The following is a 63,418-nucleotide window of genomic DNA, read 5'->3' as shown; positions in this document are numbered from 1 at the left end:
GACTCATCACTCTCCTATTCTCAGATGATGAAACTGAGATTCAGAGGGGTGCAGGGCTGTAGCCAGGTCCCACAGCAAGCGAGGGTTGGGCTGGGCTTAGCCGGCACCAATGCGCGTGCTGCAAACAGGACAGGGCGGTGCTAACTGGGATTGCATGTGGGTGGTGTCTCCGCAAAAGGAAGATGTTGTCTGCACAGGGCTGACCACGCGTGTCCCCACCAGGCCCAGGACCACCCCCTACTGGGACCTCCTCCAAGGGCAAGACACTCCTCGGAGAAAGAGCTTACAGACAGTTGGTGCTGGGGCTACAGTGCTTCTGCTGCAGATGTCCCACATCCGAAGGCTGAAGCCCAGGAGGCGAGGTAGACGGCCTTACTCTGCGTCTCTGGGCAGGGATAACTCGGCGCTTCCAGCCGAGGATGGCGGGTGATCTGCATGACGGGGGATGAGGTATAGAGCAGGGAACTGTGAGGCTGGCTGCGGCCGTGGCTCTGCCATTCCTTTCTGTCCTGCTGCTCTGTCCTGGCCGCTCTCGTCTGAAGGGTCAGTCGTGGATGGTCATGGCTCAGGAAGGCCCCAGCCGGCTGCAAAGAGCTCGTGTCCCACAATGGATCTGTGCCTCAAATCCGCTAACTGTGACGCCATTGTTCCTCCCTTGACATGCATGGGGGCTGCTGGAGGGAGCAGGGCCGGGGTCAGGCTGCCCTTCGCCAGTCCTCAGGGGCCCCCTCATCCTTGGGGTGTCACCTGCACATCTAGGGTGTCGATGGGGTGTGAGGCTGACCTGCCCTTCTCTCCTATCTGAGGGGCGGGGTTACACCCTCCCTCTGCTTTCTATGAATGGGCAGACTGTCTTCTCTCCCAGGAGTTCTCCTTGGCCCCCAGAGCTGGGAGCTTGATGGGGGTCCAGACTGCTCCAGAGGAAATATACCATCAGTTGGCCACACCCCAGAGGGCACAGCGTTCATTGTAAAGAAAGGAAGAGGGGTGGGGGACTTCCCTCTGCCTTCTCCTCGCCCCCTCCTTCCTTTCCACGATGCACCTCCCTCCCTCCCAGGACTTGGGGCCTTCGTCTGCCCTCCCCACCCCTGCAGGCTGCCCTCTGTGCTCTCCCTCCCAGAACTCTGCCCAGGGTGTGGATCTGACTCTTTCCTGTCCCTCTTCATCTCTTGAAACCAAAATAAACTGATATTAAGAGGCAGCCAGGGCTGGGGGCCAGGACGCCAAGGCTGCAGGGGTGCTTATTTTAGCAGGTGATATTCCATCACTGGGTCAGAACTGTCCCAGGACTCGGCACTGAACCACATCCCAGCTCCCGCCCCCTTTTTCTCCTTCTCTGACTCTTCCTCTCCCCTCTCTCTCTTTCTCTCCTTCCTGAAAGAGGTATCGCTGTCATATGGAAAACATGCTGGGCTTGGCTCCCTCTCTGGGGCCTACTAGGTTTGGGGCTCTATGAACTGCCTCCCTCCCCAAAACTTTACTCATTGAATTCAGATTAAAATAAACATGGAGGGAAGCCTGAAAGGGAGAGGTCTGGTGTGTGTGTGTGTGTGTGTGTCTGTGTCTGTGTGTGTGTGTGTCTGTGTGTCTGTGTGTCTGTGTGTGTGTGTGTGCATCTATGTGTGAGAGAGAATATGTGCCGCCAAGAACCAGGATGAGTCTGGCGGACGTGCCACAGCCCTTCCCAGTTTAGATCCAGGAGCTGTGTGGCTTGCGTGTCAGCACATATAGCAACAGCCATTTAATGAGCACCTACTATGTGCCAGGAACGGTTGTAGGTACTGATACTCAGCAGTGAACAGAAAGACTATTCCAGATGGCACAGACAGGCAATAAACAAGTGACAAATAAATATATAATAGTTAAGGGAGGGGGTGATAAGTGCTATGGAGAAAAATGAAGCAGGGTAAGGAGATAGAGAGGGAGGGAGGGGAGGCTCTGTGTAGGATCGGGAGAGTAGAACCCTCCTGGTGTCGTGCGTGAGCCCTGGGGGCTTTCTCTTGGCAGCCCAGCCTTCTTTCTGCTGCCCTGCAGGTTGACCAGTTGTTTCGTTTCTGCCTCTGCATCTCTGCCCCATTTAGCCCTTTCTGTCCCCATAAAAACCTTCCCTGGAGGACTGTTCCAGAGGACCACCTCTGGGGCCTTGCACAAAGGCTCCAAAGATCACTGGGGCCAGGACTTCTCAGACGCTGTGTAATTTGTTATCAGGGACACATAAATTAAAACTGCAGTGAGCTACCACTATCGCCCATCAGAATGGATAATGAGAGAAAAGGTGGAGATTGCCCAGTGTTGGGGAGGCTGTGGAGGAACTGGAACTCTCGCACACGGCAGATGGGACGGTAAGTTGGTACAACGACTTTGGAAAACTGGTAGTGTTCCTGAAACTGAGCCTATGCTGATTTTCTGATCCAGCGATTCCTGTTTTAGGTGTTGACCCGACGGAAAAGGGTATGGGTATTCACCAAAAGATAGTCTAGAAAGTTCACAGCTATGCCGCTCATGAGAGCCGAAAACTAGGTACCACCCAAAGGTCCATCAGCAGTAGAGTGAATTAACTGTGATATATTCATAGCATGGCAAGCTCCCCAGCAACAGGGAGGAACAGTCCATAACTACATGAAACAATATAGATGGACTTCACACTACACAGTTCAGTGGAGGAAGACACAGGCATGACTCCATTCACATGAAGTTCAAACAACTTGAACCACTAGCTGTTAGGAGAGTGGTCACCCTTGGCAGGAGGTGGTGGGTGGTGGTACTGAGATGGGTGCAGGGAGCAAAAGGGGTCTTCTGGGGTGCTGGTAATATTCTCTCTTTGACATAGATGCTGGGGTGTCTGGGAGTCGATTGACCTGTTTGCTTATGATAGGTGTGCTTTTCTGTGGGTATATTATTATTTAATGAAAAGTTTTTAAAGATTGGTGCTGTTCAGGCCTTGCCTCGGATGAATGAAATCAGAATCTCTGGGGTAGAGGCAGGCGTGGCTAGGTTTAATAGGATTCTAACATACAGCTAAGGTGGGGAATCACCAGGTTAGCCCAACCTGTTCATTTTGGAGTTGAGTGACCTGTGATGTCAACAGACAGGCCAACCGGTGTTTATCTCAGGGTCTGTGGACCTGTATCTGCAGCATCAAGCCTCCCAAGCGGGATGAGTGAAGGACCAGGGGAACAGCAAGTATTCACCAATTTAGAGTCGTAGCCTTGCAGGGCTCCTTGTTCTGCCCCAACATTTGGATTCCCATTACCTGGGGGATAGACCTGCATTGACGAAAAGCACTGGCTTTTGCATCAGGCAGATGTGGTTCAAACTGCTAAACCATCACTTATAGATTCTGGGATTATGGACAAACTCCCCAGCCTCTCTGAGCCTCAGTTTTCTCATCAGTGAAATGGGGTGACAGGAGCACTTGCTGGAAAGGTTGTGTGAGTACAGCCAGAAGATGTTATCATATACAAGTCAAAGTGCATCTGGCCAGTCCCCTCCCCCTGCTGTCCACCCCCAATGCACTTTCTGTTCCCCGTGATCCTTCACCTACCGTTTGGGCTCTGAATTTTCAAAAGATGACTGCAGGCCCAGGCGACAGGATTTGGAGACTGAGTTTCCCCAGGTTTCTTGACTATAAGTGGTTGGTCTGGACTGGCAGGGAGAGGCAAGGCAGAGGGTCACCTGAGAAGGGGCTCTGTGTCTGCCCATGGCCCAGCCCTCCCAGGCCAAATCTGAGGTCTGTGACACATCGACAGGAGAGGAATCTCTGCCCCATGTCTGGCAGGGATGCCAAGGAAGGAGCAGAACCCCAGGGATGCATTCCATGGAGTCCACTAGAACCCCTTCCTACTGAGAAAAATTCCCAGACGTTAAAGAGCTCTAGACAGCCGCCACCTTCTCTGGCACCCTGCCACCATGGCACACAGTCTGGGAGGGGCTGAGTGTGAGCTGTCCTTGAAGGGTCGCCAGCCACAGTGGCCTGGGGGGACTGTCCCAGCGGGAGTGATGTAAGTGGCTGGGAGACAGCCTGAGACTAATCATGTCCCCCCGTCCTCAGCCCCGGGTGAGCCCTCAGAACACTGAGCCGACTACCGGGCACCCTGAACTCACTGAGATTTATTTCCAGATGAACTACGCAAAGTGAGCCACGCCAGGGGGTCATAAATCCACTCTCTGGAAAGGGGGAAGGGGTCTTTGAAATTGAAATTATTTTCCACTTAGAGGAATAGACCTAGTGACACTTCCAGCCCCCTGACTCTGACACCTGAGAGCTGAAGACAGATGCAGGCATATGGGGGCCTGGCACCCCGTGTGCCCAGTGCGTGTGCCTCTATGTGTGTTGTTTTTTACCACCCGAGGCTGACATTTTGTGGCACTCCATCGATTCCAGAAATGGGGTATTCTTCCCTGGCCCTGGAGGAAGGACTCCCTTCTGCTGTGTGCCTCTGCCCAAGGCTTGCTCACATGCTTATTTGCCCTTTGTAGCTCCAGCCCCACCCCATGGCCTCCAGCAGCTGGATCCTGGTACCTCCAAATATCAGGCTGGGCCACCTGCTGCGCGCGCAGTGATTTCTGCAAAGGCCCTGACACTGAACGCTCTCACCTTCCCTTCCCTCTCATTCAGCCCATCCTCCTCCCTGCCTTCCTGCCTGCTCTCCATCTCCCTCCTTCCTCTCCTCTTTCCCAGCCTCCCTGTCTCCTCTCCTTCCTTTTACTTCTCTTCTCTCCATCCTCTCTTCCCACTTTTCTTCTTTTCTCCCCATTCTCTTCCTTCTCATCGCTCCTACACTTCCTTCCTTGCTCTTGTGTCTTTATCTCCCAGCTCCGTGTCTCTTACCCTCTGCATCTCTCTCCTCTCTCGCTCCCTCCTGGGGAGTTCCAGAAACATATCCATATATGGCCTCCATGTCAGGGATCACAAGTGATGACATCACGTGAGGGCCAAAGCTCCGAGATGCTCTCCGAAGTGAAGTCCGTAATTGACGCGCCCTGGAGGAACCAGGATCGCGGCTTCCCCAGTGCAATCTTTAAACAGGAAATCTGAGATTCATAACATCTTATAGCTTGGCTCGCCATCATTGGTCATGCGGTGGGCCCAAAATAAACTCCCTGGTTCAAAGGAGAGCGTTTCAGAACTGCCTGGCACAGCAGCCAGGAGCCCAGGGCCAGGGCAGAAGGCAAACTCAGGGAGCATGTTCTGAATTAAGACACTCTCAAGAAAATCTTTTTTATTACCCCTGAATTGTACCCTTGTTTCAGAGCCTAACAGGTAATGCATGCTTTCAACTTTCTTATACAGCAAGATTGCTTGTCGGGCTGGGGCTTACCGCTGCGGTGCCTATCTGTAACCTCTTAAAGTCAAAGTATGTTCTTGCGTCTCCCTCTTTCTCTTATTCTCTCGAGTTACAAAGCAAGCTGGTGATTTTCATTTTGGATTTGGGGGACAAGAATCGGCTGTTTGCACGTACTTGTCGGATCTTCTGGAGGTTTCTGGCTCAGAATATCACTCTGCTGTGCACTTCTAAAAATGGAAATGCAAAAGGAGTTATCAATGATGCTATTGTTGGTTCCATAAGCCTTGGTCAATGTCTATGTCGGACAAATGAATTTCAGAAATGCTTTTAGGTTGAATGAAAGATATTTTCATGCATGGGGGCGTCAATTTCATGTGCCATTTAGGGAGCATGTATGTGTGTGCAGTATTGTCGGGGGGGGCAGGTGATAGCAGCATTGGGTGCCAAGGGCTGTACCTGCAATGATGTGGGGTTTAGGAGAGAGAGTAGGATCTGCAAACAAAAACTATGACACAACGTAAAGAATGAGAAGCGTTGTGTGTGTGTAAATATAAGGACTTATTCAAGGAGGTGATGGCCTTTGAAAGGATGGGTGGATGTCTTCAGGCGGGTGGAGGGTGGGTGGGAGAGGGACCTCCAGGTGGAGGGGCGGCTCGCGCAAAGGCAGACAAGCCGGGGTGGGTCTGGGCTGATGGTGGGAAGTGCAGTGTGGCTATAGCAAAGGGTCAGGAGGTGAGAAGCGGGGGTGATGCTGGGAGGGGAAGCGGGGGGTGGGGATGGGGGATGCGGGTCCCACCAGGTGAGGCAGGAAGATGGAACATTTTCTGATCATTTCTGAGCAGAGGAGGTGTGGGTGGAATGTGACTTCAGGCAGCTCCCCAGGAAGCCAGGGGGATGGCCCGGAATGAAGAGGCAGGGAGGCAGTGACCCTTAGGTAAGTGATGAAGACCTGAGTCGGGGCAGAGACCAAGCCCCCTGCCCAGGATGGAAGAGCTTATGTGTGAGATAGAGACTGAGGGAGTTCACAGGGGCCCAGACAGATCCTGAGGGGCCAGCCCACCAGCCATAGGCCCTGATCTGTGCTGTCGGAGCCTGGGGCAGAGCGCAGTGAGGCAGCCAGGGGCAGATGCTCCAGTCACTTCTGGAACAGTTGGACGGGTCCCGACAGCTGGTGGCAGGTCTGTTTACAACACAACCTCCTCCAGGGGATTGCAGCCGCCTCCACTGGCACCCTTCTAGTTTGCATCATCCACTCTTGCACAAACAGGCCAGCTCATGATGCCCTCTTCCTCCTCCTTGGGGTGGGGACCCAGTATGACCCACCCCTGGTGACCTTACAATTAATACGAGTAATCAGTATCTGTGAGTGTTCACTGAGCATTTACTGTGAGCCAGGCACTGAGTCCAGGGCTTGCGGTGGTTGTTCCCAATGACTCTTCTCATGGGCATAAGTTAAAGGTGATGGTTACTCCCATTTCCCGGATGTGGAAACTGAAGTCCCGAGAGGTTAAGGGTCTCGCCTAAAGCCAGACAGCTAGGAGGAGTTGGAGCTGGAACTCAAATCCTGGCCTCTTGGCCTCTTGGCCTCTAAGCCGTGGTCTCTGCAGCCTCCCAGGGGAGTGGCACTGAGGTAAACAGACACGTCCTGGCACCTTCGAAGCATCATAAGGTGCTGTATATTGTGGACAGGCTGGATCCAAGAGAGTCTTCCCAAAGGAGGCACAAAAATATCTCTGGACCCACCCACTGTCCTTCCATTGCTGAGCTGTAGAGGGTCAGGCGGCCCGGAGTGGGCGGCTGTCACAGGACTTGTTTATATCTTTACTTCCCATCCTCAGCACTTTCTTCTGGACTCATTAATGCCTGGGGGTATCAATGAAGTCATTAAGAGCTTTGCGGTTGAGGGAAACGTTTTGGGGAGATGGTGGTAAGGTAAAAGTCAGGTGATTCCTAACCTGCCTGAAGTTTTTAAAGAAAAGCGCACAGAAGAGAGGGGTGGAAAAAGAGAGGAGAAGTAGAGAGAGAGAAGAAAAATATTTAAATAAGGCAGGAGAGCAAAAAGCAAACAAAAAAAACAGAAAGGAGAACAACCCTAGCTGATTTTGGTGTGATCTGGAAGAAAACAATTTCCAGTCAGTCCTGCGTGTGGTTAGGCTGGGTGAGGAGGGGGCTCTGGGAGGACACCCCTGCCCCGCCTGAGACTTCCCCCTCTGAAGCCTGGAGTTAGAGCTTCCAGAACCTTCTGCCACCCAGGGGCCAAGATGAGGGAGAGTCCCTGTGCTCCAGGTACCCAGGATAGGGCTAGGCAAGGCCATACTTGGGCTGCAGAGGGGCGGAGCAGCGGCTGTCAGAGGCTCAGCCCCACACCGTGTGGGGTGCTGGCACAGATGGCAAAGCAAGGCATTCGCTGAGCCCTGGACAGAGGCTGGGGCAGGGGCCTGGAGTCCTGCGTCCAGACTGTATGTGCCAAGCGAGCCAGGCTGACTGCAACGGGAAAAGACAGGGAGATGGACAAGGGGGACCTTGGGAAGGCGCCTAGCTGTGCCAGGGTCAGCATAGCTAGGGCTCACCTCCAGCCACTGCAGGGCCAGCGGGTGAGAGACGTGTCCTCCACTTGGGAGGCTGAGCTGAAGGTAATCCACGAGCCCGGGGACTCAACAGCATGGGGCCCAAAGAGATAAAACTTGGCATTCACGGGCTTCCCTGGTGGCGCAGTGGTTGAGAGTCTGCCTGCCAATGCAGGGGACACGGGTTCATGCCCCGGTCCGGGAAGATCCCACATGCCGCGGAGCGGCTGTGCCTGTGAGCCATGGCCGCTGAGCCTGCGCGTCCGGAGCCTGCGCGTCCAGAGCCTGTGCTCCACGACGGGAGAGGCCACGGCGGTGAGAGGCCCGCGAACCCCAAAAAACAACAACAACAAAACCCACTTGGCGTTCACGATGCTTTTCTTAGCTGGTGCTCACGGTGCCACCTCAGATTGTGGGCCTTTGGGCCTGTGTGGAATTCATGCTTCTCCTCGGAAAATGGAATATTTTCCACCAAAAACAGGAAAAGGGTTTTTTCCTCTTGTTCTTTCTTTTTCCCTCTCTCCCTCTCACCCTCTGTTTTGGGGTAGCTTCCTCAATGTACAACAATAAGTAAATAATCTTCTAAAACTTGTCATCAGGGTCCTAGACCACTTGTGAGTGATTCGCCCTGATTCAGGTTAGCAAGGGGCGCTCAGCCCATTTCAGATGGAGTTTTGGTCTCCCAAACATACAGTGGGCACAGAGGGTCTGGCGGTGTGGTGGCGTGGGAGCGGAAGCAGCTTTGGACAGGTTCAAACCCCTGGCCGTCACCTCCTACCTGGGTCATTTGGGCCTGTCATGCCCCATCCCTGGGGCTCAGCTTTCCCTCCTGGGCTATGGGGTCAGCTGTGATAAGATCCCCTCGGTAACCTCCAGCAACCCTGGCCCAGCTTCAGAAACCTAAAGTCCTAACTCCCGAGAGAAGCCAGGAGTGTGTAACCAGCATCAAAGTTTCTGGGATTAGCAGAGCTGGGAGGGGCTTTTGAGCTTTAGAGTCTGGACAAAAGGCTCCAATCCCATTAGCTGCACTGCCTGTTACAAAGGCCCACCCTGGGGCTTTGACCTGGGCCCCTCTGGGGGCCAATGAAGGTGGCCTGGATTCCACTCTCCCTCCCCCACAAGGCCGGTTCGCCCCTTAGCCAGAGCAGAGACTTCCAGAGTAACTGAAACCCCTGGCCCCTGCCCTAAATATTCGGTGTCAGAAGGTCTGATGAAAAGAGGGGCAGGCAGGCTCTCTGCCACTTACAATCTGGGCCTCAGTCTCCTCATCTGGGCAATGGGAAGAATCCTCCCCTGACTCTGGAGGTTTTGAGAAGTCAAATGGTGTAATACATGAAATTGGCCAGGAAACATTGCAGGGATCCACAGCATCAGCCTTTTTATTTTTATTTTCAAAATTTTATTGAAGTATAGTTGATATACCGGAGCCAGTGTTTGGGGCCCCGCAAAGGAGGCAAAAGAGGAACTCCTGGAAGCCTCAGGGGTGGCGCCGGTCTCCCCTGTTCCAAGCGGGCCTTGGATCTCGACCACCGCTCCCTCCACAGGCCCCTGGCTTGACTGGTAGGGCACACTACACTCTCGCTTTCCCCGGGAAAGGGCTATTTTTTTCAGGTGTACAGCAAAGTGATTCAGTCATATATATTCTTTTTCAGATTCTTTTCCATTATAGGTTATTACAAGATACTGAATATGGTTCCCTGTGCTATACAGAAGATCCTTGTTGTTTATCTATTTTATATATAGTAGTGTGAGCACCAGCGTTTTTTACGGTTTAGGTTTTAAAGCCATAGGACCCAGGAGGGGGAGAGAATGCTTTAATGTTTTACACTCACGAGCTCTCCAGCTGGAAGTGTTTCCTCAGATTTCCTAGGACCCTTCTGGATCCTGGGGGAACAGCAGATCAGAAAGATAAGCTTTGATGTAAACATACTGGGCATTGCAAGGAGAGGGGGTTGAGGACCCTAGGGGCCAAGGAACAGCCCAGGTCAATTCCTCACTTCCTCATACTGGCCCCAGGCTCGCCAAGAGGCAGGTAATTAGGACTGCCTTGGGCTAAGGTCATGTGATGTGAGGCCCTGGAATGGATAGATAGATAGGTAGATAGATAGATAATTAATTTAGTTTAACCCAGGCCTTTACTCAAAACTTAAAAAAGAACTGGAGGCTGTGGGTTACATAGGATGAGGGCTAGGTGTGAAGTCAGAAGATGTAGCCTCTGGTCTCTTCCTCATCAGTTTCTTCCTGCTGAGCCTCGGTTTCCTCATCTGCAGAATGGGAACCATACCCTCATCACAAATCTATGGGATCCGTACCCTCATCACAAATCTATCACACAGCTCAAGCTAACAACATACGTAAGAGTGTAAATTAACTGCAAAGGGAGGCGTTAAGGCTGTGGTTCTCCCAGTGCTTGTTGCAGTGTCTGAACCATAGTGCTTTGCATAAGAGCTGAATTGCACAGTCCACACTCACACCTAAAACACCCAGGTGGACCCTGCCTGATGTACTCATCCCGCCCTTACTACGTGCTGCCCTGATCCAAGAACTAAGTGCTCACCAGAAACCCACTATTGTCATTTGTAGGTGGTCACCTCATACATGACTTCAAACCCAGGATGAAGAGGAGTGGGTTGGGCTGTGGGTCCTTCTGAAGTTCCTAGGACAGCGGGTCGTGCCAGCAGGAAGGGAGGCGGCAGAGGGAGGGGCCCTGGGGAGCAGTGGATTTGGAAGTGGTGGGGAGAAGCCATCCTGCACCCAGGCTGGGTTTAGGGAAAGCGTGGAGCTCTCCCTCCTTCCCAAGCTCTGACCCCGTTACTGACCCCTGGACCCACCCAGCGGGTCTCTGCAGCATCCCTCGGGGCTACCCGGGACAGCCCGGGGGCCGACAGCCACAGCCGACCCTCCTGACCACCGCTGTCAGGAGAAAACAGTTTGCATGGAAACTGCCAACTGGGAACGAGTTCCAGGTGACAGCATCTCAGCAGGAATGGGTCAGAGCAGAGAACCGCAGCATCCTGGGAGCCACGGACTAATGTTAGCGGATTTTCCTGGGCCACTGGCCCCATGCCGAGCGCCCTGTCCCACATTTCTATATGTTACCTCGCTTTGTCTGACAGCACCTCTGTAGGCCGGATGCTATCATTATCTCCATTTTACAGAGGGGCCAAAAGAGGCAGAGGGAGTGGAGTAAGCTGCTCCCCATCACACGGCCAGCTGGTGGCAGAGCGGGCTTTGAACTCAGGTGGTCAGACACCTGTGGTCACGCCCTCTACCACGCACAGTGTCTTCTCATAATAGCTGTGCTTCCAAGGTTTGACCTAATCATTCATTCGCCTGCCCATCCAACATTTATTAAGTACCTACTGTGTACCTGGCCTTGGGTATGTCCTGGGATTATGGCACAAATGTGATACAGGCTTGCTCTGTGGAAGTTTCCAGGCTCTCTAGGGAGCCAGGCGCACAGGGGGCAGTCAGAGCACTAGAACGTCAGGGGTGCCCTTGGAGGCAGCCCTGGACGCCTCAGCTGTCAGATCAGGGAGGCTTCCTGGTGGAGGAGCTGCGTGAACTGCGTCTGGAAGGGTGATTAGCCAGGGGATGAGGCCAGGAGGGGAGGGAAGGGAAGGCAGATGAGCAGAGGACAGGAAGCCTCTTGTCTGGGCTCTCACTCCTGACTCAAGTCCCCGGCTGAGGGGGAACTTGATGCCCTGGAGGATGACTGCCAGTCCCTTTTCTGCCCCCAACCCTTCCAGCCACACCTCCCACCCCCAGTTTCTGATAAAACATCCAGGAAGCCACTCTTCCCGCCGCAGGCCCCAAAACGGCTACAGAGACCCCACCGCAGCTCCCAGAGAGACCCTGGCTGTCAGAGAGCCTGGACTTGCGGAGAGGGGAAGGAACTGGGGGGAAGAAGGACCACTTTTCAAATGCTATTATTTAGTCCTCACTCCAGTCCTGCAAGCATCCGTGTTTCTATGCCCATTTCACAGATGTAAAAACTGAGGCCCAACTTAGAAGAGCACTGGCTGTGGATGGACCAGGCACTGTTCTGAGTGCTTTACTGTGTTAACTCAAGGAGCCCCGTCACAGCCACTGTTATCCCCATTTTATAGCTGCCCTGGGAGAGGTGGGGTCTCCCCTGGAGCCAGAATTTGGGGCCCCACAAAGGAGGCAAAAGAGGAGCCCCTGGAAGCTTCAGGAGTGGCTCCAGTCTCTCCTGTTCCAAGCGGGCCTTGGGTCAGCTACTCTCGACCACCGCTCCCTCTGCAGGCCCCTGGCTCGACTGGCAGGGCCCACTACACTCTCGCTTTCACTGGGAAAGGGCTATTTTTTAACCCCAATCAGCCTCCCAGAGGGTCCCTTGAGACCCCTGGCCTCTCTCCAGGACTCAGGCCCAGAAGGTAGCCTAGCCCCCAGGCTGAGGCCTCAGAAATCAAGCTGGACAGAACGAAGATGATGAGAAACTGAGGGCAAGAGAGGGGCGGGGCATCACCCAGGATCTCACCTCCTCACCCCTGCCCTCACTCTGCCATGACATAGGTACTCTTTTAGGTACATTTTACAGGTGGAGAAATTGAGCTTCTAAGAGGTCACAGAGCTAACAACCAGCAAAGCTGTGATTTGAACCCGGCCAAGCTGACCCCATCTGCTGCTTCTTTTCTTTTTTGTTTTTTTCATTTTTTGGCCATGCAGCGTGGCCCGCGGGAACTTAGTTCCCCGACCAGGGGTCAAACCTGTGCCCCCTGCAGTAGACACGTGGAGTCTCAGCCACTGGACCACCAGAGAAGTCCCCCACAGGCTGCTTCCTAATTGCCCCCTCACGCTAAGGCTGAGCAGTTCCACCTGCCAGTGTCCCTGGCAGCAGCCCTAGCCTGTAACTGCACAGGCCCGATGATGGGGAAGTAGCCTGGTATCACACACTTCCTTACCAACGGCCAGGCCCAGCGCTAGGCCTGTCCGTGCTTGAACCTCCTAATTCTACCACCACCTCCTTAACCACAGTACCTACCAGGGTCTCCGTTTTGAACAGGAGGATTCTAAAGATGGGGACTCACTCAAAGCCCCTCAAAGGCTAAGGATCTCAGTGGGAAAATCAAGAGATGTCCGACCCCACAGTGAGGGTAGGGAAGTTCTTCTCCCTCAAGGTCCCTTCAAGGTCAACCCCCATCTGTGGGAACCCACCGTGGTCCCCACCGCGCAGGTGCCGGGTTGGGTGAGGATGGCTATATTACCCCTGCCTGCTCAGAACCCTTGTGAGTGCCACTTACTTGGATTGGTGTCCCTGGAATTCCCAGAAGGAGCATTGGATTTGAGGTAGGAAGCTTGGGCTCCAAATCCTACTTTCCAGCTGGCTGTCCTCATGCAAACCCTTCCCTTCCCCTTTCGGAACCTTAATTGCCTCGTCTATCAAATGGGAGAGAGGATGCATAAGAATGAATAAGTTAATTCAACAAAAAACGTTCTTACTTTCTAGGGCAGTTGTTGGGGCAATGCCATGGAATAAGTGACAAAAGAGAAAGTCTCTGGACGCTGTGTGATCCACGGGGGAGGGCCTGGGAGTCTGGAATTAGCTGCGGGACATGGCAGTTCCAGGTAACCATCACCTGGTTGTCCTCACCTCCCTAGGAATCTGGTCAAGGAAGGGGTGCTCGCTGGAGCCGGGTGCTGTCCGGGTACCTCTGAGCTACCCATACCAGGCTGCAGGGCCAATGCTGCCTTAGGGTGAGGGGCTGGAGGGGCCCCCTCCCAGCTGCCTGCACTCGACCAGCACATGTATATGGCCCCTTCAACATGGTGAAGTGGGTTGTCTCATTCCCATTTTTACTGATAAAGGAACGGAGACCCAGAAGGGGAAGTGACTTGACCAAGGTCACATAGCTAGTAAGTTGCAGAACTGAAACTAGACCTAGGGTTCCTGACACTCAGATCTGAGATCCTTCCATTCCTGCTTGGTTCGCTATTCCCCCATGACCGATGCTAAGCTCTATACATACGGTGGACCTGTTGAAGTGACCATAAGGAACTCCCAGGGACAGAGAGTTTGGTGTTCACTAGCACGGAGCTAACCAAGCATCTCAACGAGTTGTAGAAGCTTTAGAACTGGAAGAACCCTTGGAAACCTTCTAGCCAAAATCCTCTTTTTGCAAAGAGAAAACTGAGGCCCAGAGAGGGACAGGGATGTGGCTGAGGTCACACAGCACTTTAGCATCAACTTGGAGACTATAACCCAGGTCCCTGACTCTTAGTCCCGTGCTCTTCCCCCTCGCCCCTGGTCTGGAGCAGATGCCCTCAGGCCAGGGCACCATGACGCTGGGCAGGCACTGGGCATTGGCACTTCCGGTCAGGGTAGCACCACATGAACTGAGCCTCTGCCTTGTGCCAGGTGGGGGTAGAGCCAAACTCCAGCTCTGGAAAAGCCAAGGCAGGGACCTCAGGCACAGGAAAGCAAAGAAGGGGTGGGAAGCACGGCCTGGGTCAGCTGGGGGTGGGGACCACCTGGCTGCACAGTGCCCCCTTCCAGGATGGAAGGGATGGAGGGCAGGTTCTAGTCCATCCCGCCATTTAACAATGGAAAAACTGAGAGCCTGAGACAGAAAGAGATGCTCTTGGCTGAGCTGGGACGTAAACCCCCAAGTCTCTTGATTGCCAGTCTCTTTACACAATAAACAAAACTGAGGTTGTCGGTGCTGCAAAATAATAATGATGGTAATAATAATAATAATAGTACCCCAAACATTAGGCACAAAGTGATTTTGAGGTCAGAATGTCCCTTTTCCCTCCCTTAGGGTGGAGCACAGAGCAGCTACCTGACACTTGATGTGGAGCTGTGGTTCTCAGCATTGGCTACCTACTAAAATTGTCAAGGAAGCCTTGAACATTGCAATGCTTGGCCGCCAGCCCTGGAGGCTTTGAGCTCATGGTCTTGGGTGGGACTAGAGCCTTGGCGTGTTTTCAAAACTCTCGGTCAGGCCTAAGAACCATGTTTTAAGATGATTTTTGACTGCATATAACAAAAAATCCACCTAACATTGGCTTAAACCATAAGGATCTTCAGTCTTTACCTAATAAGCAGGCCAGGATGGGCAGACCCAGCACTGGTTCAGCGGCTCAACAATATAATGAAGGACTCAGAAGACCTGTCATTCACTCCGTCAAACTCACTGTTGCGACACTGTCCCTCTCATGGTTACAAGATAGCTGCCACCACTCCAAGCAGCAAGTCCTCCAACACAAAGCAGGGGTGTGGGCGAGGAGCCATCTTCTTCACTGCTTTCTCTTTTATTAGGAAAAGGAAAGTCCTTCCTGGGAGACCCCGGCAGAATTTCCTTTATGTCTCTTTGGACAAAACCAGGCTACATGCCTACCCCTAAATTAGTCACTGGCCAAGGGGGTGAGATTGTCCCAATTGTCTTGGAACAGTCATGCTTCATCCATGGAAGAGGGCACACTGCTGCCTGAACAAAGCCAGGTTCTGCTATCAGAGAAATTGGGGGAAATGGCTGTTGGGTGGGCAATCAAGAGGGTCTGCTGTACCCTACGATAGTGGAGACACACAGCCACCCGCACAGTAAACTTGAACCAGGCATTCTCCCCTCGTAAGGCATTGGTCTTGGGAAGACCACCCAGGGTCAAGTCCACACATGAAGTACTGACCACAGCCCGGAGGGAGAAGTTCTAGCAGCAGAATGCTCCTTGGAAGAAACTGGGTAGGCTTCCTGGAAGAGGAGGCACTTGCTCTGGACGTTGAGGAATGAGAAGGAGTTCTTAAAATGCAGGAAGGAGGGAGATGTGTCCAGCACAGCTCAAGCAAGGGCACTGGGGTAGGAACCACGGCTGGGTTGGGGGAGAGGTGTGCCCTCGCCTTACTTGGAAAGTCAGGGATGCAGAGGAAGAGGGTGAAGGGAGAATGGGAACTGGATTTTGAAGAGGTGAAAGGCCAAGGCCAGGCGTGCAGGCTTTATTCTGTTAGGCAGAGGAAGGACTTGGTGAGGTCTGGGGTGTGAGGCTGGGAGACCACCATGAAGGCCACTGCTGAGGCCAAGCAGGAGGAAATCAAGGACTGAACCAGGCAGGATTGGTGGGGAGAAGCGGGTGGAGGGGAATGACCCCAGGAAGGCTGAGGCAGGGCACAGGACCACCGTCCCCAGGTGCCCTTGTGTGCTGCCTTCGGAGCTGCAGCCTCGTCTAGCTGTGTTTGGAAAACCCACATTTGTGTGGTAATAACAACTTTCATTTGCTAGTGCCTTACAGAGCAGGAGGTGTTACTCTTAGGGCTGTGACAGGAAGTAGATGGAAGAATATCTACCAAGGGTTCAGCCCATGTCAGATCCCACCCCTCGCCCCGCTCCCACCCCAGATGGGTGACCCCCCCCCCCCGCTTGTGCTTTATGGCTGGTCCTCCTGCCAAGTGGTGGTTCAGTCACCCGTGGAGCCCTTCGAAGAAGTGGGATGCTCAGGCCACACTCCCAGAGATTCTGACTTAATGGGTCTGAGACGGGGCCCAAACACCAATCCTTTCTAGAACCAGTTTTATATCCTTTTAAGTAGATGTGTTACTGTGGTATCATGTACAGAAATGTACAGATCATACCTGAACGGCTGCAGGGATTCTTACAAAGGGAACCAACCAACCATGTAACCACTTAGATCAAGAAATACGGCGTGACTGGCCCCCCTCATGTTCCCTCCCACTTAGTAACCCCCAAAGGTAACCACTCTCCCGACTTCTGTCACCATAAGTTAGTTTTGCCTGTTCTTGAACTTTCTACAGATCGAATCGTGTGTGTATGTTCTTTGTTATCTGACTTCTTTTGCTCACTCGGGTTTGTGAGATGCATCCTGTTACTGTGTGTAGCGGCAGTTTGACTATTTCAATGGTGCATACGCTATCCATCACCTGAATACACCACAGTGCGGTAATCCATTCAAACGCTGATAGACATTTGGGGCGTTTCCATTGAGGTTTACTTTTTTTGGGGGGGGTTTACTTTTATTATTATTACTTTTTTTTGCGGTACGCGGGCCTCTCACTGTTGTGGCCTCTCCCGTTGCGGAGCACAGGCTCCGGACGCGCAGGCTCAGCGGCCATGGCTCACGGGCCCAGCCGCTCCACGGCATGTGGGATCTTCCCGGACCGGGGCACGAACCCGCGTTCCCTGCATCGGCAGGCAGACTCTCAACCACTGCGCCACCAGGGAAGCCCCATTGGGGTTTATTTTGAATAACGCTGCTATGAATTATTCTCAAAGTTGTCTTCTGGTGAACATATGTGCACCTATCTTGGACATAGAGACTGGAGTGGGATTTGGGGGTCACATGACATGTATATGCCCAGCATTAGCAAATGCCATCCCATTTTGACACTTCTGCCACGAGTGGGGAGCATTCCGGTTGCTCCACTTCCTCTCCAACGCTTGCCATTTCCCATCGTTTTCACTTGAGCCATTCTGGTGGGTGTACAGTGGTATTGCATTGGGGTCTTAATCTGAGGTCTTCCCAAACACTTAGGAAGTTAAGCACCCTTGCGTTTGGTGGTTGGCCCTTTAGATGTCCTCTCTGTGAAGTGCCCGGCCTAGTCTTTTGGGTGTTGGTTAACTAGAGCCACAAGAATTCTACATGACAAAGCACCCGCCACAAGCATTTAGTCTCGCGCTCTGGCGCTGCGGGTCGATAGGCCGATCTAGGCCAGGCCAGGCTGGGTCACTCAGCTTGGGCTCCTCAGCTTCAGGCTGCAGGCCCACTAGACAGAGCTCCTCTGTGCAGGTTGGGCTGTGGCAGCCCCAGGTGGGTTCACTCTGGGGCCCAGCTAAAGGGCAATGGCTCCAAGGGGGAGTCCTGGCGATGGCAGAAGAGCGAGTGCCACTGCACACGCGCACGTCAAGTGGCTGCTTTATCATGTCCACCAGCATTCATTGGCCAGAGCAAGTTACACGGCCAAGCCCAAGCTCAGTGGGGAAGGAAGGGGCAACATTCTGCCTCCAGGGGAAAGGGGAGGGTGAATATTCGCCGAGCAAACAAATATTTGCCGAATTACAGCACTGGTGTTTTCTGAAAAGATCTCATGTGACTCTAATCTTCAGTCAGGGCTCGGAATCACTGACCTACAGCCACACTGCATGTGAGCCGGTCAAAATGAAAATCAGGCTAAGCTGATTTGACTTCATTTCCTAAGAGCAGTTGACTCAACCAAAGTCCATTTCTCCTTAAGGCAATTTTTTTTAAAAAGACAGTCCCTGGAATTACACGGCAAATGATTTTAACCATCGGTTTTAACTAGATCATGTGATTCATCTCTAATAATCTCACCTCTAGCACAAGGCAGAGAAACGCGTGGATAGGGTGTTGTTGGCTGATTGGAAGGAAGGAATGTGGGCACGGTTGTGTAATCTCCTTGAGGGCAGGGATTCTGTCTCTTGGGATCGTGTTGCTGTATCACCAGTGCTTAGAAGAGTGTCAGACATAGAAGAGGTGCTCAGTAAATAATCCCTCAGTTAACGATGCATGCACACGTGTATAGATAGGCTGTCTGGAATGGAAAAATGAATGGTGGATGAGTGGATGGTTGGTTGAATATATAGATGTATAGATGGATGGATGGATAAATGGATGGGTGGTGGATAGACAGATACATCTGAGGGTTATAATGGAAAGATAGGTGGATTGTTGGATGATTGGCTAGACAGATGAGTGGGTGGATAGGAGCACGGATGTTGGATGGATGATTAAATGGTTGGACAGACGGATGGCTAAGTGAACAGATGGGAGGGTGAGTGGATAAATGAGTGGGTGGGTGGACGGCTGGATGTGTGGGACGATGAATAATTGGATAGATGGGTGGCTGGTTGGACAGATGGTTAGATAGGCTGGTGGAGTGATGAATAGATGAGTGGGTGGATGGATGTGTAGATGAATGGGTGGTTGGGTGGATCATAGGACAAAATGAATGGATGAAAAATGATTGTGTGATTGCCACAAGAAAGCACAGCCTTCCCTGTGTGTAAACACAGCTACCTTGCATAACTCTTAGTGACCAGGGTGGCTTTGATCTCCTCACAGACTTTCCTGATCTGATGCTTGCTCCTCCCCACTGAGTGTCTTCTGGAGGCCAAGGTGAGAGGTGGAAGAGGATGGCCACGGAGATCAGTGCTCAGGGCAGACAGCGTGCCATTGGGCAAGAGGAGTACAACCTGTATAGAAGCCTGAGCGAGGATGAGCTGGTCCAGATGGCCATTGAGCAGAGCCTGGCTGACAAGACTCGGGGCCCAGCCACCACGGAGGCCGCCGTGTCCACACGCGTCAACCGCGAGCCTGCGTATTTCTACCCGTGGACCAGGTGAGCGAGGGGAGGCCAGGCGGGGCGTCCATCAGGCACAGATCCCAAACACTGTTAATCCGAGACCAAGTTATCCTGGTCTCTAAGATGCGTTCTCACACTGTAATGACTTCCATTTGTTACCTAAACTCACTGAGCTCTGAAGGCGCCAAGTGCCACCTTGAGTGCTGTACACACTTCGCCTCATTTTATCCTCTTAAGGACCCTCTAGGAGGCTCTGTGCTATATTCCCATTTTACAGATGAGGAAACTGAAGCTCAGGGCTGAGTAACTAGCCCAAGGTCACACAGCTAGCAGACAGTGGTGCAGAGACTGGAGCTATCTGGTTCCAGAGCCCATGGCTCGACCTTGTACCGCTGGCTTTATGTCTGGATGCAAAGGAACTGATGTTCTGAATCTGGCCAGGGCTTCCAACCCTTTCTATGCCATCTCCCTGGAAAAACATGTCTGAGAAGCAATGACATCTGCCCAGCAAAACCATCCTGCCTCCTGTTCCGGCTCCACATCTCAGCACGACCTCATCCTCCCATTAGCAGGACCATCTACAGCAGTTCCATGTCACAGCAGTAGAAATACGACACGGGCCACAACTGCAGTTCCACAGATGCAATTTTGAATTGTGTGACCTTGGGCAAGTCATTTAACCTCTCTGAACCTCAAACAACAACGGTAATAACAGCAGCAACAATAAACAGACTTTTTCCGATGTCCAGAGCCAGTCGACACGGATGAAGGTGGGTGACGGTACATCTTGGCCCTGTGCCCTGATGAAACCTACCAGGGTGTTCCCCAAGTGACTCTGGCCCTTCCAAGGCTGGACCACTTCTGCCAGGAAGGCTGGGCAAAGGCCTGGGATGCCCATCACTCAGGAGCCCCCTCCCTAAAGGGGAAGGCAGGCAACCTCCTTGGGCAGCTGGAAGGAATATGAAGGCTCCAGGTTACTGAGCTGACCACAAGGACATCCCATCCTGAGACCCAATCTGAAAAACAGAAGCCCAGGGCCAAGGACTCGTGGTGGCTGATGCTCTAGAGACCCTGGTTCCTGTTTTGGCCAGTTCAGCCTAAGTCAGACCACAGGTTCCTCTTTCTCAGAGGGATCAGAGAGAGAGAAGAGCAAGTTCCCTCCAACGCGGCCTGCAGCACAAGCCATATGTCCTGGGGCCTCTGCAGCCTTCTCCCCAGCGTGGGAACCCCCTCCAGGAGTGCTGTAGACACTTGAAAACATTAGAACTGGGCCCTGACCTCCTCCTTCCTCTAGTGGTAAGGAAGTGGCGGCCCCACGTGGGGTGTAAACATCTATCCTGAGAAAGAAAGCTCTCACGCAGCAGGGAAAGGACTTATCCAAGGCCATGCGGCCCTCACCCAAGATCCAGGCACAGTCAGGCAGGGCAGGGTTCAGCCTGCATCTCCTCACTCTTGATGTGGCCTGAAGCCTCCTAGGCTCTGTTCTGCCCTTTCATCTCCGAAAGGAGGCTGGGTTGGGCCCTGCTAGGGAAGCAAATCCCTTTCACGGGATCGTTAATCACATTCTCTTCCTCCACATGCCCAGCCCACAGGCGTTCACTTGATCCCGACAAAAGCCACGCAAGGTGGACGTTTCTGTGCCCATTTTACGTATGACAAAACACGTGCCCGGCAGGGCCAGGAACTGAACCAAGGTCTGTCCCACCCTGAAGTTCAGACACTTGCCCAGCTCCGTTGGTTCTGCAAAAGCCTCTCTCTATTTCCTGTCCCTCCTCCACCTTGAAGAGACGTCTCCCCACAGAGATTCAGGGTCCCCCAAACAAGAGACACACGGGTTTGTGCTCGCACTCAGACACGGTGTCACAGTAAGTATGGGGCCCAATAGGGTCCTTGTCCACTTTTTCCCCCAAATATCATAGTGTTCATCTAAGTAGACCCCCGGCAGGCTTAGAAAGCGGACATCACATATGTCCCCAGAGGCTCCACTTGGCCAGCTCCGCCTCATTTTGACCAGCCTCCCAGGTCAGGCAAGTTGCTCTCTTACTTTCCTGACTGTTTCTTTCACTGCCCTGACTACAACAGTCTCTATGTGTTTCTTTCTGCCATTAACCTGTGAACTCCTTGAAGGCAGGGGCCTCAGCCGTCTTCCTTCTGGTGAGGCCTCCTGTCTAGCACACAGGGCCTGACCCGTGGCAACACCTCATAGCTCTTGGTGAACGGATGAAAGGGTGAATGAGTGAGGAGGTGGCAGACTAGAGCGGAAACAGGAGTGGGTTGGGAGGTTCAGCTCCTTCTTCTGTCACCTACTGGCTGTGTGTCCTTAGGCAAGTTACTTGACTTTTCTGAGCCCCAGCAACCTTATGCCTAAAATGGCAATAACAAAAACTTGCCCAGGCCTACCGTGCAGTATTCTTATGAAAAGCTAATCAGATGAGGTGGGTGCTGTCCCACATCCTGCAGCCTGAACAACTTCACTCCACTTCCTACCTGAGGACCCTGAGTGCCCATCTCAAGGCTGCCTCTGTATCATGGACAAGCTTTTGTGTCACCCTAGGAAGGCATTGCCCGGCCTCCTGAGAGTGTTCCCAGGGACACTGTGTGACCTCCTTGGGGACAGGGAAGAGATAAGACTCACTTTTGTATCCTCAGTACCTGGCAAAGAGCCTGGATCATTGTAGATGCCCAATGAATGTTTTTAGGCAAATCAATGCATTTTTAAAAAAATATTTATTTATTTGGCTGTGCCAGGTCTTAGTTGCGGCATGCGGGATCTAGTTCCCTGACCAGGGATCGAACCTGGGCCCCCTGCGTTGGGAGCGTGGAGTCTTAACTGCTGGACCACCAGGGAAGTCCCTGCATTTTGAATCCAATAAAATTCTCTAGAAATATAATTTATTGTCATCAGCTTGTGACCAAAATGGCAAACGTGGACGTAAAGGTCAAGCAGGTCTTTGGGATACTAGAAATGAAAGTCAGCTCAGCATCCCAGAGAAAATATAATATTCCCTTTTAAAGTCATCTTCCAATTTGTTCCTCTCCCACCACGAGGTAAGGGGTGAAGTTTGAACGTGTATGAGGATCAAGCCTTGGCCCGCTGAGGGCCCCCTGAAAGGCAGACCAACGTCCCATCCAGTGGAGAAGTAGGGTTCATGCACTCATGGAACAGGGAGCCCAAGGGTACGAAAATAGCAGTCCGAGTGGCTCCAGGAAGCTGAGTCTTCCAGTCTTTAAACTTCTGCATTTTATTTAAGGTTAAATTTCTAAGAAGAAGAAGGAAAAAAGCCTGAAGCAGGAACTTGCTCGGGCGGACGTGTGCACAGCTGCAAACAATTCAAATAAGCCACCTACACTTACTGTACACTTACGATGTGCCAGGTGACTTCCCTGCACCTGGAGGTGTATCAGGCCTGGTTCCTGTTCTCCCTAAGCTTTCAGTCTAATGAGGGCAAAGGCCCAGAGGTACATAATCATCCGACAGGATGGATGCAGCAAAGAGGCTTGCTTCGGTGTCAGAGGGACACAGGAAGGGTTGATCTACTTCTTAGCCAAGGAGGTGGGCTTTGCAGGATTAATAGGAGTTTGCCAAACAGGCTAGAGGAAGCAAACCTCTTTGAGCCTCAGTTTCCTCATCTGCAAAAGGGAGCCAATTTCATCTCCTTCACAAAGTGGACTAGAGGATGAAATGAGATGACTTGTGCCATGTGCCTATCATAAGACTTGGTACAAAGCAAGCTCTCAATGAATCTTAGCCATGGATGGGAAGGCAGAAGTTGCTGCAGCTTGGAATCCATGTTCTCTACATGTGAGTCCTCTCTGGCCAGCCCAGAAAGGATGCATTGGCCAGTGGGTGCGGGGGAAACAGAACTCTCATGGGGGGAATGGGCATGGAGGGGGCAATCCCGTGTGAGCTCTTCCTTTCTCCAGCCAAGAGGGCAGCGGGCTGGTTCTCCAGGAATTTGAGGTCTTGGCATACAACCACACAGCACCAAGATTACCATACGGGACACTATCCCTACAAAGGCTTTTGTTTGCTTGTTTTGTTTCATTCATTTAAATTTATCAAGCGCCTGTGGTGCCAGGCCCTGTACTCATGACACCTGTGTTCGTGTGAGGACCAGATGGGAGGACAGGTATGGGATGCTGCTCAATGGCAGGCATGGGAAGACTCTTGTATTTGTCAGCTCCCTGTGCTATTAAGACGCCTGCTTGCACCCGCATTCAGCCAGGTCCAGGCCAATGTAACACCCTTCCTGGGGCTGGCCTGGGCTTCTCATTAACTCAGACAGGGCCCACTGAGAAGTCAGGGGGCCTTGTCATCACAGCCCTGGTCCCCACTCTCACCGAGCCTGACCTGTGTCTGAAGCCGGGACCAGCTGGACTCCAGGACAGGGCTGTTGGGAGCTGCTGATGGTGACATACTACCGACCCCGACCTGCCCACCCACACAAAGGACGTGGGGCCCTACCTGGGCCCCTTCCAGGGCATGACCTTTGCCCACATCCTGCCATGTTCCTCTCACTTCTGATGACTCAGCCCTAGTGGTTTTCTCTGCTGGGAATTTCCCTGCTCTGGACCCGAGGTGAAATGGGGCCTGTCGCCTTGATCAGAAAGAGCACGGAACCCGGTCAGCGGCCTGGCTCCCCTTCCGGCTCTGAGCACTCATGCTCCCTGCCCCTAAAGCCTAGTTAACACGCTCAGTTTCAGAGCGCCCAGAGCGGGTCCTCCTGCCTCTCTCCCAGCCCCTCCCTTGCGGCTCTGTGGTGGTGTGTGTCCTCACCACCACCCCCGCCCGACCCCGTGAGCCTCTGAACACCTGGGGATCAACAAAAAGAAATATGCCATCGATCTGCACCCCCAGGCCCTAGCACAGGCTGTGCAAGCATAGAAAGGAGGCGAAGCCATGCCCCATGGTGAGGGAATGTCACCGTCGCCATCTCGCTGCCATCCCCACCAGCCTCACCGTTCCATTGTTGCTGTTATTATTATACCGTCAGAGAGATGTCCTAATTTTAGGGTGGTGGGTAGGTTTTCATCAATGAGTTTTACCTGGCTAAAAGCATTCTAACAACAAAAAGTGATGGGAGGCCACACATGGATCAATGATGAGAGTGACCGGGTCCCCAGGGCCATGTAGAGCTAGAAGCCCAGGGCTTTGTCATGACCACAGGGCTGGGGACTGCTCAGGTGGGCCTGGCCTCAGGCTGCTTCTGTCTTGCCCAGCATCCTCCGCTTTTCAGGGCCGGGAGCAAGTGCAGATAATGACACTGAAACAGCAGCTCTCAGGGCTGGGGAAAAGGGGCCCTGGCAGGGCCAGTCTCTGCACCCCTGTCCCCAAGATGTGGTGTGAGATCTGTATGGCATCCTGAGTTTCCATGTGAGCTCACTGCAGTGAAGCCTCCACGGCAACCACAGCAGCGAGGAAACCCCTGGTCAGGTCCTGCCTCCTCATTTTGCAAAGGAAGAAACTGAGGCACAGAGAGGGGTGGGGGCTTGTTCCCAGTTTCAGGGACTGTCAGCGTGGCGGCCTGAGAGCCAAAGAAGGGACAAAGGGGCGGGAGACACCAAGCCTCTGGAGGAGGGAGCATGTGTCGGAGCTCCGCGGCAGACAGGAGTCGACTCTGCAGCTGCGTGTGAGCCTGGGGCCGTTTCCTGCCTCTAGGAGCCTCAGTCTCTGAGTCTAGGAAAGGCAGTGGCATTGGCACCCGCTCTAGTGTTCATGGCATCACACTCAGCCTCGCTGCTCAGGAGCAGGTGGGGGAGAAGGAAGGTGAGAGGTGATGACCGTGGTGCAGCAGGTGAAGGGGGCTGGCATCCTTCCCGTCTCTCTCTGCTCCCTCCCTTTCCCTGTGCCCCGGCCTGGCTGAGGGTGTCCACAAAATCTGCAGGGCCTCAGGGTCACAGTTCCAGCACCTCCGTGGCCCACGGGATGCTGGTCACCTGTAGCAACACCCTTCCCAATCCCGCAGGGGACTCCGCAGAGGGGCGCAGGAGACCAGGCCGGGTCCGCTGGGGTGTCTGTTGCACCAGGGTCCCCAACCCGCTGGAAGATGGGCCAGCATGCCCTGTTCCCATTCCAGCTCCAACCAATCCAGATCTGTGCAGTGGCCACCTCCCCTCCTTTCGCTCCTCCTGTCCTCACAACAGCCCAGTGGGGTGGGAAAACTGAAACTCAGAGAGATGAAATAATGATGCATTGAATGGTGGACACGTGTGGAGCCCTGTGCCTGGCCCTCTGGTAAGCACTTTACACCATTCACGCATTCAGGCCTCACCAGACTAAGTCCCAGAGAAGATGCACCTGTTCGAGGGAGGGAGTGCCAGAGCCTGGATTTGAACCCGTGTCACTCTGACTCCAAGCCCTGACTCCGATGAACTTCTTCCCGCATCCTTTTGCTCTACCCTTTGTACTGCTTGTTCCCGACCCTGGGACAGCAGGACCCTCTAAGGAGGAGCCAGTGAGGTGAGGGTGGGAGCACAGACCTGGCTTGGCGCCCCAGCTGTGCTCTCCTAGCCCCCCACCCCGGTGAATCTCTTGTCCATCCCTGTGGGGACCCAGCCTGGCCCTCCCTGGGACCGAGCCCCTTTCATCCTGGGACCTGCTGCTGACTGCTCCTCACATCCTCCTGGGTGAAGAATGTCACCTTGCTTCATATCTGCCTCCTGCGTGGCTGGCTGGGGAGGGGAACCTTCGGGGGTGGGGTGAGGTTAACCTCATTGTTGTCTTATATGGTCATTTAAATCTCCCAGGGCTTCCTCCAAGGGCCAAAAATAATCTGGAGACACAGCAGCTGTGTCCAGCGCACAGGGAGGACCCGGCCATCTGCTTTGGTTCAGAGCCCTGTGTCTGTCTGTCAGTCTCTCCCCCTCGCTCTCCCTCCATCCTCGTTCCTGCCTCCGGCCATGACCCGCTTCTCATATGCAGAGTATTTTTCCCTCTTTCACTCCTGCCCTGCACCCTCCAGGTCCGCTGTGTCTCCTGAGAGCGCCACGACCGCAGCCCCCAAGGGCCTGTTCCAGGAGGTTATGCAGAAATACAACCGCAGCAAGTCCTTCCAGCTAGCGTAAGTGCCCCCCCCGCCCCCCGCGGCCCCCAGACCATCCAAGCTCATTCTCCTCTAAACTGGGGTTGGGGTGCAGGGATGGGAAGCAGTCCCACAGCCCCCAGGAAGAGGGGTACTCTGGAGGGACTCCAAGGAACAACCCTCCCAGGTGTGTCCCCCTGAGACCCAGCAGCTCCTGCCGAGCTGGGCTTGGTGGTCGCAGGCTCCATCCTCTAGGAACTGCCAGCCAGGCTGAGCTTGTGATTAACCCCTCAGTTCCCCCAGAATGGGCCCTGCGTGCTGGAGTAGCCCCGTAGGGCTCTGAACCTGGGGACCCAGCGAGAGGGGGACTGGGGAGACGGCTCTAGTACTCCAGGGGCTCAGATCTGAGGCCGATGAGTCAGCCCCCCATTCTGCCTCGCTTTCCCGCATGCCATCACCGTGGCTCTATCTGAGCACACCCACGACGCCCACACCCACAAGTTTTGGTTTGCTTTGTTGCCTTTATTTATTAAGTGCCAGGTGCTAAAACCAAAAGATAATCCGAGCTGCAGGAAAGGCTCTGTTTGCCTGGCACCAGGGTGCTGGGCTAGGTGAGTCCTTAGAAAATAGCTCTGTGCTGTTTCCTTCTCTGCTCGACCCCAGAAGCAGCTAAAAACAAAAAAGCGGTCCCGTCGCTGGAGCCCCTATCTCCTTGATCTGTTACATTGTGGGGAGGAGACACTTGGCCGATGTTTTGTTTCTTCTTCCCAGTCCTTTTCAAGTCCTGCCACCCCTCTCTTCCTTGGCGCTGCAGGTAGGATTTTGACAGTCTGGAAAAGCGAAACCAGGTTCTGGTCTCAGCGCTGTTGCCACTTCCTGTGAGACTGCCTGTGAGTCGCTGACCCTCACTTAGTCTCCGTTCTCCGTAGAGAAGGTTGGAGAGGACAGAGTGGCCTCCAGGGTCCTGTCCAGCTCCTCGGTCTCTGATGGTCTGATACCCGCAGCAGTTCCCCCCAGCCCTGGGGCGGGCACTTTGGCTGAGCTCGTACAGAAGCTGGCGGTGTGTGTGTCTGAGCGATCCAGGGTCCTTGCACCACAGCTGGATGAGGCCCAAGCTGAGCGGTGCGTCCTAAGAATGTTCTCATGACACCGCACACCCGCCAAAGCCACAAGAACAGCCAGCCCTCCTCCCTTCCACTTCAGACGGGTCCCACAGGAGACCTTCCGGGAGAGACAGGACACCTACCCCACTGGGGCTTTTCCTGACACCAACCGGGGCTGCTCTGGGCCGCTCGTGAGCGGAACTCATCAAGGTGGCAGTGATGGCGTTGATGGGGACTTCAGGGCTTATCTGGTCAGTTACCCATCGTCCTTGCTGGGTCTGTCCTTAACCGGCATCTGTGCTCTGAAGCTATTAATAACCAGAGAGGCTGAGAGTCAGGAGGAAGTGCTGCTCATGCTGGAGGGGGGAGCAGCTGGGAGGGTAAAGGGGCTGGCCCTGGAGACACTCTGGGCCTATCGTGGCCACTGACAGGGATGACGGCCTTGGGACAAGGCCTGCCTCCGGTCTCACCTCCTCCATCAGGGAAATGGGACCACTTACGCAGCTCTTTCCCCAAGAGTGGACCCACAGCAGTCTGTTGTCCTCACTGACTCTCCAAGGATGGGGGAAGCCAGCTCAGTGCATGAATGAATGAATGAATGAATGAACGAATGAATGAACGAACGAACAAACAAAGTGCTTGGATGAGCCAAGCTAAGAAGTTATCTTTCATATTAGCCCTGAAATCTTTTTGATATTCAGAAGTTTTAAATTGTGAAGGTGTCAAACGTATTAATCCTTCAGGTACTTAAATCTTTCAGCAGCTGAAAGTTCTAGAGGTGAGGAGAAGGGTCCGGAGAAAGGAAAGGGGTTGGGAAGACCCCAGAGAGGTGCTCACTGTACGGACTCCCCCTCTGAAGGGTCTGCGCCTTTGTCTCAGTGCAAACAGGCCCTGAAGGTGGAGGTGCTTGGTAAACTCTGGAGTGCTATGCTCAGGGAAGGAGTTTAATTATCACTAAAACCTCCAGTGGGGTCAGTTATCCATCCCTTTGGGGGGCCGACACTGGAAGCCCGAATCCTCCTGGTAGAAATGGTCTTGGTATAGCAGATGCAGCCACTGAAAGCTGCAGGGACAGAGGGGTCCCCTGATTCTCTTTTGGCCACCAAGGAGCTCTGTTTAAAAGGGATCCTTGGTTTCCATCTGTGGAAGTGAATGAGCCGGCCATGTTTCTAGTGGAGTTTCCCAATGTGGTACCCAACTTGGAGATAAAGGCATGGGAATACTCCAGGCCCAGGGATGCTCACAGGGGGACGGAACACTGGCAAAGCCCGATCCAGAGCCCTCACCTTTATCTTCTTAGGCCAGTGCGTCCCCCAAAAGCTCAGAGGAAGCCATTGCAAAGACTGTGTTGAAAGAGATACAAATACAATCCCCAAAGACACAAGCAAAACTCTAACAGGGAAGAGGCTGTCTTTTTGGAAATAGAAGGGATGAAGGAGTGAAATAATTGTCAGGGTTCTTAAATTCTGAATCCTTCCTCTCTCCCTCCCTTCCTTTCATATTTTCTCTCTCTCTCTCTCTTTCAAGCCGCAAATATTTATTAAGTACTTATTATGGACCAGCCACTGAGCTGTGCCGTGGGAACCAAATCATAAGGGATAAAAGAAAGACACGGGCCCTGTGGTCTTGGAGCTCAGAGTCCAGTGGGGGAGACAGACAGTGGGCAAACAATCAAAGACATGTAAAAGCCAGTGGTTAGCTGAGGGCTTAGGACCGGAGGCAGGGAGAGGCTGACCCGGTCACAGGCAGGCTGAGGAAGCCGTGACGGGGCTGAGAGTCAGAGAGGCCAAGGTCAGGGCCGAGGTCAGGGCAGAGTTTCCAGGGCACGCCCATGTGGGTTAGGAAAAATTATTCTCCTTAGTGAGAGGACACGGCTGCAGGGGCTGAGCACCTGTCCCAGAGCAGCAGGGCCAAGCAGGACTGTGCGATCCCACAGTCAGCCCCACTCCTGGTCACCAGCACGCCCTGCTTTCCTTCTGGGAGAAAGGCCACCTGGCCCTGCCTCTGCCTGCCCCAGTCTGGAGGAATGACCTGCCCCTTGCTCTCACAGGCCCGTGGACCCTGTGCTAAAGGCCATCAAGGAAGGCGATGAAGAGGCCTTGAAGGCGATGATCAAGGCGGGGAAGAACCTCGCAGAGCCCAACAAGGAGGGCTGGCTGCCGCTGCACGAGGCGGCCTACTACGGCCAGCTGAGCTGCCTGAAGGCGCTGCACCAAGGTGAGGCGCTGGGCTCTGTGCGCAGCCACAGGTGGGGACGGACGCACGGGCAAGGGCACTCTCCTTGCGGAGCTTTGCCTCACCACCACCATGGTGAAAGGGGCGAGGCAAAGCTACCACCCCGCTCGCAGAGTTAAAGTCATCAAGTGGGAAGCAAGGAAGTGCTTGGGGAAGCAAGCCATCCCGCCAGCGCTGCCCCACCCATCCCGCCACCTCTCCAGGCCTCCCAGGACAGGAGGGCCTAATTCCTAGAAAAGGAATGAGGGAAGGCTGACTTGTGGGAGAGCCACTGCCAGTTTGTTCGAGAATGTTCCAGGGGCTGATTTGGTGTGGAAAATACCGCAGCTGTGCCTGTGCCCTGCCAAGGCCGTCTCCAGCAGCTGTGACACTCTGAGCCTCGGCTCTCCCCCAGGCCAGATGTGGATGGGGAACACCTGCAGACAGGAGTTACCTCTGCTGTCAAGAAGCACGGACCCCAGGCAGCCCACCACACTCCAGGGCAGGAGCGACTACATGAGACGGACTTCTGGCAGTGGCTGGTGGGAGTGTAAGGGAAGGACAGGGTCATTCGGAGAAGGAGGGGGTTCAACCAGGGGAGGCTTCCCAGAGGAGGTGGCATCTGAGCTGGATTAATATGACCGGGAAGCTGAAACAGCCCTGTGAAAGTGACTGAATCCAAGGCCAGGGCAGTGTGGCAGTGTGGATGGTAAATTCAGGTGGAGGCCACTCACATCTGTCCCTGGAACTGGGAGGAAATCGGGACCACCCCTGTGTTGGAGGGGGAGGTGGGTATCTTCCTCCTTTTGAATTTCCTGGTCTATCCTCCCCAGCATACCCGGCAATCATTGACCAGCGCACCCTGCAGGAGGAAACGGCCCTTTACCTGGCGACATGCAGGGGACACCTGGACTGCCTCCAATCCCTGCTCCAGGCTGGGGCTGAGCCCGACATCTCCAACAAGGCCCGAGAGACACCACTCTACAAAGGTGAGCCCACTAGGGTGGGCTTCCCCGAGGGAGGGTCCAGAAACTAGGTGGGCAATGGGGAGGATTGCTTGCAAATTGTACAACTCCCCAAGGGGGTCTACTTTGATGATGCAGCCTCGTTTAGATGTATAACTTCCATAGTTGAACCATTCATTCATGTACATATTCAGTCAGCATTTCCCAAGTCCTCCCATGGGCCAGGCATGCTGAGAGCCCTGAGATGAAAAGATACGGTCCGTGTCCGTGTGCTCTCCCCATCTGGTGGGCGTCGATTCGCAGATGATGTAATAGTCAGCCACTGGCATTGAAGAGCTTGACACAAGGCACCTGGGAACATTGGGGAGGGGCCCTGATGTGGAAGAGGGCATCTGCAGGAGGGGGTCCCAGAGCTGAGCCTGAATGGGAGGGATTTACCAGCTGGACAAGCAAGGGGAACAGCATAGGCAAAAGCAAAGAGGCGTGAGAGGGAATTTGTACCTCCAGGATGTTCGAGAAAAGGAAACACTCCTGGCTTACCCAATACATCATCCAAGGACATTCACTGGCTGCCCTGGCAGTACCCAGGGTCAAAATCCGAATACTCATGACAGTTGGTATTTATTGAGTGCTTACTAACTAGCAGGCTCTGTTCTTTTTTCTAACCCTCATATCCATCCACGTACGAGGTAGGCGATGCTAGTATCCCATTTTACAGATGAAGCCGTAAGGCACAGAGAACTGACATGAGGCAGCCAGGATCACACAGCCAGCAAGGGCAGATCTGGGATCTAAACTCCGCGAGCTGGATGCCAGCACCACACTCTGAACTACTCCACGATCAAGTGTTTAGTTCATGCCTATACGCTTAAGCAATCAGCTTTGGGGCTTGCAAAAATGATAGGACCTTTACATGTTGAAAAACTACAGAAATCTCCAACTTTCCCTGTGTCTGGTATCCAGCACCTGGAACATTCCATAGGCAGCAGGAGCCAGGTCCACTGCAGACCTGTGGTGGAAGTGTCTTGCCTAGAACTCATGTCCCCTGGGCACTGGAGCCATCACCTGGAGCCTCAGCTGACCCAGAGAGAGCGCCCAATATGCTGGGTGACTCACAGCTGAAGCCTGGGCCCTGGTCCTGCATGAGCTCCACGATGTGCCAAGCTCCACCCTAGAGCCTTCGTATGCTACCTCCCTCCACCCTCCCACGGCATCCTCTCGGGAAGGTTCCATTATCTGTGCTTTACAGGTGAGGAAACCGAGCCTGGGGTCCTGTTTGAAACACTACACAGGCAGCCCCCCTTCCTTCTCACCACCCCCTCTGACTGACTCAGAGAAGCTTCTAGGGACGGTTAATTTGGACAAGTGCCCAGCCTCCCTGGTAGAAGCTCTGCCAGCGCTAAGGCTGCGTTTAGGGCCCACTGCAAGATGAGGCTTATAAGGGATGTTTGAGCAGACTCAGAAGACAGATTTTAGCCCAAATTAAGTGAGTAGCTTTTGAGGAAGTGTTTTGATCAGGACGATGGCACTGCCCTCCTCCTCCCCTTCTGGCTCGAAGCAGGTAACACTGGAAAGGGAGATGAGGTAGGGGCATTCCAGAACCTTCCAGGGGACAGAGACTCCAGAACGGACTACCTGGATTTGAATCCCAGTTCTGCCACTTACTATCTGTGTGACCTTGGGCAAGTCACTTAACTTCTCTGTGCCTCACTTCTCTCATCTGTGAAAGGGAATAACACTACATCCTTTAAGGGTGGTTGGGAGAACTAAATCAGTTAATTATGCAAAGTGCTTAGAATAGAGTGCCTGGCATATAACCAGTGCCAGAGACATATCAGCAAATTCTGATTCGTATTACTATTACTTTTTGTTATATAGCCTAGGTTTATGCAGAGACTGAAACTTAGTGCAGATCCAGTAGATATTTGTTGAGTGAATCCACTTACGGCTGATGAGTGAATGGGTAGAGGGACAAACGAATGAATGAAGTCTTGGCTGGCCAGCTCCTGCCGGGGCCCTGCTGACCATCTTGCTTCTCCCTGGGCACAGCCTGTGAGCGCAAGAACGTGGAGGCAGTGAGGATTCTGGTGCAGTACAACGCGGACACGAACCACCGCTGTAACCGAGGCTGGACGGCTCTGCACGAGTCTGTTGCTCGCAATGACCTGGAGGTCATGGAGATCCTGGTGAGCAGAGGTGCTAAGGTGGAAGCCAAGAATGCCTATGGCATCACCCCCTTGTTCGTGGCCGCCCAGAGTGGGCAGCTGGACGCACTGAGGTTCCTGACCAAACACGGTGAGTGCTAGAGTCCCTGGGTCATGGAGTTCCCAAGGGGCACAGCTGGGAAGGACCTCAGAGACCAACTCTAAGGGAAGGCAAGTTTAGGGGTCCTCTATGGATATACTCTGACTGAGTGATGCTATCTTCCGGGAGTACTGTGTTGAGAAGGATTCTGAGGCTGTGTCTAGGCTCAGCCGGAAATGTGTTGAGTTCCACAAGTGATCCCCGCAATTAGGCACAAACTTGGAGTGGGGTGGCACACGTGCTGTATATTAGCCATCTCTAACCTAGCCCAACAACCTCATTTTACAAATGAAGAATCTGAGGCCCAGAAAGAGGAAGGGACTTATCTATCTATAATCACGTAGCAAATTAGTGATAGAACTAGCCAGAATCTTAGTCTCCCGACACCCTAACCGCTTCTCTTCTATCACGGCCAGAAGGAACTTCAGACAACATTTAGGTCACCTCCTCACTTTATAGGTGATGAAACAAGGACCAGAATAGGAAAATGACTTGTCCAAGGTCTCACGGAAAATTAGAACTGGGATTTGAACCCTGGTCTTTGCACTCCTTGCCTCTGAAAAATCTTTGTTCACTTAATGGGACAAAATAAAATAATATTGCCTGAACTATCATGTCCCAGTAACAGAAGACTCCAAGACTTTGGCCGACATTCTTTTGGTTAAAGAGTATTATATTCTGATCTACCCCAAGAACACTTTTGATTTCCTTTCTCTCTCCATGGGAAGTGACCCTTCCACTTGAGCAACAGAGAACACAGAGGTAAGCCAGACGCTGGGGCTGAGTTGGAATAATTTGTTGAGGACCCACTGTGTGCCAGGCACTGCACTAGGCATGAGCACAAGAAGCCAGTGGGGTTTCCTCCACAGCCCTAAGAGGTAGGGAGTGTCCTCATGCTATTTTGTAGATGAGGAGACCGAGGCTCGCAGAGGTTAAATGATTGGTCACAGTCAGAGCCTGGACTCCGACTGCGTCCATCTGACTCCAAACTGCATGCTCTTCACACCCCGCCACCCCGCCCCAGGCCTCGAGAATTTCCATCCTGGGGCTTGGCCTGGATAGCATCCACCTACTCAGCACGTGCCCGAGCAGTTGGGAAAACAGACCCAGGGCAGTTCCTTGCCGCTGGGGACATATCTGGGCTGACCAGCCTGAGGACAGAGGGGCACAGGGAGGGTCCTGGGAGCCAGGAAAGGAGGCTGGGCAAAGGGCGGGGTGCTCAGCGGACAGGCGAGGGGAACTGGCTAACGCTAGACCTCTGCCCAGCTCTCCCGCTGAAGCCCTGAGTCAGGGTCTGTTCCCGTTGTGGGCTGAGTCCACTTGCAAATGCAAATATTTTTCTTGTGTGAGCAGGCAGCTCTGCCTGAGGCCGGCGGGGTCCAGGCTTCCAGGGAGCCTGACTCTGAGAGCTCGGCAGTGTCAGAGCCGCTGGCCAAGTCTCCCTCGGGGTGGAGGCAGAACCAGCCTCTGCGCCCCGGCCCCTCCATCCTGGAGAACTCGCATTTGCTGAGCAGCCCCTCTGTGCCAGCCACCTGGTGGGGAGGTTGTCTTAGTTCACAGAATACCGCAGACTGGGTGGCTTACGGACAACCAAGGTTTATTTCTCACAGTTTTGGAGTCTGGGAAGTCCAAGATCAAGGTGCCGGTGGATTCAGTGTCCCATGAGAGCCTGTCCCAACTTCCTAGGCAGCCAACTTCTCTCTGTGTCCTCACATGGTGGAGGGGTGAGGGAGTTCTCTGTGGTCTCTTTCATGACGGCACTAATCCCATTCATGAGGGCTCCACCCTCATAACCTAATCACCCCCCAAAGGCTCCCCCTTCTAACAGCATCACACTGGGGATTACGTTTCGTAAGAGTTTTCAGGGGACATGAGTGTTTCAGTCTATAGCTGATATTTGCTTACATTGCCTTATTTACTCCTTGCAGTTGAGTAGGTACTATTATTCCCAGTCAACAGATGAGAAAACTGAGGCTCCTAAAGGCTGCCCAAGGCCACAGAGCTTGTAAAGCATGAAACAGAAACTTCAACTGGTTCTTGTCTGGCATGAAAGCCTGTGCTCTTTCCGCTAGACCAGAAATCAGTCATCAAAAATTTTAAATTACAAGAAAGCTTGTGACAAGCTGGATGTCCAGAGAGAGGGGATCTGTGTGGTTAACAGATGCTCTTGATTTCAGCCCTTACTGACATTTCACTGCCATCTCAGTTCTATTTCCTTCCGGAATAGGGAGGGACTGGGAACAGGCTGCACCGCTCTTTGCAGAGAAACCCCTGCATTCTCTCCATCACCACCAGGAGACGGAGAAGGTGTAGGGGACTGGGCTTACGGGAGACTGTCACCAGGCTGGATTCCTCCCTCCTGCAGCACGGTGTAGTGTTTCCTTCAGAGGAGACAAGAAGTAATTCCTCCCTTATTCCTTGAAATGGAAGGCAGGGAAGAGCAAATCCCAATGAATAGAATTATTGGGGTTTTCTGTACGAGGAGGCTCTGTGCCCTCCTAGAGCTGTGAGGGCCTTCCTCAGGGCAGGATCTGGATCCCTTTAGGTGGAATGAGTGTTGAGAGCATGGTCTCTGCCATCTGACCATCTGTCAGGGCTTCTGCCATCGGATCATCGGGGTTCAAGTTTGGGCTCTTCCCTTATGGGCTGGGGGTTCTGGGGCCAGTTGCAGAGGTTCTCTGTGCTTCATCGTCCTTGTCTGTGACATGGAGATAAAGTTGTTACCGATTGCATGGGGTTACAGTATGCTGCGGACTCAAAGAGATAGCATAGGTAAGGCACAGCGTCTGGCACAGAGCAAGTGCTCAGTAAATCCTAGCATCGTTGTGGCAGCTCAGGATGGCAGACAGCGGGTCTCAATGTAGCAGAAAGGAGCTGGAGGTCCTCCGGGTGATCCAATGTATCACAGTGGTTAGGGCAGCAGCGGCCAGCCCGAGGTGGGCGTTACATCAGGGACAGTGACCGCCCTGATCACTCACCCATCCGCCTCTCCTTTGCCAGGTGCTGAGATCAACACACAGGCCAGCGACCACGCATCTGCCCTCTACGAGGCCTGCAAGAACGACCACGAGAAGGTGGTGGAGTTCCTGCTGTCGCAGGGTGCCGACGCCAACAAGGCCAACAAGGATGGCATACTCCCGCTGCACATCGCTTCCAAGAAGGGCAACTACAGGTCAGCCCAGGCCCCGCCCCTGCCCCTGAGGCTCCTCCCCCTCCCCACCCATTCCTCTGAATGCCCCGCCCACGGGGGTAGGGAGGCCCAGGAGAGGTCAGAGCCCAGGCCACGTTTTAGGTGGAAAAGAGGAAGACCCCTCAGCAGTCGGCAAGCTAGAGTGAATGCTTACAACACCAGGAACAATAATAATAGCCAACACCTATGTGGCACTTTCCAGCACTTTACATTAGAAATGTGTTCAATCCTTTTAACAGCTGTACTTTTCATAATTCTTTTAACAAATCTATTGAGGTAGATACGATTATCTTCATTTTTTCTCAAATGAGGAAGCTAAGACAGAGAGGTTGAGCGACTTGCCCAAGGTCACTCAGCTTGCAAATGACAGGAACTCACCTGTTCCAAACGTCACATCTACTGGATTCCACACAGAAAGCCAGATATGAGTCTGGACTAGTGGATATTTCTGTTGGGGATGCAAAGATAACCTCTTAGGCAGTTAGCAGGCATACAGGGGATACCTACAATAATACAAATAGTACCATTGATACTAGCTAGTTTTTCTTAAGCACTTACTGTGTGCTAGGTACTTTGAGTGAGATGAGAGAAGCTTAAGTTTTCAGAGAGCAATCTGGTGGGACGGAAGATGCGCGCGCGCGCGCGCACACACACACACACACACACACACACACACAAATTCATGACGAATGAAAGAGCATGAAGAGCTGAGGTCCGTGGTGGTCCTAGAGACTAGCATGGGCTGGAAGCAGAGGAGTGCTAGAGCTGGCTTGTACAGCTCCTGTGAGCTGATTGATCACATTGGTAGCCTGAAAATGGCCATGATGAGAGTATTTACACCATGGAAATTAATGATTGTTAGAAATCAGAGGCCCCTTCTCCCCCCAGAGAGCAAGTTGTTAAACCTCCACCTGCACCACCACTAGCTGGAGGGTCAGGGAAGACTCGCCTAGGAGGTGCCCGTGGAGGATGCACAGGGCCCAGTAATTTCCATTCGACCAGTGTTCCCCAAACTTTGAGCATTCACAGACATTCTTCCTGATTTTAGATATCTGTACCCTCACTTCTTAGTATTTTCCTTTCAAGACGTTATTATTTTCAATGAATTTATTTTCAAAAGGGAACGTTTATCACACTATTAAATTGTTAAAATGATCAAGTTACAATTAATAAAAAAACCTTCTCACCTAAAATCCCATCTCGTGTACCCCAGACGACACACTTTGGGAAATGCAGCCCTGTCCTCAGCAGGGAGAAGATCGTGTGTGCTGGAGGGTGTGGGTGGTCTCCACTAAGGCAGAGGGAAATGGGGGTGGAGAATGGAGTGGAGACACAAGGAGACAGAGCTGACTCTCAGGGGCCCCAGGCCCTGCTCTGTAGGTACCCGCACAAATGACCAACCAAAGATGCCCTCCCCGCTCCATGCCCCATACATGCACAGAGGAGACCCCGCCTTCTCTGGACCAAGTAGCCGGCCGTGAGGCAGACATATCTGGGTCTGAATGCCTCCTGAGGCCCTGGGGAGCTTGCTTAACCTTCCTGAGCTCAATTCCCTCTTGTGTAAAACGGGAGGCAGGTTGCACTGCCTCGGGGGCTGTTGCGGGGACTAGTGAAATGGATATACGCGGCTATAGAATGGAAATAAAGCCCTCAGCAGAGCACCTGGCACACAGTAGGTGCTCACTGGGTCTGCATTCTCTCTTATGTAGGGAGGGTACATTCCATAATTTTTCAGTGAAACCAATGAAGCGATGAAAGCAACTTAAGTCAGGCACAGGTGGTGGGCAAGATAGCATCTTGCTCTTCAGCTCCAGAAAGATCCCCCATCAGTCAACAAACACGGATTCTCTTAACCTGACTCCAGAGAGATCCCGAGGGAAAGAGACAGAAGGGCTGACCCTTGAAGCCTCCCGGTACGCTGGCTCCCCATACTTGCCTGTACAGCACAGTCACTCTGGGCTATTTTTTAAATAGCACATCCCAGACACACGGAACCAGAATCTCCAGGAGAGAGGGAGCCCAAGTCTCTATCACTGAAAAGCTCTGGGTCAACCAGATACAGCCCAGCCAGACCTCTGGGGGGGACCATTGATCTAATCCAAGCCTGATTTTGCAGAGGAGAGACCCGAGGACAGAGATGGGAAGTGGTTTGCCAGAGAGTGGCCGAGCTGGGACTGTCACTTGGCATCCTCCAGTCACGCCCAATGCCTTCAGGTGGAACTAGATGTCAGCAGTCTGGCCCCAGCTGGTGGGGAGTTTGAAAGAGCACTGGGTGTGGCTAAGGATGGCCAGGGAGAAAGGCTGGGCCTCTCTGGAACCACCAACGTGAATGGCTTATGCTCTCCCAGAGTCTCCTGCTTTGGACTCGTGCTGACTCCCAAAGCCATGTCCCTGGTTATTCACCCTCCATTCTCAGACCTCAGTTCCCTCTCGACCCCAAGACTGAGGGGGCCAGGCCACCTTTTGACGTCTGCCCTACAAAGGGGTAAAGCCGACCCCCAGCAGCTCCTGCCACCTGGCAGGGCCCGCGGCCAGGCAAGCCCCCAGTGCTGCACTCACTCCCTGGGCATGTGGCATGTGGCCCTCTCCACGCTGTCCTCCCTTGGCTGCTTGGGGATTTGATGTGAATTTCCCTAGGCCTTCCGCACTCACCACCTGCCAGGACGCCCTGCCTGTCCGTAGCATGGAAGGTGGCTCCAGCATCTGGGCTCGGTGCTCGCCAGATGGTGCCTTCAGCACTTTTAACTGGAGGGCGTGACATTTGGGCGTGGCTGAGAAAGGAGCCCCCAAGACCCCAAAGTCTTAGGCACCTCCAAGACACACTTCTTCTTTCTTTCTTTTTTTATAAATTTATTCATCTTTTTTTATTTTTGGCTGCGTTGGGTCTTCATTGCTGCACATGGGCTTTCTCTAGTTGTGGCGAGCGGGGGCTACTCTTTGTTGCGGTGGCTTCTCTTGTTGCGGAGCACGGGCTCTAGGCGCACGGGGTCAGTAGTTGTGGCACACAGGCTCAGTAGTTGTGGTGCACGGGCTTAGCTGCTCCGCGGCATGTGGGATCTTCCCGGACCAGGGCTCGAACCTGTGTCCCCTGCATTGGCAGACAGATTCTTAACCACTGCGCCACCAGGGAAGCCCCAAGACACACCTTTTCTTATTTTTCATTTCCAGTTTAGCAAAGACACCTTATGAGATTAAAACTCAGCACCAAAGATAGACTTATTAAGAAGTAGTATTAGAGAAGAGCAGATGGTGCAGGATCCCTTTAAACTGAATTTAGAATAGCACTGAAACCACTGGTTCTCAACCTTGGCTACACACTGGAACCCTGGGGAACTCTTAAAACCCTGAGGCTTGGGCGCCGCCCTTAGAGATATCGCTGTAAGCAATCTGGGTTGGGGCGAGGACTGCAGGATTCCTAAAAGCCCTCAGCTGATTTTACCAGGCATCCCAGGGGAGAACCAATGTGTCGTTTGTGGCTGACATATAATACTGACGTGTATTTTGGGCCTTCCCTAATTTTTAAATATCCTTTCTCTTTTACTTCTAATTTATATTACCTTTGCAAGCCACTGAAAACTCTTTCTGGGAAAGGCAGAATAGAGAACATTTAATACATTAAATTAAAATGCATTTTTCAACACATTCATAAGCAAGTTAGCATGCCCGTTAATTAAAAGGGAAACTGAGGCTCAGAGCTCAAGCCCTCCCAGAAAATGAGAGGACAGGCCCCTTTCTCTAACCCCATCCACTCCAGGAAACTGGTTTACTGCTTGTACCTTCTGGAGGAAAATGAAGGTTTGCAGCAAAGTTTCTCAAGGCGTGATGCATAGATCACCCACCTCAGATTCCGGGGCCCCTCCCCAGACCTGCTGAATTGGGCCCTGAATGTCAGGGCCCAGGAACCTGCATTTTCAGCATTCCCTCAGGGATTCTGAGTTGCACAGGGATTGAGAGCACACAGATTGTATCCTCAGCAGGCTCCACTGTCTCTCCGGGGACCCAGAGACCCCTAGGCTTGCTTGTTCATCCAGCAGGTGGCACAGAGTGGCAGTGGGCCTGTTTTTCCTCCTTCGTGGAAGACCTGCTCCTCTGCTCCAGCTCCCAGGGGAAGAGCTGCAGACTTTCCCCCAGAAGGATCCCTCGTGGGCAGGAGTCCCACTGTGCCCTCGGGAACACCCTCAGGCAGATTCTCCACTGGTGGAGCCTTTGCTGGCTGCGTAAGGGCTCAGAAAAGAGGTAATCCTCCCTCAACACACACACACACACACGCACGCACACACACACACACACACACACACGCGCACACACACTGCCAGGTTGACACAGTGCTACCAGTGGTATTGGGAGCAGAGCCATTTGTGGGCAGCTGGTTCCCTTGTGAAAGTCAAGTCCATGGTCAAATTTATACTGAATGCTGGCAGAGGTCACACCACCGTGACCCGGTGACCCAGGAGGCTGAGCTGGTGGGTGCAGCTTCCATGCTGGGGAAAGGAGAAGAGAGGGACAGGGAACTAGGCCTCCCAGACACCAAAGTTTCTGCCAGGCAATGAGTACGTTTGTTCTCTTCTTAAGGTGCATTTTGAGCACCTGTGGTCCCAGGACCTGCCCATGGGAGAAATGGGAATGTCCCAGTCTGTCTTGTGGGGTCTCCCCATCGTCCTCCTGCCCTCCTCCCACCAACTGGTCTGTGGGAGAGAAGTGATGACATACAGTGGGGCGACCAACACTCCCCAGGCCTAGGGGGACTGGGGCATCATGGAAAGGCCTGGTCTTGGGCATTCTGATGCCTGCATTCTGCCCTGGCTTTGCCATCCACCTCCAGTCCAACCTCCACCTCCCACCCCACACCCAGGTCTCAGTTTCACCCTCTGTAAAATGGGAGGCTGGACACACTGATCTCCAGACCCCGCCCAGCATTACAATTACTCTCAGCTTGGCCAAGTCCTCCAGAAGCGTACAACAATTAGATAATTTCACTGTGTTATTTTCTGGGACTCTAGGCAACGTCCAGTCACGTTCCCACATTTCTGCCATTTTCCCTTGGTTCGGCAAAGGACCAGTGGAGACCAGCTGCGACCTGCCAGAGATACCAGCCCATCTGGCCAGTGGCCCCAGGCAGCCCCTTTCGCTGTTTTTCCCGTGCTTGGGCATGTTACGGCTGTTAGGGAGCATTTGTTGGCGATGGCTGTGGTCCAGGCTGAGGCCCCGGCCCCCGCCTTTGACCAGCACCTTAACAGAGCGAGGTCAGGCCTCCTGAGCCTGCACAAATAGAAATTAGGAGGCAATTAGCCCCCCTGGGTGTGTGAATTTCCTTTTGAGGTTTGAGAGGCAGATTTTAAGCAAACACAGCGTCACTAACCATAATAATACTTTCCACTGAGATCCTAAGGGGAGGTCCCTGGCATCACATTTCTAAGAAGCCAGAAGCCCCAGGAGCCCAAGTGCCAGGAGGCAAAGAGGTGTGGGAATGGGCCTGGTGGCGCCTGCTTGCCCTGCCATGGCCACTTCCTTGGAGCCCACAAGGTCACCTGTCAGCCGGGAATGTGTGGGTTAGGGGCTGTAATCACGTCAGTGGCAAGAGCTTGGCAGGTGGCAGGGGTCTAGGGGAAGACAGCAAATACAAGGGGTCAGGATTCCTGGGGTCAAGCCCCAGAACTGCTTTATGGCCCTCGATCAGTCACTTCATCCCTCTGAGCCCTGCCTGTTACAAAGAAGGCCACAGACCCACTCTGGCTACCTCCACAGCCTGCAGGGAAGATAAAATGGGGCAGGCAAGTAATGTGTTGTGAAGAATGTAAAACCCTGTGACATAGCAGCTCTCTCCTGACTGCCACACAAGAAGCAGAGGAGTGGTTAAGAGTGCGCTCCTCACTCCAGGGGGAATCAGACTAGCTGGGTTCCAATCCTGGCTCCATCACCTACTGGCTGTGTGTCCCTGGGCTTCTCTTTGCTCATCTGTAAATGAGGTTAATGCTAGTACACATCTCATAGGGCTGTTGGGAGGATGTACCAGATTAGCGTAGGTTAAGGGCTGAGAATAGTGCCTGATTCATCAGAGGAGAGCAGAGTCAGGGCTGGCAGCAATCTCCAGCCTCAGCCGCAGCTGATCGACCCTCTCCGAGCCACAGGCAGGGCAGAGAGCCTGGGAGAGGCTAGAGTCAGCCTTCAGGGGAAGAGGCTTTGAGACTCCCAGGACCGGGGAGGCGACCTCACGGTCACTGAGGGCTAACTGGGGTCTGGGGCAGGAGTGGCTGGGGCCAGACAGATTTGTCCCCTCCTGTCCCCCAGGACTTGGTGGACCCACCAAGGCCTCAGGGCAGCAAGACAGAGATGCAGGACAGCTCAGCCCTGGAGTCAGAGGAGGGTACAAATCCTGGTTTGTGTCTCCCGATGTACGGCCTGGGCAAGCCCCCTAACCGCTCTGAGCATTGTTTTCTCATCTGTATTAAAGGGAATGACGAGACATACTTTCTGGGGTGTTGTAAAGAGTAAACCGAATAGTGTTTGTAAAGCCTTTGGATGTCTCCTGGCACATAGTGAGCCCTTGGATACGGCTGTCCCTGCCCGCCCACGCCTACCCGCACCCCCAGCCTACCCAGGCAGGGCAGGGTCTAGCTCCATGCTTCACGATGTGGCTCTACTGCCTCCTGAAGACAGTAGCCCAGACAGTCATTAGGTTTGGGGCCTTCTAATCAATTCCTTCAGATAATTGAGCTGGGAAGGGGCAACACTCCTTAGCCTGAAATAAGTCGGCAAGAGATTCTTGAAACCACGGGCCAGTCTGGCTGAGGTTTTTAAGGACTCAGACTTTGGAGGCTAAGGGTTGTGAGTTTGAAGCCCAGCTCCACTCATTACTGGCTCTGTGATTTTGATAAGGTGGTGGAAGCTCTCTGAGCCTCAAGTTTCCTTATCTGTAAAGCAGACCCATTCTCCCCCAAGTGGTTATTGTGAGAACGGCTGTCTCCGCGGCGCCCCCTGCTGGTGGGTCCGTGCCTCCTCACTCAGTGGTTACGAGTGGCCGAGCCTGGCCCCTCCGCTTCCACCGGGCGCGGGTCCGGCCCAGAGGTGCTGGCCGCCCCGTGACCCGCGCGTGCCCGCCCCGCCCGCAGGATCGTGCAGATGTTGCTGCCGGTGACCAGCCGCACGCGCGTGCGCCGTAGCGGCATCAGCCCGCTGCACCTGGCCGCCGAGCGCAACAACGACGAGGTGCTCGAGGCTCTGCTGAGCGCGCGCTTCGACGTGAACGCGCCCCTGGCGCCCGAGCGCGCGCGCCTCTACGAGGACCGGCGCAGCTCGGCGCTGTACTTCGCGGTGGTCAACAACAACGTGTACGCCACCGAGCTGCTGCTGCTCGCCGGCGCCGACCCCAACCGCGACGTCATCAACCCCCTGCTGGTGGCCATCCGCCACGGCTGCCTGCGCACCATGCAGCTGCTGCTGGACCACGGCGCCAACATCGACGCCTACATCGCCACGCACCCCACCGCCTTCCCCGCCACCATCATGTTCTCCATGAAGTGCCTGTCGCTGCTCAAGTTCCTCATGGACCTCGGCTGCAACGGCGAGCCCTGCTTCTCGTGCCTGTACGGCAACGGCCCGCACCCGCCCGCCCCGTCGTCCTCCAACAGGTTCAACAACGCGCCCGGCTCGAACAAGGCGCCAGGCGTCGTCCAGGTACGAAGGCGCGTCTGGGGGAGTGCGGCCAGGGCCAGTGCGCTCCGGAGGCTGGGGGGACTAGTGGTTCACTCGCTCCCGAGGCTGTGTGCACCGGAGGCGGGGTGGAATACACTAGGGAGGCAGCAGAAGATGATGGTTAGCAGGATTTGGAGGCAGTGTGGACTCATGGTCAGTGCACTTTGGAGGGAGTGTAAGCTAGTATTTAGCGCTCTTCGGAGGCAGCAGAACCCGGTGTTAGCATGCTTTAGAGGCAGCAGAACTTAGTGGTTCACGTGAGCGATTAAGTCCTTTCTTTGGTCTGCTGTTTTGGGGGAAGGAACAGTGGAGCAGGGGATTGGTGAGGAACTCTGCAAAACTGAGGGGTTCATCACCCCCAGCAAACCTACACCTGGAATATGAGATTGATTGACCAGGATCCGGGTGGAGGTGAGAACAGGCTGGTACAAGGTCAGGTGAGGTGCAGAAAGTCAGTGACCCCAGCGGCAAGACCTGTCCATGGTGATGACTTAAATAAACCAGAATGTAAAATGAAAAGGAAATTAGAAACACCCTCCTCTTGGAGATATTAACAATGGCTAATGACCATCACTTATGGGCTATCCTCTGTGTGCAGAGAAGTTTATGTTTATATTACCTTAATTCTCATAAAAAAAAAAACCCTTGAAGTTGGTGTCATATACCCATTTTCTAGACAAGGACGTTGAGGCTTAGGGAGGTGACGTGACTTGCCCAAGTTGCCCCCCTCCCGCTTTTGGCAGCAGTAGGCCTGTGTTGATGAGAGAGGGGTGTGGATGTGGAGAACTGGATCCTACCCTGGGCATGCCCAGTGTCTGTCCTCAGACGTGTCCCCTGCCCTCACTGGCCGCAGGTTCCCACCTGTAGGATGAGCTTGTCGAGGCAGTGCCCTTGGTCCTGGGTGTCCCAGCACTGGTGTGTGCTCCCTTTCAGTTCTGCGAGATCCTGTCTGCCCCGGAGGTGAGCCGCTGGGCAGGGCCCATCATCGACGTCCTCCTGGACTACGTGGGCAACGTGCAGCTCTGCTCCCGGCTGAAGGAGCACATTGACAGCTTCGAGGACTGGGCTGTCATCAAGGAGAAAGCAGGTAAGGGCTGTCACTGCTGCGGCCGGCAGCTCACCCTGCCTGACTCAGGCCGGGACTCGGGGCCTGTGACTGTTACTGACATTTGGTGAGCACCTTCTCGTGCCAGGCTCTGTGCTGCGTGTCACATCCAGTGGCTCCGTGACTCCTCGTTTTGTAAGTGAGGAGCCTGACCCTCAGACTGTCACTTGGTGAGCGTCTCACCACTAGTTAGTGGCAGAGCTGGGCTTCAAACCCAGGTTTGATCGACCCCAACATCCCGCCACTAAATCTCTCTAGGATGCTTTAAACAAAAACTCCGGCTCCCCGCGGGGTATCAGGACCTTTAGAGTAAGTCGCCCAGGACTATGGGCCGCTGGGAAGCAGTGTGGTGGGGTGGAGGGGGAGTTATGGGCTGGGGCATCTCAAACTGCAAAGTGCACACGAAGCACCTGAGCATCTTGTTTAAAAATGCAGAGTCTGCCTCAGCAGGTCTGGGGCGGGGCCTAAAAGTCTGCATTTCAACATGCTCCCGGGTGGTGCCGGTGCTGTCAGGTCACCGGTCTAGGGGCCAGGCCCCCGGAGCTCTGGAACCAGGGGCTTGCTGGGCGACCGTGGGCAGGACTCCCCTCTGGACCTCAGTATCCCTGTCTGAACAGAGCAGGTTGGCAGGCTCAGTGTCCAGCCCCACCCAGCTCTGCCAGCTGGGGGTGTTTGCAGGGCCAGGTGTGTACCTGGCACAGTGAGGGGACTTTGGCCGCGGTCCAGCAGCTGTGTGCAGTGCAGATGGAGCAGCCTAGCTGAGTCAGGCCAAGAATTCCTGTAAGAAATTACGGGCAGGTGAGGCGTCAGAGCCAGTTGAACTGGGTGCTGCAGCCGATACTGAGGAGATGCCTGCCCCGAGGCAATCCAGCTGCCCCAGGGCTTTCTCTGGCGCTAGGGGGCACCGTCCTGTCTCTGACCCAAGTGCTTGTCAATCACGTAGCACAGAGGCTGACCCACAGAAAGTTATTATTATCCCACCATTGCTGCTGCTGTCCGCAGGTGAAGACGCTGCCTCATTACCTGTCCAGTTGTCCCACAGCCCAGTGCCCCAACTCTGACTTGCCAGGTTCTCCTTGATCCCTGTGCCCCTTTGAACCCACACTTGCCATAGGATTTTCCATTTGCACAAATGCCTGGGAGCTCTTGAATTGAGGTCCTTAATAAAGTTACTGGGCTGGCGATAGCGGGGAGGAGGAGGGGGCGGAGGACGGGGGAGGGTGGGATGGACTTGACCACTCACTGGGAACTCTAGATGCTCAATAAACAAACATTTCTTGAATTAATGAATAATTGGTTGCCATCACCGTGACTGGCCACTAGAGGCCACTAGAGAATAGAGCGGTCCTTGCTTAGATGTCGTCCCACCTCTCACTGTGCCCTCCTCAAGCCCTGCCTGGGAAGGGTAATTTCCAACTAAACTGTGTCCATGGGAAAAAATCTGCTGAACCCTTTAGTGTGCTACAAACATTTATTAACAGGAAGAACAAATAGTTCTTAACCAATACTTCTTCCGGTTACTTTAAAGCCCACCCTCCATCTGCGAAACACTTTCCCACGTGCGTTTTCATTTAATGCTGTGACGTTGACATCAGAGACTCCAAAGCCAGCCAGGATACCAGCCCTGGTGGCCCTGTGTCCTTTGCCTACGCAGTGGCCTTTTGCCTTCCCACAAGCTCAGACTTCACTCAGCAGAGAGCGGGGCTGAGCATCCCAGAGGGCAGCGGAAGTGTCAGCAGGGCCGCGATGGGGCAGCTAGTGAGACAGCCCTGCAGCTGGCTGGGCTCCCCCCTCCCCCCACATTCCTACTGCACCCTGATCTTCCCTGAGTGGCGGTGGCCTCTTTGGCTTGGCACTGCTACTTCCGCTGCCTGGAATGCCCTGCCTCCCTTCCTCCCTCACCGGGCAGATTCCTACCCACCCATCGGGACCCTGCTCAGATGCGCCATCTAAGCTCCTGAGTGGGTACCCCTGCATCTCTGGCCCGAGCACGGGGCCAGCCACAGTGAAGGCGTCAGCATGTGTTTGTTGAATGAATGAATGGCATTCTTTGATTCAGCAAATACCTACCCTGTTCCCAGGGCTGAAATGAATTACTAGATGCATCAGGCCCTGCTCTTACCTCTCTCTCCCCCTCCCCCCGCCCCCCAGCTGAGAAAACTCCACTGAATGAGGTATCCCGGGGGCCTCCTGGAGGAGGCAGCCCGGTAGGATTCTGGGACCTGCTGGAAGCTGCCCAGTCCCTGCCCCTTGACCCTGACTTCTCTGCACCCCCCAGAGCCCAGAGCTGAATTCCGTGCATGGGGGCACTTAAGAGGTCGTACTTGCTAAGGCTGTGGGGAGGGGCGGGCTCTGGGCTGGTGTGTAGAGGAGGGGGCACAGGACAAAGGAAATGCCAGTTCTAGTCCCAGATGTGACCCCCGCTAAGCCCTCACCTGTAAAATGGGTTTGGTACCTGCCCTACTACTTCCCTGGGCTGTGCAGACGAATGAGGGGTGACGTCTTTTCAGTTGTCAGGGGCCGGGGTTATGGAGCGTGGGGGTAGTCCAGGCACCCGCTCTCTTAGCCAACTACGTGGGTTGGCTACTTCCCACAAGCCAGGGTCACAGATGCAAACCCTCTGCCGCTTGCAAACGGCGAATCAGCATCTCTCTCTCCTTTTTCCAGAACCTCCAAGACCCCTGGCTCACCTTTGCCGGCTGCAAGTTCGAAAAGCCATTGGGAAATACCGTATAAAACTCTTGGACACGTTGCCACTCCCAGGCAGGCTGATTAGATACCTGAAATATGAGAACACCCAGTAACCGGGGCACGTGGAGAAGGAGTGGTTCCTCAGACTGTTTCACTGAGTGTCAGGACAGCAGTGGCCCCAAATCCAAGGGGACCTGGTGACAGATGAGGCTGTGGGCTGCCTCCGTCTCAGCTGGGGTAGCGCCGTGATCTCACCGGCCTCCGGGCCAGAGCTTTGCCCAGAGCAGAGGACAGAATGTGTCACGTAGGAGAAGAACCATGTTTGTTTTCAAATGGACAAGGAGATCCCCGACCTTCTCTGCCATCAGGGATGGCAGAAGGCTCCATTCCTGGGGCCAGGAGATGGGACCAGGGCAGGACTTGGGGTGGTCTGGGGAAGGCAGGGGCCAGCAGGGAAGCCCTGGCGCCACCTCTGGGCTGTGGCTGGAGAGCTTTTGGGGGTGAGTCTGTCTTTCCCAGACAGCCTTGCTGCAGAGTGTCCCTGTGCCCCTCTCCCTTTGCTCTGGGAAACTCTCCACTTGACTCTGAGCTCTCTCCCCAAAGGTGTGGCCCCGGGGAGTGGGGTGGGGAGACCTCGGTCCCAGAGGGCTTCCTTAGGTACAATAAATGTTGCACAGATGGTGCCCTGCCCGGTGAAGTCCCTTTCGCCAGACCCCTCCGGGGCCTCAGGTCCTTAGCCCAGCTCCTGGCAGGAGTGGGGGAGGAGCAGGTGCTGGGACAGGGCACATGGACCCCTGATAGTGTCACTTTGGTTTGGGCTTCCGAAAGGCCCAAGAGAATGTGTCCTTCATTCACCAGAAGAGACCTGACAGCCCCAGGAGAGGGGACAGCTTCCTGCCCTGTGGTTGGCGTAGCCACGGTTGGCTTTTCTCTCCCGGTTCAGTTGTCATGGAAACTGGAGCTTCATCACAAACAGGGTCTCAGATCCTACAAGTCTCCTGACACCTGGGCTTGTCCTATACACGTGTCCCCTGGCGCTGTCTTCACGTCTTACCCGTTTTGCTACAAAAGCTGAGATACTGGGAAAAACCATTCAAATACCGGCTCCTGTGAGCAATCGCCGGAGGGATGGACATCGTCAGCCCTTGCAAAGGCACCACACTTGAGAGACAGGAAGCCTCGTGCCCCCCATTGCATCCTTCCGTCCTCTCGTGGGTGCGGGAGGAGTCCGGCAGGAGCTGCGAGCCCATTTGGGGTGGTGCAGGTGAGAGAGCTGAGGTCTGGCACGGCTCTAGTTCTTTCTTGCCGTCTGAGTCCTGCTCGGCTCGCCGAGATTGCCTTGTTTCCATGGAAGTCCCAGTGACTCATAGGCGCTGCCTTCCCTCACTGGTTAAAGCCACTCAGGTGACACCAGAGCAGGTGACCTTCCTCAGAGTCTGCTCCGGCCCCGCCCCAGGAGAGGCTTCAGCGAGGTCAGACGGAGTTTCTGGCTTTTGGCAAACAAGCAGCAGGGCAGGTTCTGGGTCCCAGGCTGGCTCTGCTGTCGGCTCACTCCTCTGGGGCCTCAGGTTGCCATCCTTGTGGCCCCTGGTGGCCTTGCTGGCTCTGACACGCTGGCTTGCCATGGAACCAGTAAGTCCCAGTGTCTTCCTGAAGAGGATGAGTCTGACAAATGACACCTCCCAGCCAGGGGTCAGAGGGAACCAGGCCACATCTTGGCCACTCCCTCCCGGTACAGGAGGGAAAACAGGCCCAGAGAGGGGAAGGGACTTGCCTGGGTACACACAGCAAAGCCCCGGGATTCCAGCCCAGCAGTGCTTGGCTAGAGTCCCATGCTGTCTTGCTTCAGAGATCCTGAGGAAATATCGAAGGGAACCTGCGTCCTCCCAGACTGGGGATGTTCAACCCCAGGGTCCCAGGGGAAGGGGCCAAGGCGGGCTCAGTGCATAGCCAGAGGAAAGCCCTGAATGAAGAATGCCTTTGCTGACCTGGGAGCCAGAGGGGGTGGCAGTCAATGATGGGACAGAGCAGAAAGATGTTGTTTGGGGGCATTTGGGGTGGGGCTGGGTATCAGGCAAAACTCTTAAACCTACAGCACTTCTCAGGTTGCCTTATGTCCTAGAGGGTCCTAACAGGCAGCGGCCACAGGCATTGGGCAGGATGGGGACGCTGGTCTGAGGGAGGTCTCCCCTGGAGGAGGTGAGTCTTGAGGAGGTGGTGGGAGATGTGGGAAGGGAGAGCTCAGCCCCTGATTCAGCATCAGCACCGTTTATTTGCAGGATGTGGGGCCCGGCTTGGGAGGCACAGGAGTCGCCTTGGGTTCTTAGAATATTGATGTACGTCCATACCAGTCAGTCGCAGCCACTGGTCAGAGCCCCTCCGCTCCAGTGCCTTGCCCAGCCCCGCACCTCCGAACCACCCAGCAGCTAAAGCGTAAATGCCCTGCTTCCCCCTGGGGGTCGGTTCTGAGTGGTCAGCGCTCACACTGTGCCAGTGGTTCTGTGTTTTGACCATCTCTGCTGTCAGGAGGACTGTACAGACACCACTCCTGCGCTTACCCAGCCCCTGGGAAGACTTCAGCCACAGAGGTGTCTGGACAGCATCACCAAACAGTAAACGTCCTGAAAGTGTCTTCATTTCATGAGCAGGGGCACATTTGACCCAGTGCTGGAGATCTGAGCCTGTGAGCAGGAGATGAGTTCCTGGGTTTCATGTTGAGACACCATTCACTTCTTGGTTAGGGAAGCAGCTGCCCCTGCTACTGCGGCTGCCTTTTGTTTCTTTGTTTTTAATACTGAAGTTCTCCAAGTTGTGTTTTTCCCCAACTTGCTTCGACGTGGAAAATCACGGTGTCGGGTGCTTCTGTTGAGTGGCACCTTAGTAAAGGTTTCTGCTTCCAGACAAGGCTCTCAGAATTTGAATTAAGGCACTGCCAGGTATCCCCTGGGAAAGATTGAGCCCCAGAGGAGCTGTGGGGACCCAGGCCCGGTGTACTCGAGCAGCACCCCAAGAAAACATGCCTCTCAGAGCTGGGCTCCTTCTCTGAAGGAGTGCGGGTGGCTGGATGACCCGGGCACCCGTTCCCGTGGGTTGCGCACTCTATAAACGACACTGAGATGTCGGTGTGGAAGGACCTACAGACACCGTCCGATAACTAGGAGGGGTGACTCTGGGTTGGTGCAACTTTCCATCCTTTGTGAAGTACTAGAGTGCCTGGCACTCACAGCATCCCCACGGCTACCCACGTGGCAGGTCTATTTTCAATCACAGTTTTTGGATGAGGACGTTCTGGCACAGAGAGGGCAAGTAACTTGCCCAAGGTCACACAGCTAGCTGGTGGCAGGGCCCAGATTAGAGCTTTTAACACCCTGCTGTACAATGTGGAGGGGCCGAGCCTCATCACAGTGGGTCCTGCAGGGCCTTTGTAATGATGTGCAGGTGGGGAGAGAAGGGGACATGCCTCCTCCAGGCCCCCTCTCTGTTCTTTAAAACCAGAGCAGCCTGCGGCAAGGGCTCTGGCTGAGGACTCCCTACCGCATGAGCCAGATAATAACTCAGGACAACCCTGCCTGCATCATGTGGCCTCATGGCTCTGAAGTCCTCTGAGACCATCAGGCAGAAACCACCAGAAACCCACCGGCTTCCCAGTGACGCTGCCCCTCCATGTGGATGCCCCTCTCCAGGGGAATGCTGGAGTAAAAACAGGCAGGGTAGCAAGGGGCCTTAGCAATCACTAATCCTGAGACCTTGTGTTAGGAAGGATTCTGAGGCCATATCCGGGCCCCAACAGAGAGAGTGTGTGACCAGTTGATGATACTTGCCTTGGACTCAGAAGTGGTGGGTGCATCTGTTTGCTATCTTTGATCTAGTCCCTGCTTTACAGAGGAGGAAACTGAGGCACAGAGCGGGCATTAACTTGTTCAACAGTATGCTGTTGATTTGGGAGCCATAGTCCCCAACCAGGCTGGTCCCCTGCACCTGTCCCGGTCGTGAGAACTGTGTTTTGATGAAATGAGCCACTTAGCGCCCATGGCAGCCCCTACGCTCTCAGCCACGGAGCCATGCCACACACAGCAGCGCAGATCCTGGGCCAGTGTGCGGTGCGGGCCAGAGCAATGCCCCACCGACTGAGGTCTGCACAGGCATGCGGGGGATCCCTCGGGCTCTGGCTCTGCCGGCCCCCCACCTCCCAAGGCTGCTGGTTTGGGCACTATTGGGGCCAAACCAAGGGCCACTCCCCGCCACCAGTGCCCCCCTCTGTGCATTGTCCCAGGCAGAGGCCCTCATCATTCCACTGGCAGGACACCTAGGGTGTGCCAGGGACTGCATCGGGCCCGGGAAGAGAGCCATTGGCAGGTAACCTAGGAATCTGAATGAGCTAGACATGACGATGATGATGATGATGATTTTGCCCATGGACATAGAACCAAAGACTATGTTGAAAAAAGGAGCAATTTGGTCAAACAACCAGTTGTTTTGTCCACAAGGGGCTCTGCTCCTGCTTGGTCTTGGCCCAGTCTCTGCCCTGAGGCTGTGATTGGAGTGGAAGGTACTGCAGAGGGAACCATTCTCATCCCACCCCTCATCCTGCAGGTGGGGCAGAGAGGCCCCAAGAGGAAGGCTCCAGCCCCACATCCCACGGCAGAGCCAGGAGCACAGGTCCCCCTGCCCTGGTCCCAGCCTCCCTATTCTCTAGAGCAGTTTGGACCCTCTGGGTAGCCACACCCTCCCCGCTCTGTTCTCTGGCGTGGGGAATCAGAGCATCCTTTCCCGTGAACTGTCTCCACCCTCCTTCCTTGGAATTGAGCGGTTGGGCCCCAGTGCCCATCCCCAGACATCACAGAGGTCTCTGGGCCACTCCAGGCTTCCCCCACAGCCTCTGTAGGTGGCCCTCCGTCTGGGCCAGCTAGCATGTCCTAGGCCTGGGGACCATTCAACTTCATGGACCCAAGATGTGAAAACTGCAAAAGAAATGTCTTTATTCTTGTAGCCTTCTTAATATTTACAAAGAACAAGAAGAACAGAACTGAGATTGGCTTACACAGTGGGTGGCAGATGCACAGGTGCGTAACTCTGGCTTTTGGAACGGCCGGCAGGCCAGAGCAACGCCCCGCCGACTGAGGTCTGCACAGGCCTGCGGGTCATCTGTCGGGCTCTGGCCCGGGTGGAGAGGGGCCGGCCAAGCCCGGCTCCACCGCTCCCAAGGCTGCAAGGGCTGGCTGGGCAACTGCCTGAGAAGCCCCTGCCCCGATCCTGCCCTCCCCCTCCCCCCACACACAAAGGGAAGGCTCTCAAGAGGCTACACCACTGCCCAGCCCACTGCTCACCGGGAGAGCTCCCGGGGTCTCCAACACCCCTGCAGGCCAGCGGTGGGGACCAAGACCCTCCCAGCCCGGCTAGAGGTAGCCAAAGACGTTGAAGATGGGCGGGGGCATGGCCGGCTTGGTGGGAATAGGCTTCAGAACCACGGGTCTGTACACTTTCTGCCCGGGGCCTTCCACATCCTTGCAGAAGTGGGCCAGCTCGCCGGGGGAAGCCGAGCTTTTCCGCCAGAGGCCCAGGCTGGGGAGCGGGCTCTGAGGCAAGGCCCCTGGAGGGCCTGGGTAGATGGGCTGTCCATGGTACTGGAAGGGGCAGCAGCTCCAGGCATTGACACGGCCCACCAGGGAGACCCCAGGCATCTTGAGTGGCTCCTTTTCAGCGGGTGCCCTTGGGGATGCGGGCACTGGGGCTGTCTCGGGCCCCAGGGGCTCCAAGCCCTTGCAGTGTTTCTTACCCTCATAGGGAGGTCCCTCCCTGGGGCCCAGTCCCCCCTCCAACCCCACGGGGTAGCTTTGGGTGGGCCGTGGCTCTTCCCAGAAGGAAGCCGGCAGCTGTCTTTTCCTCATGGGCACCTGGCCAGGCCTGGCAGCTTCTGGATCCGGCCCGTGTAAGGTCTGCTCCTTAGAGAGACATTCCTCCCTGTAGGGGTTCCCCAACGCCTTCTCCTTGCAGCACCCACCCCCGCCGGGGCTGGAACTGTGGCCAGAATCGAGGGGCAGCCTCCCAGGCCGGTCCTCGGACCCCCTTTTCAGGTGAGGCTCGGCCCCTCTGCCGGGGAGGCCCCGCGGGAGCCGGGAATACTTCTGGGAGAAGCGTTTGAGCTGCTTCTGCAGGTACTTGCGGTGGTCCACCGAGCGGCGGCAGGGCGCAGACTTGTCCAGGGCCGCCTTGATGTCGCTGGATGCCAGGTTCACGAAGTTCAGCAGCATCTTCACGTCGCTGTCGGATGCCATCACCAGGGGACCGCTGCACGGGGCTTTCCATGAAGAGGGCGGCTCTGCAGGCGGCTGGCGGCTCCAGGGAAGGGCACGGAGCTGACCTGGAGGGACACAGCAGCCGCTGGAGTCTCTGAGCAACCACACTCAGCCCTCCCCAGAGGGCACATGGTTGCAGACAGTGGTGCTCACCGCAACACCCCTCAGCCCTAGACAGAGTCCTGGGTCGTGGGACGCTCCTTCGAGCCTCTAACCCTTCCCAGCGCATCTGTGATGCACAAACACATTTCGTCTTCTTGGGTCTGTTGCCCTGCACACGCAGCCGAGGCTCAGAGAGGTCGGGCGACTTGCCCAAGGCTACCCAGCCACAAGTGGCATTGCTGGAGCCCACTGTGTCTCCCACATACCACGCCGCCGGCATCCACAACCTGCCAGCAAGGTTTTCATTTTCTGAGCCGAGGCAACCGCTCCACTTTAAGGCAAGGCCAAGCCCCCTGTCTCCCCGGCGGTGCCCTCCTCCTCCCACCCCCGCCCCCAGCCCTGCTAGCATCCACCCCCCTCCTCAGTCCCCACGCTCCACCCACAGTTCTCACGCAGGACAGGCAGGACCCCTGTCTGGCACTCAAGCCGAGGCCTGCCTGGCGGGCTGATCTCAGGCTGTGGGCAGCAGGGACTCCCCCGTAGAAGCATCTGCAGCAATTTCATGCCTCCTCGGCCACCACCCGCAGCACCTCGCCCCTCCCCCAGGCCCCAGCCTGCCCCACGTCCCCACCCAGTGGGGCCTGAGACGCCTGGACCTCCACACTGACCGAGGGTGCGGGGCCCCGGGCCCCGCCAAGGTGGCCCGGCAGGTTCCCCGCCGCAGACCTGGGCCAGGCCCGGCGCGGCCGGCGAGCTCCGTGGTCCGGCTGGAGGCAGTTGTGCAGCCCTCGAGCGGGCTGAATGGAGGACGAGTCCCCGGAGCTGGGGGGCCCCTCAGGCCAATCAGGAGCGCCTCTCCAGATACAAAGCATCCCAATCAGGCGGCAGCGCCCCGTTCCCACATTCTTTGCCGTCACAAATTGTCACCATGGGGACCATCACAAAAAAGACAGCTCCCAAATGCAATCATTTCCCGGTAAATTTCTACCCTTCAGCCCACTCTCCTTCTCGGCCTCCACGCCCCTCCTCCCCTTGACCTCGGTTCCCTGATTTCTCGAGGGGGCGGGGTGTGTGTGTGTGTGTGTGTGTGTGTGTGTGTGTGTGTGTGCGCGCGTGCGCGCACGAGCGCGGGTATGTATGTGTGGGTGTGTGCGCGCGCGCGCGCACGTTTAAAAAGTCCAAGATTGAGGAGGGGCTGGGCCCAGAAGAGATGGGCTGGCAAAGCTCCCCCAGACTCCAGGCCTACAGCTGCCATGCTCCAGTGCAGACAGACAATCGGATGGGGTGAGCCGGGGCGGGCTGCTTTCCCCGCTGTCCCTGAGTGTTGAGTGGCTCTCTCTGCTCTCTGTCTCCCTCTTTCCCTCTCTCTGTCCTCTCTCTCTCCCCACCCCCTTCCCAAGGCATCGGGCGCTGGCAGGCCTTCGAGGGCGGGCAGTACACTGATGTTGGAGAGGTAGCCAGGGCAGGACTCTCTAACGAGGTGCTGGGATATCCATGGGAAGGGAACTGGAGCTCTCAGGAATCTTGTCTTTATGTTTGCTTCCTCAATTGAGCTGCACAAAGCCTGAATTGCCCATTCAGCGCGGCCGGACAAAAGGTTGGCGTTGCACGGTCCCCTAGCATTTGTAGTCAAACAGTTAGGGACTTAAATCGAGTCGTCATGATGGAGAAAGAGGTGGACAAAGCCCATAGAATTGCCATCAGCAAACATTTTCCTGTGTCATATTAGCCAGTCTCCATGGCTCCCCCTGGCCTGGGGACAATGGCACAAGTTTGCACACTTGGCTACTGTCACCGTGCCAACGCTGGCGGGGCCCGCAAGCAGGGCCGCTCTGAGCAAGTAAGGGAGCCTAGAGCCAGCCCCTGGCCCTGCCCACTGACGGCCCAGAGGGAAGGTGAGGCCGCAGGCGGAGGGAAGCTGCCTGGGAAATGCTGATGGGCGAGGCCTCCATGCCAGCCAGCTGGGTGGGCCCCCACCATCCCACGTTCTGCCTCTTCTCTCCCCTCCTCCTTTCCTTCCTCTTCCTTTCTTTTCCCCCTTTCCTCTGCCACCTTCTCCTCCTGTCCCTAGCCAGCTGACACCAGCCCACACCTTGACATACAACCTATAATGCCAAGGACTCCTCTCCAAGGCTCCCACTCCCCCAGATTGGGAGCACTGGCAGGGCAGGAGGACTCACCCAGGAGTGGTGGTCCCACCCCCTCCTGCTGGCCAATAGGCAGCCACCGCCAGCACGAGGCGCCTGCCCACAGCACTGGGCTCCAAGCCGCCTCCTCTCTGGCCTGAGAGTCTCTACAGGCAGAATGACGGGTTCGGAGGAGAATTCAGTTTAGGCATTTACGAGCCAGTGCCCTGTTCTCTGTGCCCTCTTCCCCTGCTGCTGAGATGAAGGTGACCTTGGACCGGAGCATCCTGGATTATTGGCCCGTATCTGCAGCAGCGTCTGTGTGGCCGAGGGCTACACCGCTGTCACTGTAAACCCCTGAGATTTAGGGGTTACTTGTTTCTGCAGCATAACCCAGCCCACCCTGACTGGTAGAAGCAAGAAACATCCTTTCTGCTCCAAAATGCCCTGCACACACACGGCTGGAGAAAACACTCTAATGCCTGAGGTCACCAGGTTAGGCTCTGGAACTTCTCTCATCACGGCTCCCCACTGCCTGCTGCGCGGTGGAGGCTGGGTCAGCCAGTCTGATGTGCGTTCCGGTTCCTCCATAAGCCAGCGCCGGCCCAGGAGACACCTTCTCCATTACTCTCTGCTGGGACACTGGCCCCATTCCTGCCTGGCCTCCTGCACACTCCGTGTCTGCTCCTGCCTGCCCCTCTCTCTGGAACGCCTTCTCCCTTCTAAGAGCATCGAGATGCTCTCGGGCCACTCTGCTCAGATCTCAGCTTCCTTTTAGACTCCAGGGCACCTGCGGTCACTCCAACCCACCTGATGCTGCCTGCCTGTGACAACATCCCCTTGCTTTTCAGCCAGTAATGGACCCTCGTCCCCAACAGGTCCCTGAGCTGCGTGGGAGTTGAGTCTGCATCTTTAAAACTCTCCAGAGCTCTTAACACTGGCTGTTCTTCCACCAAATGCTTTTTGAGGAAAGAGGGAAGGAAGGGAGGGAGGGAGAAAAACACGGGGTGAAGACAATCGATACTTGTAGGGCATCTGGTTCGCGCTGAGACGCATGCACGTGGACCGTCTCACGTGGCCCTGAGACAGCTCCGAGGGTGTGAGTGTGGCCGTCACAGAGGAGGAGCACGAGGTGCAGTTACTTTCCCAAGGCCCCGCAGCTACTAACCGGCAGCACTTGAACTTGAAGCCAGGACTGTCTGTGTACAAAGCCCGTGTCTGTCCCACCAGCCCTCGCTGATTCCCTGAGCTGTCAGGAGGCCTCGCAGACCAGATTTTCTACATCAAGTCCTGGGTTCAGCTCTTGCGTCCTTTCGTTGGAATGTGACTTTCAACTTCCGACTCAGGAACATGGGAGCCGTGGCTATCGGTGACCAGGCGAGGGGAGCGGGGCCAGCTGTGGCTTGAACTGTGGCCTGAGAACCTGATCCACGGCCCCACATGGACGCGGCCGCACCCCAGGCCTCAGGCCAGGCCTCTGGCGCTGCCGGTGACCCCTGCCGGGGGAAGGCTTCTCCGTGATTTTCCAACGGGCCGTATAGACAGGTGGAAAAACATCACTAATGATAACCATGCTTCCCTCTAGAGAGTCCTTCCACGGTCATTCTCTCATTGTGGTCCTGGTCCTGTGCAGGGAGTGAATTGTTCTCCCTGTTTACAGTTGGTGACACACCCAAAGACAAGCCTCAGGCTTCTGCTTCTTGGGCCCAACTCAGGCAGCCCTGTCCCCTCAGCATTCTTCAAGGCCCAGCTCAAACATCCAGGAAGACTTCCACCTGCCAGCACTGTATGCGACACCGTCTCCCATCCCTCCATTTACAGAGTCAAAGATGAAGTCTAACCTCCTTGGCTTGACACAAAAGGCCCTTTGGAATCTGAGCCCTCCTGGGGCCCGGCACAGAGTAGCTTCTCATTAAGTGTTTCATGAATTAAATACTTTGGCCATCCTGCCGAATAGAATGTATCCTTTGGACTGGAAGCAACTGCTTCCTGTCTAGTGTTACTGTTCATTGCTTGCCCCACCCTCCCAGCCTTGCCTGGGCAAGCTCCAGCTTCTGGAGTTCTGTCTGCCGGTTCATTTCTGTATCTCTGGTGCCTAGAATGGCCTTGGCACAGAGCAGGCCTTCATGACTGACCCTTGTGGCTGCCATGGTTGCACTCGATGAGAAATCGTGTGTTCCTTCTCGACTGTGTGTTCCTTCTCGACTGTGTGTGCCTTGAAAGCAGGAAGCTCTTTTTCACAATTGCATCCCCCTGCGCCAAGCAGGGGCTCTAGAAAGCTCTGTTGAAAGCAAGTGAGCTGTGCTGAATTGAACTTGAGGGTCCCGTCCCAACCATCTGCTGTCATTGCCATGCATCTCCTACGTCCCAGTCGTGTTAACCCCGCCTCAAGTTTATCCACGCTATTCATCACGAGGGACTCCATTCGGTACCTACTGTGTGCCAGGACCAGAGGGTGCAAGGGTGGGCGCATTTCGCTTGCTTCTCTGTTCCCAAGGCAACTTACTGGCGGGGAGAGATCAACTTTGTCTTGATGATTAAGCATCCATCTTCGGGCCCATCCAGCGGTGAAACGAACGACACCTTAACTTTCCTTGGCTTCCCAAACAAACTATTAGGGACCACCCATCCAGAATCTCTGGATGTCATCTGACATGGTCCTCTTCTAGAATTAGCTGACACCGGTGCAGCCTGAAACTGAAAAGCTAAAGGAGGCAGTGGGCCATGTCTTGTGCCAGCCCAGCCAGAGGGAACCTAGGGAGGTGACCTGGGGCAGTGCGCTTTCAAACTGCTTTTATGCAGAGAAGCCCATTAAGAAATAGTGTGTGGGAGTCCAACATGTAAAACAGTGACAGCAGTGTGTGGTGAGTACGGATTGATTTTGCACACACAAATGCATACTTTCTACTTATTTTGCAAACAGTGGGTTAGAGCAAGGAGTCTGTTTTGATGACAGGGAATGTGGAAATAAGGGCCTGTAGATTACATTCTGACATCAGCTGTACTGTCCAGCAACCCCCGCTCAGGAAACGTACAGAGGCTACGCTGGGGGCAAGGGCACAGTGGTCCAGCCAGCACCTCTGTGGATGTATGACGCGGACATCACAAGATGATTTATGTAACCTCCTTACATAATGGGAGTATTTCTATGAAAGACCAGCCTGAGGCTCGCTGTCAACTGTAATTAGAGCAGACGGGCTTCCTGTTTCCTTGTAATGGGAGGTGTCGGGTTGAAATTTGGTGCTGGGCCGAGGGTTTCTGGCCTTGGCGACCTTGCCTCACAACTGAGGCTGAACATTAGTCTGGCTGTGCCCTCAGAGCAGCTAGAGACCTCACGATGACCTGGAGAGGTCACAGCCCAGCTCAGACAGTCCCTGTGTCCTGGGCCACAGCTCGACTGCAGTGACAGAGACAAATGTCAGTGTGATCAAGTCCCATATTGGAAGTGATTTCACTGCATCATTATGAAGCCAGAAGGGAGACTGGCTTTGGAGATAAGACCTCTGAACTCTGCCCATACCTGGCTGTGTGATCTTGGACCAGTCACTCACCCTCTCTGGGCCTCAGTTTCCTGGCTGGATTACATTAGCAGCTCTCAGCCTCCATGTTGCACACATGGTCATTGGTGTGGGGCTGGTGTGTCACAAGTCAGTGTTATTTACAAACGTTCCAAACTTAGAAAGTGTGCTTTTTCCTAACATAAATTAGAGCAGTTTCAGCATAATAAAGTTAGGTGAACTCCTTTGCATTCTCTTGTGCTTTCTGGAAAGTTATATGAATGAGCAGGTGAGTCTGAGGACCCAACTCTCCAGGAAGAGAGGCTAGAGCCTCAAATTTTCATTCATCACATGGGTTCTCAGGAAGGGCAGGGTTCAGAGAAAGAATTTTATGTTGAATGAGGTGAGAACAGACATCCGTGCCTTGTTCTTGTCTTGGGGGAAAGCATTCAGTCTTTTACCATTAAGTATGATGTTAGCTATAGGATTTTTGTAGATGCCCTTTATCTGGTTGAGAAAGTTCTCCTCTATTCCTAATATGCAGAGAGTTTTTTTTAATCATGAATCAGTGTTGAATATTGTCAAATGATTTTTTTCATCAATTTATATGATCATGTGGTTTTTCTTGTTTAGCCTGTAGATATGGTGAATTATACTGGTAGATTTTCAGATATTGAACCAGCCTTGCATTCCTGGGAAAAACACTCCACTCAGCTATAGGGTGTATAATTCTTTTCATATATTGCTGAATTTAATTTGCTAATATTTTGTTGAGGATTTTTTTTTCTCTTCTCTATGTTCATTGTGTGTATTAGTCTATAGTTTTGTTTTTTGTACTATTTTTGTCTGGTTTTGGCTTCATGGTAACAATGGCCTCAGAAAATGAATTTGGCAGTGTTTCCAATTTTTTTTTCCTAGAAGAGTATAAAATTGGTGCTAATTCTTCAAATGTTTGGTAGGATTCTCCCATGAAAACATCTGGGCCGGGGGATTTCTTTGGGGGGAGGTTTTTAACTACAATCTCAATTTCTTTAATAGTAATAGGATTATTCAGATTATCTACTTCATATTGGATGAGCTTTAGTAGTTTGTAGTGTTTGAGGAATTGATCCATTTCATCTAAGTTGTTGAATTTATGTGCATAGAGTCGTTCATAGTATTCCTTTATTATCATCTTGATGTCTGATGTTATCTGTAGTGCTATCTCATTTCATTCCTGATACTGGTGATTTGTGTCTCCTTTTTTGGTCAGCCTTGCTAGAGGTTTATCAATTTTATTGATCTTTTCAAAGAACAAGCATTTTATTGATTTTCTGTATTGTCTTTCTGTTTTCAATTTCATTGATTTCTACTCTTTATTATTTCTTTTCTTCCCCCTTCTTTGGGTTTGTTTTACTTTTCTTTTTCTACTTTCATGAACTTAGATAATTGAGACTTTCTTTTCTAATGTAAGAAGTTAGTGCTCTAAAATTTCCTCTCAGTGCTGTTTTAGCTGCATCTCACAAATTTTGACATCGTTTATCTTAAATTTCCATCGGGTCAGTGCGTCCTTGGTATTTCTCTTGATATATCCTCTTTGACCCCGTGATGGTTAATTTTATGTGTCAACTTGACTGGATTATGAGGTGCCCAGATGTCTGGTTAGTCATTAGTTCTGGGTGTGTCTGTGAGGGTGTTTCTGGAAGAGATAAGCATTTGAAATAGTGGACTGAGAAGAAGGCATTGCCCTTCCCAGTGTGGGCGGGCATCATCTAATCTGTTGAGGGTCTGAATAAAACAAAAAACAGAGGAAGGGAAGATTTCTTCTCTCCCTGCCTCCCTGCTTGAGCTGGGACATTGGTCTTCTCCTGCCCTTGAACTGAACTGGGATTTACATATTCAGTTCACTTGGTTCTCAGACCTTTGGACTCAGACTGGAAGTACACCCACCAGCCTTCCTAGGTCTCTAGCTTGCATATGGCAGATCATAGGACTTCTTAGTCTCCATAATCACATGAGTCCATTCCTCATAATAAATCTCTCTCTCCCATATATATATGTATGTGTGTGTGTGTGTGTGTGTGTGTGTGTGTGTGTATAGATTAGATAGACAGATAGATAGATATAGTTTCTCTGGAGAACTCTGACTAATTACAGATGATTACAGACCCACTGATTACTGAGAAGCATGAGCGCTATGTTGATTAATTTCCGGTGCCTAGAGATTTGGGGAGTAATCTTTCTGCTATTGATTTCTACTTTGATTTCATTATGGTCAGAGAACATACACGGTATAACTTGAATTCTTTTATATTTGTTGAAGTTTGTTTAATCACTCAGGGTATGGTCTATCCTAGCAAATATTCCACAAGCACTTGAAAAGAATGTATGGTCTGCTGCTGTCGGCTTGAGGGTTCTATAAATGTCAATTAGATCTTGCTGGCTGATGGTGCTGTTCAGTTCTTCTACATCTTTGCTGCTTTTCTGTCTGGTAGTTCCGTCAGTTGCCGAGAGAGGGGTGTCTAAGTATTCAACTATAATTGTGGATTTGTCTACTTCTCCTTTCAGTTTTATCAGGTTTTGCTTCATATACTCTGCAGTTCTATGGTTTGATGTGCAAACATTTAAGATTGCTATGTTTTCCTGGTTGGTTGACGCTTTTAGCATTTTGTAATGCTTCTCTTTATCCCTGATAATTCTCTTTGCTCTAAAATCTACCTTACTTGATATTAATATAGCCACTCCTGCTTTTAAAAATTAATGTTTGCATGATATATCTTTATTCATCTTTTAACTTTCAACCTGCCTATATATTTATATTTGAAGTGGATCTCTTGTAGACAATATGTGATTGGGTCACTTTTTAACCCACTCTGCCAATCTCTTTTAATTTTTATACCATTTATGTTACATTAACTGTTGATACGTTAGGGCTTAAGTCTGCCATTTGGTCATTTGTTTTCTGTTTCTTTGGATATATCTCTCTGCATAGTTTTATTAGTGGTTGCTCTACGTATTTCAGTGTACATACATAACTTACAGTCTATTAGTTTCAACACGTTGCCATCATCTTACTGTTGTCCTAAATCAGTGCTTCTCTACCAAATGCCAGGCTCCTCCTGAGACCAACAAATCCAGAATCTTTTTTACTGGGGCAGTGGGGGGGAAGGTGAGGCCGGCCCCGGTATTTTTAAAAGCCCCCCAGGTGATTCTAATGTGCAGCCAGGATGGAAGTTCACTGCCTGGATGCTCTCTGAGACTCCTTCCAGGACAGATAACTTGGGCAGGTGTAGGTCCTCACAGAGCCTGGAAACGTGTCCAGGTCTGAAACTTCACTATAATTCCAAAGCTAGAAGTCACTTAGTACAGTGAAGGAAACCTGTGGCTGAAGTTAGGAGGAATGAGACAGACACATGGCCATCTCACCAAGGAGGGCTCTGCTCTTAGCCCATGCTCAGTTTCTCTAGAAGTCAATGCTCCCAATTGTTCTAGAGGCTGGCCATTCACAAAACACCTGAGTCACTGAGTGAGCATCAGGAGACTGGGGAAAGGCTCAGGATCCCTTCGCCACCATTCCTGGGGCCAGTTCCCAGCCAAAGAACCAGCCTTTTATCACTTCCTTCACAGATGCCAACTGTTCACATCCATCCCCGGGCAGACATCACAGCAGGTCAGCACCCTTTCCTGCTGACCCCTGCAGTGGCTCTGTACCTTTCAGCAGCCTCCACCAATTAAGATAAAACCCATGGTCAATCCCTACCCAGCTTATGGGCACCTTGAACTCTCTTAATTCACTTTATATCATGTTCATTCTTCACCTTCCACTGCCTCGAATCAAGGTTAGCTCGGAACACACTTATCACGTATCTCAGTTACCTTATAGATCTAGCTTTCAGACTTCATTGGTTAATTAATTCCTTCTGGTCAGAATCACTGTCCACTCACATCCTCCTATGACACGTGGTTACATATCCTCTATTCAGG

The 63,418-nt window shown here is 53.7% G+C and overlaps 2 protein-coding genes across 4 annotated transcripts; one reads left to right on the top strand and one right to left on the bottom strand.

Annotated features, from left to right (window-relative positions):
- The first annotated feature begins 5,137 nt into the window (after window positions 1–5,137).
- Window positions 5,138–48,102, top strand: ASB2 (ankyrin repeat and SOCS box containing 2). The gene is made up of 10 exons (XM_030883491.2): window positions 5,138–5,263; window positions 18,908–19,184; window positions 26,111–26,209; window positions 29,324–29,490; window positions 30,321–30,476; window positions 32,502–32,747; window positions 35,757–35,928; window positions 43,056–43,620; window positions 44,572–44,725; window positions 47,411–48,102. The coding sequence occupies exons 2-10, from the start codon at window positions 18,979–18,981 to the stop codon at window positions 47,545–47,547; spliced, it is 1,902 nt and encodes a 633-aa protein (XP_030739351.1). The 5' UTR covers window positions 5,138–5,263; window positions 18,908–18,978; the 3' UTR covers window positions 47,548–48,102.
- A 4,287-nt stretch (window positions 48,103–52,389) lies between these two features.
- FAM181A (family with sequence similarity 181 member A) lies at window positions 52,390–54,848 on the bottom strand. Of its 3 annotated transcripts, none has more exons than XM_060293662.1 (2): window positions 54,559–54,848; window positions 52,390–53,795 (listed from the first exon to the last, which is right to left on the bottom strand). In XM_060293662.1, exon 2 carries the CDS (start codon window positions 53,707–53,709, stop codon window positions 52,831–52,833), a length of 879 nt encoding a protein of 292 aa, XP_060149645.1. In that variant the 5' UTR covers window positions 53,710–53,795; window positions 54,559–54,848; the 3' UTR covers window positions 52,390–52,830. The 3 variants fall into 3 exon arrangements, with proteins under 3 accessions (XP_060149645.1, XP_030738990.1, XP_060149644.1); XM_030883130.2 differs by having other exon boundaries at window positions 54,501–54,847; XM_060293661.1 differs by lacking the exon at window positions 54,559–54,848 and adding an exon at window positions 54,276–54,465.
- Between the last annotated feature and the right edge of the window lie 8,570 nt (window positions 54,849–63,418).

The sequence above is a fragment of the Globicephala melas genome, chromosome 2 (assembly GCF_963455315.2).
Source record: "Globicephala melas chromosome 2, mGloMel1.2, whole genome shotgun sequence".
NCBI lineage: Eukaryota > Metazoa > Chordata > Mammalia > Artiodactyla > Delphinidae > Globicephala > Globicephala melas.
This window is presented reverse-complemented; position numbering and strand designations above follow the sequence as displayed.

Coding starts and splice junctions, on each gene's coding strand:
- ASB2 (XM_030883491.2), top strand. CDS start 18,979: ATGGCCACGGAGATCAGTGCTCAGGGCAGACAGCGTGCCATTGGGCAA. Junction 19,185..26,110: donor TATTTCTACCCGTGGACCAG/GTGAGCGAGGGG, acceptor TGCACCCTCCAG/GTCCGCTGTGTCTCCTGAGA. Junction 29,491..30,320: donor CCTGAAGGCGCTGCACCAAG/GTGAGGCGCTGG, acceptor TATCCTCCCCAG/CATACCCGGCAATCATTGAC.
- FAM181A (XM_060293661.1), bottom strand. CDS start 54,396: ATGAAATTGCTGCAGATGCTTCTACGGGGGAGTCCCTGCTGCCCACAG. Junction 53,796..54,275: donor GCCTGTCCTGCGTGAGAACT/GTGGGTGGAGCG, acceptor GTGTCCCTCCAG/GTCAGCTCCGTGCCCTTCCC.